Source organism: Mangifera indica, unplaced genomic scaffold (genome assembly GCF_011075055.1).
Source record: "Mangifera indica cultivar Alphonso unplaced genomic scaffold, CATAS_Mindica_2.1 Un_0007, whole genome shotgun sequence".
NCBI classification, from domain to species: domain Eukaryota; kingdom Viridiplantae; phylum Streptophyta; class Magnoliopsida; order Sapindales; family Anacardiaceae; genus Mangifera; species Mangifera indica.
In genome coordinates, this window is record NW_025401099.1 from 545,433 (window position 1) to 606,380 (window position 60,948).

General features: G+C 31.9%; 3 protein-coding genes and 1 pseudogene across 3 annotated transcripts; 2 read left to right on the forward strand and 2 right to left on the reverse strand.

Moving 5' to 3' along the window:
- The first annotated feature begins 699 nt into the window (after nucleotides 1-699).
- Nucleotides 700-6,385, forward strand: LOC123205467 (glycosyltransferase-like At2g41451). Its single transcript, XM_044622414.1, has 11 exons — nucleotides 700-1,225; nucleotides 1,995-2,144; nucleotides 2,279-2,331; nucleotides 2,907-3,015; nucleotides 3,116-3,250; nucleotides 3,371-3,415; nucleotides 3,739-3,926; nucleotides 4,566-4,707; nucleotides 5,208-5,254; nucleotides 5,466-5,553; nucleotides 5,698-6,385. The coding sequence occupies exons 1-11, from the start codon at nucleotides 890-892 to the stop codon at nucleotides 5,995-5,997; spliced, it is 1,593 nt and encodes a 530-aa protein (XP_044478349.1). The 5' UTR covers nucleotides 700-889; the 3' UTR covers nucleotides 5,998-6,385.
- Nucleotides 6,386-32,778: 26,393 nt separating this feature from the next.
- Nucleotides 32,779-41,937, forward strand: LOC123205476 (mitochondrial fission 1 protein A-like). The gene is made up of 5 exons (XM_044622426.1): nucleotides 32,779-32,977; nucleotides 36,813-36,951; nucleotides 41,237-41,358; nucleotides 41,446-41,509; nucleotides 41,603-41,937. The coding sequence occupies exons 1-5, from the start codon at nucleotides 32,885-32,887 to the stop codon at nucleotides 41,686-41,688; spliced, it is 504 nt and encodes a 167-aa protein (XP_044478361.1). The 5' UTR covers nucleotides 32,779-32,884; the 3' UTR covers nucleotides 41,689-41,937.
- Nucleotides 41,938-42,168: 231 nt separating this feature from the next.
- Nucleotides 42,169-49,786, reverse strand: LOC123205475 (condensin complex subunit 1-like). The gene is made up of 17 exons (XM_044622425.1): nucleotides 49,522-49,786; nucleotides 49,096-49,418; nucleotides 48,811-48,971; nucleotides 47,533-48,712; nucleotides 47,183-47,374; nucleotides 45,868-46,530; nucleotides 45,587-45,763; nucleotides 44,820-44,887; nucleotides 44,499-44,721; nucleotides 44,315-44,414; nucleotides 44,098-44,213; nucleotides 43,969-44,026; nucleotides 43,563-43,714; nucleotides 43,279-43,480; nucleotides 42,837-43,001; nucleotides 42,674-42,764; nucleotides 42,169-42,296 (listed from the first exon to the last, which is right to left on the reverse strand). Exons 1-16 carry the CDS (start codon nucleotides 49,664-49,666, stop codon nucleotides 42,676-42,678), a joined length of 4,014 nt encoding a protein of 1,337 aa, XP_044478360.1. The 5' UTR covers nucleotides 49,667-49,786; the 3' UTR covers nucleotides 42,169-42,296; nucleotides 42,674-42,675.
- A 5,784-nt stretch (nucleotides 49,787-55,570) lies between these two features.
- Nucleotides 55,571-56,349, reverse strand: LOC123205462 (annotated as a pseudogene).
- Between the last annotated feature and the right edge of the window lie 4,599 nt (nucleotides 56,350-60,948).

Below are 60,948 nucleotides of genomic sequence, written 5' to 3' on the forward strand. Positions count from 1 at the left end.
AATGCACAAGCGTACCTATGGTTTTCTGGCAAAAACCATGATTCGAAATCAACGAAAACTGCTATTATCCAATTTTGAAATCAACGTACGATCGTACTTCAACAAATGTTTGAGTGTACATCTTTCTTTGCAAATGTACGGGCATGCCTTACATGTTTACAAGCCTATACCATACTTGCGCCAAACAAGACAAATACCAAACTGCTCCTTATACATGTATGTATGGGTGTACACCTCTAAAGTGTATGACCATACATACTCCAAAAAACACAAATAAATTCAAACTGAACATGTGAAAAAGATATAATTACTTTTGAGTATATCTCTGGGTGTTACAATTTTAAATTATTACACATATGTCTTGATGTTTAATAAATCTTTCATTATTTTTTTGTGAGGTTGAGAAGGGAGAGATTTTTCCTTGTGATTATAGGAGGGAGAAAGGGAAGAGAATTTTTTAAGTGGGATTGAGACTGGAAAAAATAGAGAAATTTCCCCATGAATAAGGGATGAAAATTTCTTGTCATCTTTATATTAGAGATGAGGCAGGGAGAGGGACAGAGAAAGGGTCTCTAGTGATTCGAATTTAAGCATTTAAAGTGGCGTTAATTGTAATATGGAAAAACCTTGGGTGGGAAATTTGTTTGAAAAAATAAATAAAAAATATGAAGACGGCAAACAGTTGAATCCAGAGGCACAACAAAAAACAAAACGGTTTCTTTGTATCATTCTCCGCTCTTCTTGTTCATTCCCATTTTCGAACTCGAATTTTATCTTAACATTTTTTATTCAAATACATTTTCATAACACGCATTCCATTTTTTTCCCTTCATTCATTTATGCATTTCTTCCTCTGCAGCCTCTCATCACCATCATCATCATCATCATCATGGCGGGTCTATACTCTTCTTCAAGACCCATTGCCTCTTCTTCATCTTCATCTCAAGCCCCTATTAATTCTCGTCTTCTCTTGCTCTTGACTCTCCTTCCTCTCACCCTCGCTTCCTTCGCTTTCGTTCTTCAATGGCGGGGCGAATTGACCGACCCGGTTGCCCGATGGTTCCCCGATCACCATGAATTCCCCGGCATGGTCAACACTTTCACTGACCTTACCATCCGGAATTCAAGGTCGGGCTGTTTTGATCCTCTGGGTCGCAGCAACTCTCCTTCGTTCCCTTATTTTAGGGACTGGAAGTTTGATTTCGGGTCGGATCTGAAGCCTAAGGTGGCTATTTTTTGTTTAAAAAAAATTGGGTTCTTGATGTTTGTGGGATTATTATAATGGCTATGTTTTAATTTTTGATCCGTTTATTAATTATTTTTGGTTTTTTGAATTATATTATTGCCTTTATGGATTCCCTGATATGATTTAATGAGACTTAGACACTGAATATTCTATTTATTCTTATTTTACGAGATTGGTGTGAGTGAGCATTGAGGTTGATGCATATTTTCTTGCATTTGAATGAATAGTGCTTTTGCTGAGGAGTGATTATTACTATTATTATTTATAATAATCATTATTTGATTTAGTTTTTGGAATTTGGAATTTGGCTTTGGCAAGAATCTAAAGCATTAATTACAAGTGATGTGTTCGGTACTTTAACAAAATTAAAAAAAAAAAAATGAAAGAAAGCATTACAAACCCAGTTACGGAAGCGTACTAATGTTGACCTGTCATTTCATTCTATTTATTTTTTAAATTGGTATATATTAAACAAACTTAGTCCAATAAATCCTGAAACTTGCAAAAGCCGGACATAGACTTCGATTTGAAGTGAACTTCCATTGATGATTCATATATTTAATTTGTTTTTTCTTTTTTTTCTTTTTTTGAATTCTAATGTGGGTTGGGAAGTTTCTATTGTTTAGCACACTTGCAGAGAAAAACATGATACAGTTTAAATTAGGCTTTGATTTAATGGTTTGTTTTTGTTTTTTTTACTGAGATAATCTTGATTTGATAAACATTCTATCTTCTCTCTGCACGCCAGATATGTATTACATCAAGTACTTCTGCAGGGCTAGAACAGACTTTACCATGGATCTTTTATCACAAGGCTATTGGTGTTTCAAATTTTTTTCTTTTTGTGGAGGGGATGGCTGCCTCTGCTAATGTATCAAAAGTCTTGGAATCGATTCCAGTGAGTTCAGATTTTATTCTTCTTCTCACACGAAATATTTAAGACCTTTCTGGCACTTTACTGTCAACTGGTTTCACTTTTCTTGCATATATCCTGAAATTTCTGTTGCATGGGCAATAACATGTATATCTCAGGGGGTGAAAGTCATATTCAGAACAAAAGAATTAGAGGAACAACAGGCTAAAAGGTCAGTTTATGATAATTGTTTTTTTTTTTTTTCCTGTTTCTTATCTTTTATCCAGTATTTAATTTGAATTAAGCAAAATTACTTTATTCAAGTTTCTTCTGTTCAATTATAAACTTTTTGAAAGATGGATATGTAAAAATGCTACTGTGATGGAGGGTAGTTAATTAGGTTGTACAGCTGAAAATATCAATCTCTTCTGATGTTTAAGCTGCTATTATCCTTAGTATTGTTCTTTATATATCATTTTGACAAATCCATAGTAGAAGGTTCTAGCAGATGAATTATCAGTCTTTAGGGGCTTATAAAAAAAACCTATGACATACTGTAGAGAGATCTTGAGCGTGAGAATAGAAAGTTTGGTTTTTCAAAGTTGAGGTTAATCGAATGTAGAACCTCTGCTTGCTATATTTGTCGATATCACTGTTTATGATTCTTTCTGTTTTGAATTGTTCTAGTTTTGTTCCCATTTCATTCTTATGAGATTGGGAACCTTTTTTGGTGTTGTGTATGAATCTAATGGAACAATTATGATGATTTATTCTTCCATTTGTTTTTTAATGTATTTTTGGCTCTAGCCGCATCTGGAATGAGAGTTGGCTGGCAAGCTTCTTCTACAAACCATGTAATTATGAATTATTTGTGAAGCAATCCCTGAATATGGAGATGGCTATTGTCATGGCAAGGGTAGGTGTTTTACATTTTCATCTATGGACAATTTAGAATCAGTAGATAATATATATGGAATTGTGACAATGACAGTTCTTTTTTTGATATTGATCTTTAGGAAACAGGCATGGATTGGATTTTTCATCTAGACACCGATGAGCTAATACACCCAGCAGGAGCTCGAGAATACTCTTTGAGACAGTTGCTGTTAGATATACCTGAACATATTGATATGGTTGTATTCCCGAATTATGTGAGTCGATCGGCAATTATTACATAGATCCAGTTCATATTTTATTGTTGATATTCTTGACATCTCTTTTCACTGTCCTTTTTAGAGTCAGAGTTGATCATAAAATATAATTTCTTTCAGGAGAGTAGTGTTGAGCGAGATGATATCAAGGAACCTTTCAGTGAGGTAGAATCTCTTTCTTTGTGGTTTTCTATATGTTGACCTGGGTTCAATGGAGATGGATAAAATAATATAATATACTCTGGAAATTGTTGACATTGGCTGCTTTCTTTGAGATTTCATATGTGTTTTCTTCATATGGCTATCGCCCTGGCAATTTGAAATTGCAGGCTATCTTACTTGTTTTGTTATCTGGGTGTGGAATTGTAAGACTGGTATTCAACTGTCTGTAGAAATGCAGTCTTGAAAAGCGATATAAATTATATTGTCCAATTGATAGTGACTCATCCCCACATTTTTACTTATCGTGTTTTATAATGTTGCCATAGGTATCTATGTTCAAGAAGAACTATGACCATCTTCCCAAAGACGTATATTTTGGCAATTATAAAGATGCAACACGTGGAAATCCAAACTACTTCCTAACATATGGAAATGGGAAATCAGGTGCTCGTATTCAAGATCATCTTCGTCCTAATGGTGCTCACAGATGGCACAACTACATGAAGAACCCAAGGTATGGTGATTTTGTCTCATGTTGAAACCGTTTGCGTATGTATTTTTGTGTGTGTGTGTGTGTATTGATATATGTTTGTCTTCTATTTCCATTGTTGGTGATATTTACAGTCTTTTGTTTTGTCATACGATTATCGTGTATGTCTGTTCATGTACTTGCTACCTTTACTATTTACCAATAAGTTCTTGAGTCTTATCAAAAAGCAAACTATAATGGTAAGAGTTAAGTGTTAATATTGGACCTTTAGGCAATAATTTTAATTTTTATTCAAGTGGTTACTTAACATGGTATTAGCACTAATGGTGTCAAGTATGAATTCCTAATTTCTCAATTTACTTGATCAAATTTCTCAGATCAGCAGTGATTAGCATCCATTATAAGTAAAATCATCTATGTTTCACATGGGGCCTATTAGACTTGAGTTTATATATGGCCTTTACTATATTAAGTATATGGTTAATAAAAAAAAATTAAAGATATCAGGTGAACTGTTTTTAGACGGGTCATTATTGGAATGTATGTATCATATTACTTCTCCTTATTTTGTTGTAGTGTCGGTATTATGAAATTTAGTGTTAAAGAACAGAATTTATTTTTCTCTCATCTGTGGACTTTGTATGACTATGTTATATTTGACAGTGAGATCAAATTGGATGAGGCTGCTGTCCTGCATTATACATATACCAAATATTCTGATTTGACTTCAAGACGTGACCGGTGTGGCTGCAAGCCTACGAAGGAGGATGTTAAAAGATGCTTCATGCTGGAATTTGACAGAGCTGTGAGTTGTTGTCTATTTGCCTTCTATGTGTATTTATCCTTTTTCTTCTTGTGCAAAATTTGTGTTTTGCCTGATTAATTTTCTGCCACTGTGATTCCTTTTCCACCCTTTTTTATAGCACTATTATATAATGATTTTTTCACCCTATAAATCAATATCAAAGCTGTGGTGTTGACCATATGTCCAAGATAAATGTGTAAGAACTGTATCTAACTCATGCTAAGGACAAGCCTGTATCAACAAAATTTGGAAATATAGATGAAATGCATTCTCTGGCTAAAGCATGAGCTCTAGAATTTTCAAGGCTAGCTGGTTGGAATTTTTCTATACAAACTAATAGGTATATCCTTTATTTATGGATGGTTATTTTGTGACAAGAAAGTTTCTGTTATCAATATTTGGGCAGTCTTATTTTCCTGTCTCTTTCCTTTTATTTATAAGTGCACGTGTTATTCAGACTTATTGATAATATTGTCACTTTCTTGTTATGTTCTGTGCAGGCATTTATAATTGCCTCAACTGCAACAGAGGAGGAGATGTTGCACTGGTAAAATTGTATTAAAAAGCTATATTGAAGAACCAATTTTAAGGGTTTTAATGTGTTACAAGAGAACCTATAGGTGCTTTTGGGTGTCTTATAGATTAATAAGCTGCTTTTTTGTGTATATAGAATTTACTGTAGGATTTCTTATTCTAATATTTACTTAAGATAATAACAAATGATTGGTCCCTCTAATGCCTGTCATCTGTTTATATAGGTATCGCGAGCACATTGTTTGGACTGATAAAATCCTGAATGGGAAACTTCTGAAGAAGGGTATTTTGACTCGCATTTATGCTCCAATGGTAAGTTCAAATGCCCTTTTATTTTTCTTTTTTTGTATTCTTGAAGGCTGCATTGTTATGGTTCTTAGATCTGCAGAACAAAAAATGTGTACGCTTATGTGCTTGTGTCAGTTTCCTGACCTTATGGTGATGCTCTGTTCACAGGCCATTATTCAAGCAATGAGGGAATCTGGGGTCTTCAGTTCAGTAATTGCACTGGCAGAGGTGGGCCTCTCAAAGGACAAATTTTTATCATCCATTGAAAGTAGTAACACTACTAGAGGAGTTAAAAGCGGAATAGTGTCATCAAGAAAGATGGGTGATAACAGTGAATCTGAGGCAACTGCAAGAAGGGTCTTGGAGTGTTCTAATGATGCAATTTATGCTTCAGCAATTCCACCACAATCTCCTCCTGGCCTGGATGACGTTGAGTTTGATACAACATTACAGACTACAATCATGTGATGCCAAAATCTTTCCCGGCTTCAGTGTAAGTTTGAAATGTTGGGAAAGGAGAGAAGTCATGGGAGTAATTTGATGTGGCATTGCATTTTTAAGTTTCTTGGAGCTCTTCCCGATCATTACCCAAGCGTTGGTGTACATTTCAGCTGTAGATTATAGGTTTTATAGAGCTAGAGATGTAAAGCGGGGTTTGATTCGATTACTGATGCTAATTTTTTTTTTTTTTGGTTTCTTATTGAGTAATGGTAATATTTGTAAGAGTGCTTTGGGTTACAACCTTCATTTGTAATCTGAAGTTATATTCTGTGAGTCAGATTAGTTTAACCACACTGGAATGGTAATATTACATTGTTGAGGCCATATTCTTCATATGTAAGTTGTCTTACTGTGAGCAGGTGGTGCATCAATGTGCAATAACTATAAGGAGAAGGCTATTTTTCAACTTTTTTTTCTTTTTGGCCATCCAATGAAACCATATTTTATGGAGCCATATTATGTATCTTCTATTAAGTATTGATGGTAGAGAAATTGGTAAATTTCTCGGTTAGATATATTAAAAAGGCAAATTTCTATTTTTTTAATTTTTAATGTCTAATGAAGGTAAACAACATTTCACCAATTTTATTTAAAAAATTTCACTCTTAATTTATATTAATTTGAGGATTAATAATTATAAAAAAAATCAAATTTAAAAAGTTAAAAAAGTTATTGGTGATGAATGTAGCAAACAACAATTAGAATTGCATTGAAATGATGATGTAAATTTTGTCAAAATTACATTGAAATAGTGTGATCTCAATCTTAATTTTAATTGTAATTAATGTGATTATGAGTTTGACATTGGTCAAAGTTAGAGTTGGGCTAAACCTACCTACGAGGCTGGGAGGGCCATACCATGCCTAATTTTGTGTGGTATGTCTTGCCACATTTCGATTTCTGCCAACCAAAAGGCGAGCCCATTGCAAAACCAAGACCTAGGGCATGACCCATAACCCTTGGTTCATGCCTCGATCGACAAGACCTTACTAGGTCTAGTTGGGGTTTTGGGGCAAAAAATAAGTGGGAAATAATCATTTTCTATATTACAAAACTAAAAAATTCGTGATAAATTTGTTTACTATCAATATGATAAAGAGTCTATGGATTATACACAACAGTGTAAATCACAAAATCTAGAGGCCTTAGACTATACGGAATGAATTCTACTTGAAATCTAGGATGACAACTTCAAGCTCCTTAGGATAGTTGGACTTCAATGACTTTCTTTACTTAAGGGAGCACACTTAAATAGCCTAGAAATGGATGGGATGGAATTGAATATTGAAAGAGTTAAATTTATCCATTTTGGATAAAAAAGGTTTAAATATTGAATAAGTGGTTAGGTCACAGGAACGATTTGAATGAACAAGCATATGTTATCCCGTGTTGATCTTAACCAATGATTTTATTACATATCCCTAAGATCAAAATGCATATGTGATGCAAATTGGTGTGATTCGTATGAACGGTCGTATGTCACTAATAAACTACCGTTTATGAGTTTATACAAAAAAAAAATCATGTTGCAACTTATTTTACTTTTGTCAAGTTATACAAACACTTTCTATATATCTTGTTACCAAATGGTTCTAGCAGACCCTTAAAGCCTTTCCTTGCCTCTTTCTTGTTTGAGTGCCTTATTTGGATACCTTAGTGCCAACCTAGGTTATTATGTTGACTAAAGATGAAAGAGCCTCTAACAAGGTATCTATAACAATCTATGAATGTTATGTTTTATAAAATGTTTTTTTTTTTTGGTTACTTTCATTGTCCTTCTGTGTATTTTAACATTAAAAAACCCCAAATAGCTAATAATCTTAGAAGGGGTTAACAGGATTATTTAAAAAACTTTAACCAAATCAAGACTTTTGAACAAATTTATAAACAAGCTTAACCAAACATATAAATGTAAAATCTTTCAAACAAATATTTAATCAAAATCAATCACTTAAGCAATGTTAACAAGGACAATCAAACAAAATCAATATTCAATGAATTATTACAACACACATATATAGAACTTAGGATAAAGAGAAGAGATAGAAATGTTCAATAGTTTATAGTGGGTCAGAGCTTTCTCTTTCAAGTCTCCTACAACCACTTCTTCAAGCAACTTGTTTGAAGTTTCACTTGTAAAAATATTGTCTCTTTACAATAGTCTTCGAGATTTCACCCACGTATACTAGTTCTCTGGGATTGCGTCTACCATAATAGTTTATTTGAGATTTTGCCTAAGTGTTTGAACATAGAAAATAATATTAGTGAATGCCTCTACAAGGCTAATACAAGAAAATGAGCACAAATGTGTTTCTCAAAAATTTTGAGTTATAAGCTTATGTGAGAAATTAGAGAAGAAATGAGTTTAAGCTTTTTACATTATATTCTCTAACCTATTTCCCATCAAAGATTCTTCAATTTATAGTCTTGGATGGTTAGAATAAATCAAATGACTATTGATTGGGATAATGCATCCGTTGAGCTTTGATAATGATGTTTTGGCCTTGAAAACACGATGGGATAGGTGTCCTATTTTGAAAGATAGGCATTCTCTTACACATTTTGACTTTGGTGGCTTCAAAATTGTTGTCCAACAATCGAATTCTTGAAATCTGCCACTGTAATATCTTCAGATACGTTCTAGAGGCATTTATATCTTTTACTTTTACTTTGAGATATTTCTAGTTTTAAATATATATGTTCAAATGTATATGTGTTTATATTTATCTATATACATATACAAAGCAATTACAAAAAAAAAAACCAAATATATATATATATATATATAAAGAGAGAAAAGTCAAAAAAAATTAAACTTATACCTTTTCCCATCATCCTCTCCATCTTTTCTAGAAAAAGCATCCTTCTTCATGCTTTTTCTTTGTTTTTAGAAGGAAAGTGGATGATTTGAAGGGTTTTGAAAGAAAAGTAAGGAAAGAAAAGAAGAGGAAACACTTTTGAAGCCTTGGTAACCAAAAGATCTCTTTATTTTCCCCTTTTCCTATGTTTATATATATTAGATGCATGTTATATGAATATGTTAGTTGTTTTGGTGTTGATTTAAGGTGGTTTTGGTGATCAAAGAAGGAAAACAAAATGGAGAGAGCCAATTTAGTAAAGATTAGTTTGAAATAAGGTAAGAGATATTATTCTTGATATGTTTCATGTTTTATGTTTTTGGCTATTTAGCTCTATATTATAAATGATGATTTTGAAGTTGAGAAATTTTGTTTTTCCATTTGGGGTATCTATGTGTGTTAGTTTGTTCATGACAGAGAGTTGAATAATATTTACCATTTTGTCACTAAATTTGCCCCACGTTTTGACTGTCTTATCTGATGAATCATAAGTGTTATTTTAGCTTGTTGGAAAGATCTTTAAATCCTCTTTTCAATGATATATAGTTTATATGAATTAGAGACCATTTGGACTGTTAAATTGTCTGAACAAAAAGATTGTCTTACCAAATAAACAGTGAATATAGCTTTTTGCCACTGATTTCATCCCACGTTTTGACTGTCTTATCTGATGAATCATGAGTGCTATTATAACTTGTTGGAAAGATCTTTGAATCATCTTTTCAATGATATATAACTTGTATGAATTAGAGACAACAAAAAGACTATCTTACCAAATAAATAGTAAATACAGTTTTTTGTCACTGATTTCATCCTACATTTTGACTGTCTTATTTGATAAATCATGAGTGTTGTTATAGCTTGTTGAAAAGCTCTTTGAATCCTCTTTTCAATGATATATAATTTATATGAATTAGAGACCATTTTAACTATTAGATTGCATGAAGAAAATTACTACTCTACCAAGTGAACAGTCTCGTGAACAGTGATTTACAGTTTTGGAAAGACAGAAAAGGAGGAGAAAAAGAGAAGGGAGAAGAGAAAGAAATGAAAGGAAAGAAAGGAGAGAAAAAGAAAAGAAGAAGAAAAGAAAGAAAAACAAGAAAAGGAATTTGGGGCTTAAGATTCAGGGGTCGTCATAAGAGTATGGTCTGGTGGGTTATGGATAGTTTTAGATGGAAGCAAGATTAGTAAAATATAACACATGCATACATGCTATGAACTATGAGGGGGCAGCCACTCCGGATATTAATTCATAACATTTCTCCTTCGGAGGATAGTAATTCTGGGGAAGGATGTTACAGCCACTCTAGGGACTGGTATCCTTTTTTGCACCTTCAAATAAAAAGGGACTAATAGGGGACTACTAGAGGAATTGACATCCTAGGCATGGGAATAAGCATCCCTATCATAGGAATGGGCGTGTCTAATCTAGGAATGGGTATTCCTATTTTAGGGACAGGCATCCTTGTTCATTTGGCAAAAAATTTCGAGAGCTCCAAACTTGCAAAGATGGGTATGGCACTAGCAAAGGAATGGGCATCCCACATTTGGGGATGGGAGTCCCATGTCTGAAAAGTTGAAAACATAAATTTATTCTATCTTTCGGTTATAAGAATTTTATGCTATGGACTTAATTAGCTCAATAAATATAAATTAATAACTTTAAACTTAGTTTTGATATAATCAAAACATCTAAGGGTCTAACAATCTCGCCCTTTTTGATTGATGACAAAACTTAAGTTTAAGTATTGAAAAAGCCATTTAAAGAGTTTGAAAGAGTTTAGAACTCCCCCTCACTTGAAAGACTTTCCATTACTTAAATAATACATTTCAATTTGGCATCTCCTTTTTTTTCATTTTCATTTTATAAACCCAATTAAACTTAAAGCAATATCTTCCCATTTTTATCATAAATAAAAAACAATAATAAAGGAAAGATAAATTAAAGCACAATACTAATTTGGAAACTTCTCACCCTTAGTCAATGTCTATATGCTCCCCCTTACTTTAACAACAAATATTTACCAAGCTTTAGTGTTAAAGCAAGTTCATATGATAAGGTTTTTGTAAAAATTTGGTATGATGTCCTCTATATTTTTTCTAAATCCCTTTTTCAATCAACAACAAATATAAAAGAATACATTCCAATAAAATCCATTCAATCCATCCAAATTTTTTCTAAACACCATCAATTAATCTCAAGAATTCACCTCAATTTCAATCCACAAATATCACATCAAGTTCCTCAATTCAATTTCAAGATAATCAACATGAACAAAAGACACTAAAATCAATTGATCAAGAGGGAATCAATAAGAGATATTATTCATTTACCTTTATATCTATCCATCAAACATGCAATATTCAAATAACACATATCCAAAAATTTATCAATAGTCAATTCCATCACAACTCAATGTTTAAAATTATGATTCCAAAAGCTATTTAATCAGTCATCATCAATAAATATAAATATGATACTTAACTAAACATGATAACTAACATGAGAATAAGTTTGAGTACTATAAAAAAAACATGTTCCTCAAAGAGTCATGATATGCAAAAACTTAAATTTGAAAAACCATTAACATTTTGCATAAAATGATTGTCCAAAAAAAATAATAATAAATAGACATTTATATAAAGAGACACATGATTTTTCAAGAATTTTAAGTTGAAAAGCAATGTAATGAAACACATGAATTATGCATTAAATCAAAATACCACAAAATACAAATTTTAGATATCTTAATCTACTTTGAGGAGAATTTAGATAAATCAAGTCATAATCAATTTTGAACACAAGTTCGCATTGATTCGACTTGATTTTGTAATAAACATTAAACACATTTAGATGCTCAAGCTTCTATCAAATGTTACATAGATACCAACTAAAAATTATATCTATATCATCACATATTTACCAAGATACAAATGAAATCATTCAATAAATTCAAATATATTATTCAAACATTATCATCATCACATTAATAAGGATTCAACCAAAAATATATCAAGGAATATATATTCAAACAACCAACCAATACTCAAATTCAAATAATATGTTTATTGAATTTAAAGGAGAGTTTAAGTACTTACTTGATGTCCCAAGCTTTTAAATTGAAAAAATTTAAACTTTCCAAGTACCTTGGTGTTCCCATCTCCATTACTCGGATATGTGCCTTGCATAGCCATTCATTTTGCACCATTTGATTCTAATGCTACAAGGTACACCTACAAAGGAATTCAAGACATCTTTGGTAACCAAATTGTTTTAGGTCCATCAAGGTTAGTCTTTAATGTCCTTTTAGGAATCCAAACTTTTTTTACTTTAAATAAGTTGTCATTCCTAATTGGACATTTTCCAACATCATAACCAATAAAAGCATAAATTTTGTATTTTAAATACAATGAATGATCATTCTTTAATGACTTATATGATTTAACAAAATGATTATTTCCATTATACCCTAGGCTTTCTTTGTTTAATGCACATATTTAAGATGCAAGCATCTCATTTATTCTTTTTGTGCCTATTTTGAATTTTTCTAAAATCTTATTTGAGTTAGTCACCTTTTTAAGCAATGCATCATTTTCACTTTTAAGCTTTTCTAACTCATTTGATGCTAAAATCTTTTTATTTTTAACTTATTCAAGTTCTTCCTTGGTTTTAGTATGCTCACTAATGAGATTTTCATGAACATTCTTAATACATATCAATTGTTTTTTCAAAGATTATTTTAAGCACATATGCATTTATATTCATCCATTAAACAATCAAATGCTTCTTGCAATTCATTAAAAGAGTAAGAGTTAGAGTGATTACCCTCTTCCTCTAATTCACTCATTGCCATAAAGCATAGATTGGCTTTTTCATGCTCCAACTCACTTTCATCACTTGAATTGTCATTCCCACTCCAAGTGGCTACAAACACTTTCTTTTTGAGTTTCTTCTCCTTTCTTCTCTTTATAAGTTCAGGACATTCTTATTAGATGTGACTGCGCTTCTTGCATTTATAGTATATCACTTTATCGTCACTATCTTCCTTGTATTTTGATTTGGAGAATTTCTTGCATTTACCTCTTGACAGAAATTTGTTGAATTTCCTAATGTGCACACCTTCCTCATTTGTTGATGAATCATTACCATCATTTTCTACCTTCAAGGCAATATTCTTCTTTGGTTTGGTCTCTTCCTCCTTGGGCTTTCTTTTCATCTCAAATGTTAACAGACTTTCAATAAGTTCATCCATGCCTATTTTGCTTAGATCTTTTCATTCTTCAATGATGATCACCTTTATGCTCCATGATTCTAGCAATGATCGAAACATCTTCTTCACAAACTCAATGGTCTCAAACTTCTTTCCAAATCCTCTAAGATTATTTACCAAGTTTGAGAACCTCTTATACGTATCGGTTTCATTCTCTTCTAACTTCATTTTGAACCATGCATACTCCCTGGAAGAGAAGTTCGATTTTAGACTCTTTCACTTGATTTGTACCTTTATGAATGGTTTGAAGGATAGTCCATACCTCTTACGTTGAATCACATAAGGAAACACAATTAAATTTGGTTGAGTCTAATGCACAAAATAACATATTCAAAGCTCTTGCATTTAAACTTGTCAAATTTTCATCTTCCTCATTGAAATCTTCTTCATTCTTAGGCAAATTTGTTTTAGGATCTCTAGGCATAAAATCAGCATTTTCAATGATTTTCTATAACTTATAATCTATGGATTGAATGTGAAGTTTCATCCTAATTTTCCATTGAGTGTAGTTTGACCCACAAAACAATGGTGGTCTTGAAATCTACGTCCTCCACCAAAAATAGGGGTTGATATACTAACCATTCTAAATTCGATCTTAAACTCTTAAATTCATTGGAATTTATAAACTTAGAGTTCAAGCTCTGATACCAATTGAAAAACCTCAAATGGCTAATAATCCTAAAGAGGGGTGAATAGGATTATTTAAAAAACTTTGACCAAATCAAGACTTTTGAACAAATTTATAAACAAGCTCAACCAAATATATAAATGTAAAATCTTTCAAACAAATGTTTAATCAAAATTAATCATTTAAGCATTCTTAGAAAAAAATCAATATTCAACAAATTATCAATAGTTTATCCGAGATTTCGCTCAAGTGTTCAAATATAGAAAATAATATTTGTAAATGTCTCTGCAAGGTTGATACAAAAAAATAAGCACAAATGCATCTCTCAAGAATTTTGTGTTTCGAGATTATGTGAGAAATTAAAGAAAAAATGAGTTTTAGCTTTTTACATTATATTCTCTAACCTATTCCCAATTAAAAAGTCTTCAATTTATAGTCTTGGATAGTTAGAATGACTCAAATGACTATAGGTTTGGATAATGTATTCGTTGAGTTTTGATAATGATGTTTTGGCCTTGAAAATACGATGGGACAGGTTGACTCTTACACATTCTGCCTTTGATGGCTTCAAAATTGTCATCTAATAATCAAATTTTTGAAATGCACCAGTCTAGAGATGGGCATCTTTTTTTACGCATTCAGAATTCAATTCATTTAGGAAAAAACCAAAGGAATGGGTGTCCCCTTCATGGGAATAGACATCTTTGATCTTGGAATGGGTGTCCCTATTAATTTGGAAAAAAATTTTGAAAGCTCCAAACTTGTAAGGATGAGCATGAGACTAGCAAAAGAATGGGTGTCCTATATAGGACAGACATCCCACATTTGGGGACAAGAGGCCCATGTCTGAAAATTTGAAAACATAAATTTTGCACATCTTTCGGTCATAAGAATTTTATGTCATGGACTTAATTAGCTCAACAAATATAAATCAACAACTTTAAACTTAGTTTTGATATAATCAAAACACTTAGAGGTCCAATAGACAATGTGTAAGGTCTCAAAATGCTAGATCCACTTGTATACACCCTAAGGGACTTAAAAAACATGTAAAACATTTAATTGGTCTTATGCATAAAACCTATGATATGTTTGCATGAAAACTATGAACTCGAACTCAAACTTAAACCCCTTATAAACTTTTCTTAGGCTTTCTTTTACTTTCACCACTTACAAACATAATTATGACTTAGGCCTTATTTTATAAAGGCCAAAAGACTTATTCCCACCCAAGGTTTAGTCCATTGTTAAACTCTCATATATTAAGTTTCAAAAATCTAAGTACTCATCTATCAATTATTAAAATTAACAAAATCTAGTGAATCTAATGGTAAAAATGTCATTTAACTAGTAACACTTAAAAAAATAAAATTTTATCTAATTTTCTGCCCTTAGCTTAAAAAACTAACAATTTCCTTTAACTCAAAGTTTGAAAAGTTAACTTTTTCCCTTGGAGTTTTTTTTTTTTTTTCCTTCTCCAATGACCAAAATTTGTCTAGTTGACTTCATCTTCCCACCAATGCGTTCATTGGCTCTCTCTCTCTTCGTCTTTAATTTCATTGAATCAAAATTGGTCAAAATCGAATAACATTCTTTCTTCAAACAAAGATAAAGATGAAGTCGATGCTCTTCATCAGTCAACACTCTTCCCCCAAACATTTGCTCTTTGTTTGAATCAGGAGTGAAGCATTTGTCTACTCTTCTGTCAGTAAAACTAGAGCGTCGATTGTTATTGGTTTATTCTTGATTTGAGTGAAACCAAAGTAGACAAACCTTGTTTAGTTTCAATCAATTTTGATAGAATGAAACTAGAAAAATGAGAGAGAGAGAAAGAGAGTTGATGAATGCATATGTGGGAAGACGAAGTCGACTGACATAATTTTGGTCATTAAAGAAGGAAGAAGAAACCTTAAGCAAAAAAATTAACTTTTCAAACTTTTGAGTGAAAGAAATTGTTCGTTTTAAACTAAATAGAGAAATGAGATCAAATTTTATTTTTTAAAATATTATTGGTTAAGTGACATCTTTGCCCTTAGATTTAATGGATTTTATTAACTTTAATGGCTAATAGATAGGTATTTAGGTTTTTAAAACTTAATAGGTGGACGTTTAGGAATGGACTAAACCTTAGGTGAGAATAAGTCTTTTGGCCTTTTATAAACTATCGTAGGCATGTATTGGCACTATTAAGTACCTTTAATGTCTCTTAAAAAAAAAAACTTATAGGACAACTACTAGAATGGGTGTTTACTTATGGAAAATGAGTTTTCATACTTATGTCTTGAAGAAGGATTGTTCACTGCTTTAGGTGGGTATTCATTATTTTTACCTTGAATGTTCATTATTATTTCCTTCATTATTGTTTATCTGTCTTGGACTATTTTATTCTTTTTCTATATGAATAGTCATAATATACTTTAATATGGGTTTTCATCACAACATATTTGACAAAGTAGAAATGAACGTATATGTCCTTAGGATGAATGTTCCATCATGATAGTTGTAACCATAATTTTACTAAGGAATGACCATATATGTCTTTGAACTAAGAGCACGATTGGCACACGCTAGTATGTATTGATCAAACCCTTTATGGTTGTTTGTCATGTTTGTAACACAATGGCTATAAGTAAATCCTAGTTGGGATTATGGCACTTTGAGACTCGTATGAAATTTTAAATGGTTATTCCATTATTGTTGCCTTTGTTTTCATGCTATAACACCTTACACGCACTACCTAACCTAAACCCTTTGTTTTGGCATTGCCTACAAAATTACGAATTGTGTTAGGTTTATGGGTTATGAAAATCATGTTTGGAATGACCTGTCACTGTCCATCAATTAAAAACATTGATTTTTTCCATAGTTTTTTTTCTTCCTTTTTTAAAATTTCTTGCAGATACCCCTTCCTCAACATATCTATATCAATTCTCAAGTGTTATACTTTGTTAACCAATTTTTAATTCTATCAAATTAATTCGTTTCCATTTCCTTTTAGAAAATTTTCATTTATTATTTTTATTTCATTCATATCAATTCAATCGTTTTGATTACTTTGATGAAGAAGAAAATCAATATGTTAATGAAAAACCTCAATCACAAGAGCTAGCAACTTCAACACCCTTGGCCAAAAAAAAAGTAATAATTAAAGATGTGGGAGCACTTTGATGAAATTAAAGAAGCTATAAATGGAAAATTAGTTCACCAAACATTGTGGTTCTTATTTAACATATGTTAGTTTGAGGGGCACAAGACATCTTCATCCCTATATAGATGAATATTATAAAAACAAAAATACTCTAACATTAGTGGGCAACAACATATTGTCTTCACAAGATCAAAATTAGTGCACAAATCTTTTTCAAGTCATCTAGTCAATTCTGTCATTGGAGAATTGTCGAACTTCAAGTTCAATCAACAAGTTATGATAGACCAAATGACCAAATATGTTGTTCCATTTTATCAACATTTGTCTTACATTGAGAATACAATCTTAGAATAGATTATGTAAAACAGTGTTCAGCCTGTTTTCAAAAGAATTTCTAGGTCAACATTAAGATCTAACATAGTTAGAAATTATGAATTAATAGTATTTAAAATTATGAAAAAACTAATTAATTTTTATGATGTTATCTCTATGACTTCTAATTTATGAACAACTAGTAACTAAAATTATGATATATTTAAGCAACTACTCATTATATTAATTCTTATTGACATTTATGTAAAAAAGTTATTGTATTTAGAATGTTAGAATATCCTTATTCTCTACTGTTTCTAAAACATTCGCTAATATATTTAATGAATATAAAATTAATTAATTAATATTATTTATTATATTTAATAATGCCAAATTTAATGACAAAGTTGTTGTGTTGGAATAATATAGGCATACATTGATTAAATATTTTTATTATTTAATAAAACTAAGTGAATGTGTAGTCTAAAAAGATTTCATTTTATGGGTCCAATGTGATTATCCAGAAATGGGCTGATACACTTCATGTTGTAATTATTAATTTTGAGATGTAAGTGTGGGTTGATATAAGGTTATTAGGCTTTTTTTGGGAGAGCCCAATTGACCCTTTTACCCTTTTAGTAATAAAAAGGAACAGACAAGGTCCCTTCCCCATAGAATATTAACTTGTAACTTTAATTAGCATCTCATGCATTCACTACAAACGCATACTGGAAACTTGGGAAGGAAGACACTATTTTGAGATTGAAAATCAATCTTCTTTGCATCACCAGTATGACTTAAACAAGTTCTTCTAATCTCTTAAATGTATTAATTACAGTGTTTTATACCCTAGTGCGAAAATTTTGTGAAATTTGGCAGAATTACAATAAACTGTAATGTTGATATTTATGTTATATTTTTTGTTCTATGCTTACATTTGGTATAAAAGTGACACATTTAGGTTATTAAACCTATTAATTTTGTTAAAATTGGATAACTTTGGCTTGATTCCCGAATTGGGGTTGATTGATTTTTTGTCAAATTGGTTGAAATTGGCATGATGTTGATATGTTTATGTTTGTTGATGATTACACATGCCCTTATACATGTTTACAAAACAAAAATTTGATCGAAAATAGATCAAAATTAGTCTAGAATAGGTTAGGTAACCATCTCAATAAAGTACCTATTCTGACTGATATGCTCGCCATCACCCATTGAAAATACTACCATTGTAGTTGTTGACTTCTAGTGATCATTTACCCTATGATTGTTGGGCCGATCATCAACCAGAGCAGGTGAATTGGACAACGATAGCAAAGAAGAGTGGTTAGGGTTTTTCATGACCCGTCGATTGTAATCAAGTTGGGAAAACCCAATTACTCAGGTCAATGAGTCACCCGAACCCATGTTTAATAGTCAGTACATTGACCAGTCAACGGGTCAACCTGAGTCAGTCAACAAGTCTATTGACTCAAAAACTAGGTTAACTTGATCCAACCATGGGTCCACGAGTGTGGGTGTATAAGATTTCCTCTTGGTGTATATAGGCACATGGCGACACATGCAAGTTTTTTTAGTGCGTGTGGATACATGTTGCCATTTTCGAGAGTGTAAGCATTGTTTTTTGATGCCTCACATCATTTTAAAGCGTGTGAATGTAGTTTTTCTACTTAGTTTGATATGTTCCAATATTTATTTACTTATTGAAAGTTCATATGCTTGTTTTATTGTATTTAGTTGTTTTGTTCACTGTGCTTAATGCAACTTTGTTTTAAAAGATTGTCATAGATAATAATGGTCAATATCTTATGAAATCATTGATGGGACAATTTTGTTTAGTATCATAGGAATAAATTAATGACTTGTCACAATGTTTAACCACTACAGCGGTACATTCATTAAGAGTCATAAAATATTTCATATGGTAATGATATATTTTTTAGTGTTAATGCATATGATTTCCTAACTAAAGGGGGGTGTTATTATATGTATTAAGATTAATGGTAGCATAAGGTCAATAATATGAAATATTGTGTTTGTGTTTATCAATAAATACAATACACCCCGAAGGTGGTTGTATATATTCAATCGCCATGTGTCTTTTTAAAAAAAAAGATGAATATCGGTCTTGAAAGTTTATCTTCACAAAAGAGATTTTTTTTCAAAAATCAGTTGTTCATAAGATCCTCATATGGTCTTATAACCTTATGCTTTAGGATTCTAATAACTGGTCATTTTCTTTACCTAAAAGAGAGTTTATGGTTATTAATAGTAATCCCAATTTAGAATACCTCACAAAGTTTTAGGGGTATTTTAATTAGTTAATTATCTATATTACCCATCAGTTGCATTGTTAAATTGTGAATTCAATTGTTATTACAGTGAGCAATAACAATGTTATTATTGAACTCTTGACTAGTGGTGATTTTAAGAGATAAAGGCCTGATATAGAATTTGCACTAGGTATTGTTGATATTTGTATAATCTTGTGAGTCGATGAACCTCTAAGACCCATTAATGAGAGTTCCACTACTGAAAAAGAGTTTCATGCTAAACGAGAAAGATCTTACAAACTCAATATTGTTGCTTTGAGAAGGACCATTCCTGAGTATCTTTTTAATAGTCTACTGGAATCCAGAAATGATAGAGAATAAATGGGTTAGACAGTTTATCTGAAGATTGTTGAAAAATTATAATATACCCCTTAATGACAATTATATTGTCTATAGAGTTCAGTTAGATTAAGATAGCTAATAATATCGTAATAGGTAGTATTGTTATATCTTAAATGCAAACACCACAGTTACTAACTCAAGATTGTAAGTAGGGTATCTAGTCTCATATTCCTTTAATTAAGGGGAAGCATAGTTTATCACCTTTCATTTCTACATTAGCACTGCTCCCAAACCTTAATGTGAGGCATCAATATATAAATCATAGTCCTCGCCCTCCACTAACAAGGCAAGGATAGGAGTTGAGGTCAATCATCTTTTCAATTCTTGGAAACTCTATTTGCAGGCCTCTAAACATCTAAAAAAAATTTCTCTATGAGGAGTTAGGCAAAGACAAAACATCTATCTTAGGTCTCTGTCACTCTAGCACTACCTCAATTTTGTTAGGGTCCATTGATATGTCATCTGTTGAAACCACATGACCCAAAAATGTCACTCTATTTAGCCAAAACTCACATTTAAAGAACTTTATGAACAATTGCCTCTCCCTCAACCTTTAGAGCACATATCTCAAGTATTGTTTATCTTTTCTTGAGTTTGGAGTAAACTAAGATGTTGTTAATGAATACCACCAAACTTTATCCAAACAATCCTAGACTATCCTATTCATAAAATCCATAAATACTGTTGAAGTATTGGTTAATCCGAAGAATATGACTATAAACTTATAGTGCCCATATCTAGTTTTAAAAGTGGTCTTGGGTATATCTTGCTCTACTACTTTGACTTTGTGATACCCTAACCTCAAAACTATCTTAGAGAACACTGAGGCACTCTTGAGCTGGTCAAATAAATCATCAATCCTTAGGAATAGATACTTATTCTTCATCGTCATTTTATTCAACTCTTGTAGTCAATGCACATCCTCATCGATCCATCTTTTTCTTTACAAAGAGGATTGTTGCACCCCATGATGAGTGGTTTGGTCTGATGAATCCACTATCCAATAGTTTCTGTGACTATTTCTTTAATTCATATAACTCAGTTAGAGCCATTTTATAAGGGGTTTTAGAAATAGGGGTTGTTCTCGAGGCAACTCAATTTTAAACTCTAACTCTCTCTCTAGTGTTAACCTTGGAAGGTTGTCAAGGAATATATCTAGAAATTCTTATACCACTGGAGTATCTTTTATGCCCGAAACTGTCTCTACTAATTTTTGAACTATATGAACCAAATATGTCATACACCTTATACTTAGCACCTTCTTAGCCTTGATACTGCTAACCGTCATGCTGAGGATTTAACCTTCCTTAAATATGAAATGTTTACCATCATCCATATTGAATCTAACTTTCTTCTTTCTATAGTCTATTTTGGCTCTATACTTACTTAAGAAGTTCATGCCTAGTATCACATTGAAGTCTGGCATGTCTATGATTATTAGATCTATAACCATTGCATGACCTCTCAGGAAAATTATCTCTCTTACCAATATTAAACTACAAAACAATAACTGGAGTATGAAACTATAATTGACCTATCACAATAGTAGGGCTAGCATTCATCTATGTTTAAGTAGCTATGAATACTCAGGCCTGTCATCCCCCAACTATCCACTCTATTAGGGTTGGCGTCATTACTGGGGTTGTACATTGCCTGTTAAAATATCTTTACTACTTACATCTGTAGCACAACCTCTCTTTGGCCAAACACTCGCTAGTGTACCTCTTGTCACATCAACAAAATATGAGAGAATCATTACGAATGGGTTGCTCCGCTTTTCTACTGTTTATTACCCCTCAGTTTTTATTCTTAAGCTAGAAAGGCCTCTTACCACTATTGTCTCTACCAGGACCATCTTTGTTACCTCTCTTTGGTTGCCACCAATAGTCGGTTGACTCTGCCTCTATACCAAGGTTAGTAGTATAAGCCCCTCTAACAACTCTCTATCCCTAGTCATGCACTGCCTCATAGTCTTAGATTTCAGTGTTCGATTGAAAGCCTTTGAAAAAGTCTTGGGAGGATTATCTCTCATTATCACATTATTGGCTATGTCTAGCCTCGGCCCTCCCATGGACATATCTGACTTGGCTCTCTCTAAATTAGCCATATTACAAGCATACTTGGCCAATGAGTACCATTTAGTCGAGAACTCCCTGATCAACATGTTCTTCTACCTTAAATAAAGGAACTTTTAGGCCCTCACATACTTAACATCAACTAAAACATACTCTAACTCAAAGGCTTGCCTGAAATCTACCTGTGAAATCTCTGATACTCAATGGGTCTTACACAATATCTATCCCCAAACCTTAGCACAATTTTTCAATAAAAGATTGGCATATTGTATCTTATTAATATTTATCATTGTATATCCTTATAACATCGTCTACTACCTCCAGCCACTCCTCAGTTGGTAATCCTCTTAACACTACATTACCTCTAAAATCTAAACGTCAATGATGACTAGATAGGTTGTAAATAAGATGCACATGTCTTCTACTTCTACCTTCAATCTCTACTCAAGGTACTTCTATACTTCTTATACTTTGTTGAGAGGGTGTTTTCGTATTTGAATATTGCTCTAACATTAGTAAGGCCAATGTTAAATGTCTTATACTAGCCGACACCTCTTTGTTTTGTCTTAAAACCTCTTCCACAATCTAGCGGATGACAACACTATTAATAGAGGGCGTAACTGGTATGCCAGATGCTTGTCCTCGAGCCTTTGTTTGGCTCATCTATTGAATAAGGACCTCTAGGGCATCTCTGATTAACCTTTTGGATCTTCTCATCCTGAAATCATAACAACCTTTAGGCATATATTACTTTTATTTTGAAAGCAAGTATATTATACTTATAACAATAAGTAAGCGAGGGTGGTCGACATTGCACAAGAGGCTACTTTCTTATATAACTCTATATGCATTTTTCAAACACATAAACTTTTCATCTTTTTTAGTACCAAGATCATGCTCTGATACCACAAATGTAACACTCTTCTCTAGATATATACCCTTGATGGAAATATATCAAAAAAGATATGCATAACTAGATTATTTGAAAATTTTAATGCATGATCATCATTACAAAACATGCAAAAATGTGATGTAATAAAAACAGTTATTAATCAATACTCATAGGGTACTATGTGTCTGAAAATACTAGTAACAATGATGATAACAAAAACAATAATAATAATAATAATAAAGATTATATGTCTAATAAAAACTAAATAACAAAAGACCCTTCTTCTCGTGCAACTACTAGCTGGAATGTTAAATCGCTTATCTACCCTGCTACTTACCTCTATCTGCAAACATACAAAAGGAAACACGTGAGTAAAACTCAGTAAGAGGTGACCTTTTGACACCAAAACTATTATAAAAAACTGATGATAAAACTTGTATTCCATTTGTAAGTCAAACATGGTCACATTATGCCACCTTAGTACCCTAACATGGGATGTCCACGAAATTTATGAAATCCCAAACTAAAATTAGCATATTTGATGTCCTGGTGAAAGCTACTATTGTGTCTTGCACATATGCCAAATAACCAATTAGGTTATCTAATTGGGATAATTTGATCATACGAAAAATCTTTGATAACAACTTTTTCCCTTACCATATAAGTTAATTGGAATTGTTGATTGACCATATGGATATGAAGCCTACCTTAAGTACATATGTGGTGCATCCCGCTGATTACATAAGGAATATTTAAAAGTAACATCCTTACCATATACACTTGAACTTGAACTAGGTAGTTATACGTCTTAGCGTCGAGTGCATGATACATCTCATAACTATCCAGCCTTATTGCTTCCACAATTTTTATCACTTATGCACATAGCTAGTGATTATCTAGTTGTGTGACACTAGCCTTAAGGTTGTTGACTTTCAACTTGAATTCGACTTAATCTAATTTTATGTCATTATTCTACACAGTTAAGTACCTCACCTATGTCTTTCTTGAATTCCTTGTCTTCTAATAACTTATTATTCTTTTTACTTAACTATCCTTTTCTATACACATAGCCTAGGGATATAATCATCTTTTATCTTTATCTAAAGGTACACAAATGTGTGATTCTTCATGCACACTTATATGCCTTCAAACCCATATACACCGGCATGTGTCACTAAACACATAGTTGTGCATAAAGCAGATGCACACGGGGAGTTGACTTGGACACACTCCCATGAATGATGATTCACATGTGTAAGTCACATGCCTTTTGATGCACGTCATCCGCTTTTGGAAAGTTATACACAAGCATTATCTTACACCATATAGTTATGCATATCTTCCCTCAGAATGAGTATGAGATCTTTAGACTTTCAAAATTTTTGGAATGAAATCCAAGTGTGTATAGGACCGTACATGGTCGTGTGTCACCATTTAGAAATTACGTCCTAAGGTTTCTACACTTCTCTAATTTCGATTTTGGCAATACTCACACAACCAATGCACAAACAACCATCTCTAAGCATCCTAAACATATTGTTTCCACCATTCTTTTAATCATAATGCATATATACATAATTTGATGGCATTAAATCTAAGAATATTAAACATTCAAGCATGCTTTCATCCAATTAGAACATCAATCGTGTCATACATCACTACAAACATTCACATGCATATTCGTAGTGTTTTTTAGCTAATAATCATCCTAAAGAATCATATAAATATTCAGAATATAATCAAATGCAAGGGTAGTGGTCATTCAACTCAAAAAATCCCTAGATAAGATTCTATAATGAAAGGATTCCATGATCTCATCCAAACATCAAATGTTCTGGCCACACAAATCATAAAACAACATTTTTAGGTCATGAATCATACAAGAAATTCTTCTAAACATTCCTACAACAATGAATTAGGCTTAATAAACTAAAGTCAAGTCTGAAGCACCATTTACTTGTCTTTTTATGCTTGACAATGCACTTTCCTTGAAACTAGTAACTTTCAGTGGTCAACAACGACTCATCAAGCGACCATAGACTTCTTTCTCACTCTTTTTTTCTCACTTTTGAGCTGTTGAAAAACAAAAGAATGTAAAAGAATTAGGGTTGATAGCATTTTTATTTTATCTCCAAGATGCAATACACAGACATGTATAAACCATACACGATCGTGTATTTAATTGCATAACTAAGGAAACTTCTTATTTTGTCGCGATCATAATCTGATCTACTAATTTACTTTTGTTGACCGTACATGACCATGTATACCTCTATACACAAGCATGTATCTTTGAAAGTCATTAATCGTAGAATTTAAAACTAGGAAAAAGGACTAAAATGCCTTTAGGCTTACCATTGGGTGCTACAAGCTACTTTGTGTTGGAAAATAAGGCTGAAATGCAGTGTTGTTTGGAAAGAAATGGAATGAGAGGCTCTACTATTAGAGAGGAGAAGTGTGCACTGTGTTTGGAGAAGAGTTAGCGGCTGGAGGAAAAAATTGAAGGGCTAGGGTTTACAAAAATATATATATATATATATATATATATATATAAATAATTAAAAAAAAAAAGAGTAAGAATAAAACACCCCAACTTATTTCATTCCAAAGCTAGAATATAGACATTCTTATGGTCATATTTTGCACCCATAATTGCTGGTCCACAAATTCAAAATTCAAGCTTAGTATAAATTCAAATTTCACACTCTCAACTAACCAATTCAACACCACAAATAAATCAATCAATCTAATTAATGCAATCAATAGTGAAAACACAATAATTCACATAAATCATAACCAGTGAAAGCATTAATTTTAGTATGATTTAAATGTACCCACTTGTAGCTTGAAAATACTCCTCATGCCCAAGCTTATCCTTCAATCGCTTCGCATCCTAAAACTAACTTGATATAAATAAAAAAACAAGTTTAGCTAAATGTGGGAAGAATTATTCATCAATAAACTAAAATAAAATAGTGTAAAGAAAGAAAAATTTGGGTTGCCTCCCAAAAATGCTAATTTATGGTCCTTAGCTTGACCCTCATTTATAAAAATCAAGGTGGATGATCATATAGTGGATGAAAGACACCAATGTCAATAAGTTCACCATTAAGATAGGGTTTTAATCTTCGTGCATTTACTTTAAATGTTTTAGAATTTTGATTCCACACCTCGATAGCTTCATAGGAAACACTTTTAAAACCTTGAAAAGGCCCAACCATTTAGACCTCAACTTGCTTGGAAAAAGTTTCAATCTTGAGTTAAACACTAACACTTGGTCCCCTTCCTTAAATTCCCTCTTCAAAATATACTTATCATGTTATCTTTTAGTTCCTTCATTGTAGACTTTAGCATTTTCTTAGGCATTTAGTTTAAATTCATCTAGTTCATCCAATTAAAGAAGACATTTATCATCCTTTATTGTAGCATCATGTACAATCCATACTTCTAGTATGTCTTTTGGATATTTCTTGTTAGATACCTTCTTCACACACTTATCTATAATATCGACCTTGTAACATGAACTCACAACATTAGGTTGCTTTGACATTTGGAAAACGGCCAAAGGACTATTTCCCACCCAAGGTATGCTGCACTCTTAAGTTTCCACCCTTTATCTTTGAAAATACCAAATACCTACCCATGAGCAGTTAAAATTAACGGAACCCTAACCCTTTGATATTTTATCTCTTTTTGCCCCCCTAAACTTTAAAAACTAAAAGTTTCCCCCAGCCTAAGTTTTAAAAAATAGCAGTTTCACCCTAGGGTTTCGTTTTAAAATCTCTGGCGACATCTCCAGCTCCATTGCCGACGGCCTCTCCCTCCCGAAGCATCATCTCTTTCTAGTGATCTCTTTCCTCTCATTTGGACACCTGATCGACGTCGGAGAAGCCTTGGAAGACGAAGAACTTTGTGACTTCTGTTAGAATTTTCCACCCAAATTTTAGTCGAAATTCAAAAACACACCCACAATAGATGAAAAATCCGAATACCCACCTATAAACTAACTTATGTTAGAATTTTCTATTAAAGAAAAGGGTAAAACCGTTATTTTAACAATAATATTAAAAAATATATTATTTTATTTCATCCCCCCCCAAAGTTTTGAAAATTGACTTTCACCCTATACATCAACTTTGAAAAGTCACCATTTGCCCCATAAGGTTTAAATTTTTAAGGTTTTTTCTCTAACGATCAAAATCGGCTTATCCTAGCCTTCTTTCGTCAACGACAGAAGAAGAAAGAAGGGCAACCACCCATTTTTCTTTCAACACTTGGATGGCCACACATTTATCACATTCGAATGACGCTAGAGCGATATTGCATGATTCATCAATCTCAGCCACAGTGCTCAATTCAGTAATGACGATGACGGGATGATGTCAGACAATGTCAGGGAGACAAATTGAGTGAAAGAAAGGGACACGACATTGCATAATTCATCGATTCATCTCTTCGTCGTACCACCAACCGTCAGCTCAAGAGAAGGAAGAGGTCGGAGAGGATGTTAGAAGGGATGTCAGAAGTTGAAATTAAAGAGTATAGGTAAAACTACTATTTTTGAAAGTTTTGGAGGGTGACTGTAGTTTGAAAAATATGAAAACCCAAGGTTTGAGGGTGAAAAGTTGGTTTTAAAAGTTTGAAAACTTTAGGCAACAGTGAAAGTGTTAGTTTCTAAAACCTGGAAGGAAAAAGAACAAGTTTTATACCTTTTTAATATAAATAGTAAAACGAACATTTTACTCTTAATTCTAATAGGAAAAGTTAATAGAAGTTGAGTTATAGGTGAAAATTTAGGTTTTTTAACTTTCGTTGATGTGTTTTTAAATTTCAGCTAAAAATTTGGGTGGGAAATAGTCCTTTTCCCAAAAAATTATAATCTTCCCTAATTTTTTAAATCAATATGAGATAAAAAATAAAATTTTAATTTATTAAATTATTTTAAAAAATGATAGACTTTACTTCTAGGGAAATTATATTAAATACCCTTTTTACCCCTCCATTAAGCAAAAATGCCCAATTTCCCTATTCCTAAGCAAAATTGCCCTAAACTTTTTTTAAAATACTAAAATTACCCTTCACCACATCTATATAAACCCTCTCACTCACTCTTATTACACACACTTCTCATATCACCCAAACACTCACTTTCACTCTCATTTTTACTCAATATCAATTAGTACGGGTTCATTCGAATAGAAAAAGTTTGTATTTCTAAATTCGAATCGAAAAAAGTCAGTTTATGAAAAAAAGATATTTATACGAATCTTAACCTAAAAACTTAATTTTATTTGTTAAATATAGTTTATATGTCATGTAAAGGGGGTACTTGAATATTAGATAATAATATAGGGGTTAAATGTAATGTTAGAGAAATATGGGGGGTATTTGATAGTATACAATATATAAATGATTTAAATAACATGTTAAGAATAGATAGGTATATCTTGATACAAGACAACATACAAGGGTGTTAAATGAAGTGTTAGATAATTAGGGGGGTCAAAAAAATGTTATAAAAATATGAGGCGCATTTTGATATTAAACATTGTAAGAGCATTATAAATGAAATTTTAAGAATAGATAGATGTATTTTGATAAAAGACAACATACAAGGGTGTTAAATGCAATGTTAGATAATTATAAGTGTAAATTAAATATTAAAAAAATATATGGGGTATTTTGATATTACATAATACATGAAGGATTTAAATAATATGTTAAAAATAGATAAATGTATTTTAATATAAGACAACATAAAATAGTGTTAAATGAAATGTTAGATAATTATAGGGGGTTAAATGAAATGTTAAGAAAAATATGAAGATATTTTAATATTACATAATATATAAAAGATTTAAATAACATGTTAAGAATGAATAGATGTATTTTGATAATAGGAAACATACGAGAGTATTAAATGAAATATTAAATAAGTATGGGAGGCTAAATGAAATGTTAAAAAAATATAAGGATATTTTGATATTAAACATTGTAAGAACGTTTTAAATAAAATGTTAAGAATAAATGATACATTTTGATATAAGGTAACATACAAGGTTGTTAAATAAATTGTTAGATAATTATATGGAGTTAAATAAAATATTAGGAAAATATAAGGGTAATTTGATATTAAACATTGTAAAAACGTTTTTAATGAAATATTAAGAACATATAGATACATTTTGATACAAAATATTATACAAAGGTATTAAATAAAATATTAAATAATTATAAAGGGTTAAATGAAATATTAAAAAAATATATGGGGTATTTTGATATTAAACATTGTAAAAACGTTTTAAATGGAATATTAAGAATAGATAAATATATTTTGATACAAGATAACATACAAGGGTGTTATATAAATTGTTAAATAATTATAGAGGGTTAAATGAAATATTAGAAAAATATGAGGGGTTTTTTTATATTAATAATTGTAAAACTGTTTTAAATAGTTGTTATAGATTTTTTGTTACAAATGAATAATTTTTTTCAAAAACTTGTTATTACAGGATTGATAATTAAAATGGATGGTTATGTATCAGTTCGTTACCAAAGAGAATGGATTCAAGGTGACGACAACACAATGAAATATGTTAGAGGTTCCAAATAATTAATTAAAATTCCTTATAGAACAATATTTAAGATATTTATTCAGCTTTCGAAGGATTCTTATGGTATTGATCTAATGAAAAACTACTTTCAACTATCAATGAAGCCAAGAAAAATTGAGTTCAACTACCCCGTACAGATCCAAAATGATGAAAATGTCCAGAGTCTTATTGATATGTCTCAGTACTTACAAGAATGTATTCCTGTTTTTGTTACATGTACCCCAATTGAAGGATATGAGGAATAAGATAAAGATGAAGATGAAGAAGAAATTAGTGGGATGAAAAAAGAATATGATTTGAAAAACTTGATTGATTTCAATAATAACCCATTGTACATTGCAAACTCATGGGATCATAGAGAGAAAGATAGGATTCCTTATTGGTGTGACTTTGATAAAAATGATATGCCCGATATTCCTTCTAAAGAGGTAAAGTCGGAGTATATGCCACCTATTATCAACGGTATGGATAATTTACAGCTTGAAAATCCTATTTTAGGTGATGAAAATTATTCTGGGTCATTTTTTGACAAGGTCCTCACTGATCTATTTAGATGGCTTCCTGATTTTCCTCTACAACCATCAACATCATCAGGTGGTACAAGATTGATTCAAGAGAAGAATGGTGTAAAACTTGATGATATTTTCCATAATAAAGTACAATTGAAAGATGTTGTGAAACAATTTGCCTTACTGAAAGGATTTTAATTCATGGTCAAGAAGTCTGACAGAGCACGATGGGATATTAAATGCAAGGCTAAAAATTGTGAGTGGTATATACATGCAAGCAAGTCCAAAGTCGGTGAAGTGTTTTAAATCAACCAAATGAATTTAACCCATACATGTTCAGTTGATCATGAATTGAAATCTTTTAAGTAAAGTAAATTGTTTCACAACATCTTTCAATTGTACTTTATTATAAAAAATATCATCAACCTTTACACTATTCTCCTCTCAGATCGATCTGGTACCACCAAATAATGTTGATGGTTGTGGAGGAAAATCAAGAAACCACCTAAACGGATCAATGGGGACATTGTCAAAAAAATGGCTTAGAATAATTTTCACCATCTAAAATAGGATCTTCAAGCTGCAAACTATCTATACCCTTGGTAACTAGTGGGATATACTCGGGCTCTACCTCTTCAAAAGGAATATCGGACATATCATTTCCATCAAAGTCACCCCAATCAGGAACCCTATCTTTTTCTCCATGAACCCATGAGTTTACAATGTACAATGGGTCATTACTGAAATCAATCAAGTTTTTTAAATCATATTCTTTTTTCACCCCACTAATTTTTTCTTCATCTTCTTCCTCCTGTCCTTCAATTAGGGTACATGTAACAAAAACAGGAATACAATCCTGTAAGTATTGAGACATATCAATAAGACCCTGTACATCTTCATCATTTTGGATCTGTATGGGGCAGTTGAACTCAATTTTTCTTGACTTTATTGATAGTTAAAGGTAGTTTTTCATTGGATCAATACTGCAAGACTCCTTCAAAAACTCAATAAATCCCTCAAATATTATTACATAAGGAATTTTAATCAATTGTTTAGATCCTCCAACATATTTCATTGTGTTATCGCCACTTTGAATCTATTCTCCTTGATAACGAACCGATGCATAACCATCCATTTTAATTATCAATCTTGCAATGACAAGTTTTTGAAAATAATTATTCATTTATAACAAAAAATCTGTAATAACTATGTAAAACAGTCTTATAATTATTAATATAAAAAACCTCTCATATTTTTCTAATATTTCATTTACCCCGTATAATTATTTAATAATTTATGTAACACCCTCGTATATTATCTTGTATCAAGATGCATCTATTTGTTCTTAACATTCCATTTAAAATGTTTTTACAATGTTTACTATCAAAATACCCCCTATATTTTTTAATATTTTATTTAACCCTCTATAATTATCTAATATTTTATTTAACACTCTTGTATAATATCTTGTATTAAAATGTATCTATCTATTCTTAATATTTCATTAAAAACATTTTTACAATGTTTAATATTAAAATACCCCTTATGTTTTCCTAATATTTCATTTAACCTCCTATAATTATCTAACAATTTGTTTAACAACCTTTTCTGTTACCTTGTATCAAAATGTATCTATTTATTCTTAACATTTCATTTAAAACGTTCTTACAATGTTTAATATCAAAATACCCCCTATATTTTTTAATATTTCATTTAACCCCCCATACTTATCTAATATTTTTTAACCCCTCATACTTATCTAATATTTTATTTAATACCCTCGTATATTTTCTATTATCAAAATACATCTATTCATTCTTAACATATTTTTAAATCCTTCATATATTATGAAATATCAAAATACCCCCATGTTTTTCTTACCATATAACCCCTTATAATTATCTAACATTTTATTTAACACCATTTTATGTTCTCTTGTATCAAAAAACATCTATCTATTTTTAACATATTATTTAAATCCTTCATGTATTATGTAATTTCAAAATACCTCCTATATTTTTTTAATATTTATTTTACCCCTATAATTACCTAACATTGCATTTACCACCTTTATATGTTGTCTCATATCAAAATACATCTATCTATTCCTAAAATTTTATTTATAATGCTCTTACAATGTTTAATATCAAAATGCCCTCCATATTTTTATAACATTTCATTTAATCCCCCATAATTATCTAACACTTTATTTAACACTTTTATATATTGTTTTGTATCAAAATATACCTATCTATTCTTAACATGTTATTTAAATCATTTATATATTATATAATATCAAAATACCCCCCATATTTCTCTAATATTTTTTAATCCCTATATTATTATCTAATATTTAAGTACCTCCTCTACATGACATATAAACTAGATTTAATAAATAAAATTAAGTTTTTAGGTTAAGATTCGTATAAATATCTTTTTTTCATGAATAGTCTTTTTTATTCGAATTTAAAAATATGAACTCCTTCCATCTGAACGAATCTGTATTAATTGATATTGAGTAAAAATGAGAGTGAGAGTGAGTGTTTGAGTGAGATGATAAGTGTGTGTAATAAAAGTGAGAAATAGGATTTATATAGATGTGGTGAAGCGTAATTTTAGTATTTTAAAAAAGTTTAAGGTATTTTTGCTTTAAAATAGAAAAATTAGATATTTTTGTTTAAGAATTGGAAAATTAGGCATTTTTGTTTTATGGATGGATAATTTGGCCATTTAATATACTTTCCCTAATTTTTAAGCGAATTCGCTGCCCACTGTTTATCTCGCCCTTTCCAATCGGCAAAATCTGAAAGCTTATAGAAAGCAGAAGCTTCTTGAAATTAAATTCAATAAACATCAAATTTGAATGGAAGGAAAGATCAGTAAGTTCTTCGATTCCATCGGCTCCTTCTTCGGAGGAGGAGATCAAATCCCGTGGTGCGATCGTGACATCATCGTCGTATGTACATGTTTTTTCTCTAAATAACATTCATTTTTAACATATTTGAATGATTAATAGAGGCCGATTGTTGATGTTGCATGTCGTTAAATTAATAAGGATTACATCTAAAATTGTATTTTGTTCTTATGATTTTCTGTTCAAGCATCCTATTCCTGGTTCTGCTGTTTCTGTTTGGTAAACTTATTATCATAAAAAAGAGAAGGAGCTCGGGCTGAAGTTGGTATTTGGCATTTTGTAGGAGGGATAGAAGGGTTTTTTTTTTTTTTTTGTGGAGATACAGTTCTTTCTCTCATTTTCTTTAACCCTTTTTATACATGCTAAATTGAAACTTGAGGCTTCATGCCGAGGATTTGAGGTCCCATACTTGAGTCTGTCTAAATTCATTGTCTTGGAATCAAGAACGTTTATTGATCTGAGGCTCGTCTTAGGTCCACAACACAACTTCTGTTTTTTGTTTCTTTTTTCAGTCCTAGGTTTCCCTGTTTTTAACTAAATACTATAGCTGAAGTTTTTTATGGCATTTATTTGCAATGGAATTTTGCTGAATAATGGCTATAAAGTTTTATTTTTTATTTGTTTATTTTAATTAGATTTAGGATATTGGATTGATTTTAATCTGGGCGCTTTACTATACTGACCATCTAGGATTCAGTGGTTGGAATTTCTTATTTGTACTGTTTCATGGTCTCTGAGACCCGGTCAAAAATTGATTTAGTTACCTTGACTAGTATGAGGAGACATGAAATCTAATGTTGTGGTAACAATAGTATGTTGAGTTTGGAATTTACCTTTCCTTGAAAAATCTACTAGTTCTTGAGCTTGTATTCATAAAAGAAAAAAGGTGCAGCAGTTAGATGGAAAATATTTTCTTTTCAATTAGTAAAGTTTTGCCAAAAAATCAACATTATATAGACCATAATTGAGAATCACCTTGAAGATCCTTTAGAAGTGAGGAACCTTTATATGATTAGGTTATATAAAATCACTCACTTCACAATCCTGGGAATCTCATAGAAAGCTGCAAAGTGTTCTAAAGCAGAGGAAGGTATCATCTTTAGAGTTATCACTGAGTGATTAACTTTGCTGAACTTCTCAAAGGAGTTTTGGCCCTCTTTAAGACTTTTTTCATTGAATAAATCCCAAGGAAAAACTAATCTTTAAACTATTTGTGAAATAATCAGCATATCAATCAATTTGAATTGAATAATCAATTCTGTACTAGCTTATGATTTTTGTTTGAAAGAACATTCTCAAAAGGTTATACCTAATCATAAAAATTATGTCTTAGGGAAAACAGCTTTGTTCATTCAGGCTTTGGTATTTAGAAGATTAGTACCCTATTTAGAGCTAGTTACAATTCTTTGAATTTGGGGATTTAAAAGAGGTCAATATTCTGCCTTTTGAAATTAAGAATAGCATGATGGAATTTGTTTATGTTAGAATCTTGTAACAGAAAAGTGTTTTTTTTTTGGAAGTATTTATGCTAATTAGAAAACACTTTTATATGGGTGGTTATAGTAAATAATTATCTCTATCTTTATGACAATTTTTCATAAGGAGACTCTTCTAGATATGGGTTATTAGATTGTGAAGAGGAGCATTGTCCTTCAACATAATGAGGCTTAGAAAATTAGGCAAAGAATTATTTTTACTTTGATCCAGTTAATTTCAAAGAAGCACATGTTGATTAGCTTTCGTGATCAATTTCAATGAATGAAAGCATCTCCTTTCTAAGATCAGCAATTGGGAGCATATTTCATCTGATTTCAAAGTTTAGACCCAAGAAAAGGGTAAAGGTTTATCAAAAGAGAGTATAAAAGAGATAACCTTGTCAATATTCTAAGCAAGTCTTATTTCAAAGCTATTATCTAATTATGACTTGTATGTTTGAGATTTTTTCACAAAATCATATTGACTTGTATTGTTGAGATTTTTTCTCAAAATTATAATAAGTGAGAAGGTAATATTTTGACACGTTGCACACATTTTGAGAAGAAATTTTTTAAGTTCAAAAGCTAATAGACTTTTTAGGATAAGGAAGACACTCTCAGGATATGGCTTTTGCTAGGATCTTCTAATAAGGGTTCAACCATGTTGTTATTTTAACTTTCCAACTATATTGAATTAGTAAAGTAGTTTTGAGTCCATATATGCCTCTAATAATTTGTTGGTCCTTTTTTTATCTGGTTTTTCTCTTAAGAGAGAGTTCCTTGTCTTTTATGGCATGACACAAATTTTGCTAATTCTTCATCTGTAATTCAAAGCAGTTTCCTTATTTTTGTTAAATCAGGTTTGATGCTTTTATGTAAGAATTCTGTTGAGGACTTATCTGCTAGCTCTCGTCCATAATTACCCTTTAGTGGAGATTCACCATCAAAAGACCAACCACAACAGCCCAAATCCACCACTCAATGCAATCAAGAGAGAAACAGAGTGAAAAGGATAAACTGAATTGTTTATTCAATTACGCAAAATAGAGCAAACATTGGTTGCTCACACCAGACTCCTGAATTTCCCAACAACAAATATCACAAATCCTGTTATTTCAGTCATCATAAATCATGCTCACCCTATCTTTACTCAAAATATATTCTTTTTCTCCCTATAACAAAAATATCTGGCTGTTTTTATATCGAAGATACCCAGCACTTTTGCTCATTGCCTATTAGCTGAATCTTCTAGTGAATCTTCTTTGCCCATATTTTGTTGCATTGAATCTTTCCCATCATTTTTTGCTACTTGCTGATGTGTTCTTTTCATTTTCCTTCTATAATAAACGTCGAGGGGTCTATCAATACTCCACCCAATAGTTTCACCTTGTCCTCTAGGTGAAAATCCGAGAATCGTTCATGAAAAAGTGCAAAATCTTTCCAAAAGTTTTTGAAGTGAGGGAGCCTTTGCAATTGTATAAGAACCTGTGGTGAAGCATTTGCCATCTTCCTAACATCTTTTACATGAGCTGATTAGAGCTACAATTCCGTATCGGTGGAAAGACAAGGAGGCAAGGGTTGGCTTTTGCATTGCTTTCCATTCACCTTTTTAAGTTGAGATACATGGAATACTGGGTGGATTTTCGCATATGCTAGAAGGGTTGGTTGATAGGCAACATTTCCCACATGCTCAATCACCTCATAAGGGCCATAGAACCTAGGGCTGAGTTTATCACTAAGACAACTTGCCAATGAACGCAAGCAATAAGGTTGGAGCTGAAGGAACACTCAATTGCCAACTTGGAATTGCACTTCCCTCCTATTAGTGTCAATTTATATCTTCATTCTATTTTGGGCTCTTAGAAAGTTTTCTTTCAATTCATTTAATATAAGGTTGTGTTCTCAAATTTGAATGTTCACATCTTCATTCAAGTTAAGTTCATCAGCCAAGCATAAAAGTGTGACCATATAATGCTTTAGATGGGAGTAATAGCTGTGGAGCCCTGCTAAGTGGTATTAAACCAGAATTCAGCCCATGAAAACCATTTACTCCACTGACAAGGGAAGTGTGGAAGAGCCAGTGTCTGTTGTAGATTGTGGAAATAAAGCATAGATCAGCTACTTGCATATATTGTGTTAGGTATGAATAGTGTCCAACCTGAATAATGTCAGGTGTGAACATTGTCAGGTCACTTATTTGGCTGCCGGTTCATTATGGGGGGTGTTTTCTATATATTATTTAGATTGTGACTATTGATGGATGGCAATGAAAAATAGTGGAAACAAATCATTAATTTCTCACATAACTATATTGATTTTTGTACTTTGACATATGTATTTTAGATTTGCTTTTATTCTTACATCTGTTAGTCTTCGGTTTAAGCTCTGATATTCGCTGACAGGGCTGTGAGAGAGAGGTCGCAGAAGCTGCTAAAGGTGACTCAGATAAATTGAAAAGTGAAAGCATTATGCGGCTGTCATGGGCTCTTGTTCATTCTAGACAAGCAGAAGATGTGCAGCGTGGGATAGCTATGTTAGAAGGTAAACCACATAAAATCAAGTGCTTAAAAACCCTTTTCTCTTTTTGATTCTTTTTTATGTTTTTAAACGTGTATAGGAATTTTATCATTACAAAGATAAAGATATTAAAGAAGACAAATATCCATTATTGCCAGATCACCCCTTGGAGGAGGAAGGCAATTTTACTAAAATAAAAAGAACCCAAAAACTCTGTATAGGTTGTGTTAAAAGACAGATTAGTCATAAGGTTTATATGGAAAGAAACCCCTAAAAACAGAATTTGCCAGAACCCTATAAAAGGAAGGTGTCTTAAACTTCTTGACACTGAAGTCTGTAGTCATGCTCCACCATCTTTACTTTTTAACGTCAAGAATCCTGCTATTCTTTCACACCAAATTGCTAAAAGCATTAGTATCAAAGACGTCCATCACGTCCTAGTTTTTTTTCTTTTCTTTTACCAAAATTACAATGACTTTCTGCTAAGAGGAAGACAATGATCTTGGTTTAGCCCGCTGGAAGTTAGCTTCCTTACAAGCTTTAGTGCAAAAAGTGAAGCCACTGGAAAATATAGAGATGGTCTCTTGTCTGAAGATTTTATTTGCACAAAAGCACTCTAAGAAGAGAATAAGTTCATAATTAGTTGCTCTTTGTGCATAGCTTCTGTTGTACTGGTTCTTCCTAGAACTAAAGCACAGTAAAAATAACTTTATTTTAAGGGAAAGACGAGCTTACCAATCCATGTGTAGACATTTGAAGTCAACATTGAATTTTATTTTATTTTTTGAAGATATCTACATGATGTATATAGGAGTAGCATCATGAAGAATTGTGCTTCTGATACAGACCTGGTTTCTTCCTCCACAACAGCAGCAGTTTCTTTCTTCTTCTCTGTCCAGAAAACCCACCTTGCAGTATCCTTTTCTCAACCACAACCAGATACACAAATGATAGTATGATAATAATTAGTTTCCACAACACAAATACACAGATTAATAAGTGAACTCAACAACCTTCATTAATCAAATTCGAACTATATCCAGATCAGTTTTCCATTACAATGGAACAGAAAAAATAAACAAAAAGTATGGTTGTTCAAGAGGTTGAACCTCTACTTGAAATTCCTAGCTTTAGAGAGGCTAGTTGCTCTCCCTAACTCAGTCGGAGCTGTCCAGAATTTTCTAGAAAATATCCTCTCCTCTTCTCTAGGCTCCTTTTTGTACTACTACATGGTCCCCATTCTACCCCTTTTCCTCACCTTCCCATGTTGCCTCTGATTGTGCTTCAATAACAACTTTTCCACTTCACCACATAGCCTTGATTCTCTGGTTTGAGCCTCATATTTATTCTTGTGCACCTATGATCCTATCAGCTTCCAAGTTTTCTTATAATAAAATAAAAATTTTAGTCTTCAGAGTTTAGAATTTCAAAATCTGCCCTTCTTTCTAATTCCTTTGCAATCAATATTCCAACTCTAATATTTCATTGAGAAGAGCATCAAAGACTTGTAGATGGTCACAAATTTAGGATTAGTTTGGGATTGTTGTAAATTTAATTTTAATAAACTTCTGCATAACTTTGAAATTTGATGCTTTGGAAATAATTTTCAAAGTGTTTAGTACTGGAAATTCTTAAAATTGTCTTAATTTTTTCAATCTATAATGTTATGTTTGCTAAAGTAGATTTTTCAAATTGTGATGATATGTATTAAGACAAAACAAGAATTTCCAAAGCTTCTTAAAATAAATATTAAGAACAAATAACTTTTTGTAAAAAATAAAAAAGTGGACTGTTGGAACAGTGTCAACATGTCATTGGGCCACCATTGAAGGTGTTGCCTACAGCCACGCTGAGGTGGCATGTTAGGTCACACAGCTAGCATCTAAATTATTACCACATGCCAATCTGTCATATGTCAATTACATTGCAAACTTGCTCGACATTTAGTCATTGGAGGGCAAAAACATCTAGCATTCTTCTATGGCTTTATGCTACTGAGATTTCCGTAGAATGATGCCAAAGCTGATCCCATCGGCGTGGTTAGACGCTTTACAGAACAAATGTGCCCATGCTTTTGATGGTTGTTCTGGCAATGCAATCCAGCAACTGACTCAGTGGCTACAATGTGCCCAGTGTTTTTTCATTTTAAAAATAGTTATTCAAATTAATTTATTTAATTAGCTAAAATTTAATATAGTTATAATGTTTTACTCTAATTTATTACATACGGATATATCTATCATTTACGCATACAAAATCAATTTTTAAATAATTTGATTTGTAAAGCTATCCTAGGTATCCTTTATAATCCTGTTATAAATCCTATTATTTTATGAGTAATTAGGGTTGGATACAAGCCGAACCGAGCCCGAACAAGGCCTGACTCATTTTCGACTTGTTTTCGATGAGCCCAAGCTTCGGCTCGGGTTCAGGCTCTAGCTCAGGCTCGCCAAGCTCGTTAAACATATGTTCGTATTTGGCTCATTTCATAATTTTAGTGTTTAGGCTCGTGTGTTATGGCTCGGGCTCGCATTTCAATCTCAAAAGCTTGGCTTCAAGCTCGTATTTTAAGGAATAAACAGTGTAGTTTATTCCAAGTTAAAATATTTTTTCATTTAAGTGAGTGGCTCGCTAGCCAAGCTCGACTTGCTCAACCATGTTCGGGTTTATGTTCGTTTTTCGCTTAAAATCTAGGCTAGCGTTTGTATTCGGGTTCATTTAAGGGAAGCTCGGTTCGGCCTCATTCAAGCAAAACTCGTTTTGAACCCGAATAAGCTCACTTGGAATCCAGCCCTATGAGTAATGCTATACGTACAAAAAATGTGCACAATTTTGTGCACAAATAATGATATGTCACCATTTGATTGAGTAATTTGAAATTAGAAATAACTAATCACATGGTGACATATCATTATTTGTACACATTGTTTTATTGTTATTTTATAATCAGCTCAAAACTAATCTGTTTTAAAAAATGTTTACTAAACACTTTTATTCCTGTAACTTGAAACTTTTAACACACTTTGGTGTAGATAAGTTGATTTCCCTAGCATTCCTCTGCCAACTATTTCTGCTCGCAAAAATGAATTCCTGCTTTCCTTCAGATGCTTTTGTCAATACTGTGGAGAATAAATGCTTTACCTAACTGGATGAGTTAATTCTACTTTTCCATCAAAAAAGTTAATCAGTCATAATCTAGGGTATGATGATTTTATTCTAGTCCATTTATGGTTCTTATTCCTTCTAGTCTTTATATCATTTGCTTATAAAAGTATGGTGTATTGGTTACATAAAGTCAAGTGCACTCTCCTGCTTAAGTACTTTTCATTGCTTACTACTTTCTGTGGGTTGATCTGACTGGCAGTTTGGCTTCTTATTAATGTTTGGTTTCTTGGTCACGTAAAGTTGAGTTGCCCATTCTAAGGTGCTCTTATGTCATCGATCTTCTTTATCATCCTCACTCCTCCCTTTTCTGTTTATCTCATTCTTTTTGTCTTTATTGATTTTCCTTTGATATTTTTGTTATAGGTATCTTTATCTATTCCCTTGATCTTATGGATTTTTTATTTGGTTTCCATACCTCTTGGGCAACCCTATAGATCTATCTAGAATTTTCAACATGATTTAATTTACGATTCTGTTATCATTTTTTTAAGCATTCATCGTAACTTTCTGTCCTAATTTATCTTGAGTTTTGTTTACACAACCTACTCTCAGTTGGAGGCATCCTCACTGTTAGCAAAATGTTTTATAGCTTGCTGGGAATGTGTGGCCTATACAATGAAGTTAATTTATTGGCAAGTTTTTTACATCATTTTCCCTCTTGAGCAATCATTGCACAAAATTTACCAAGAAGTGTGTGTAGTGTCTCAGTATGACCAATCTTTTCTCTCTCCGTGTGGCTTTCTATGAAATGTTAATTTAACAATTGTTAGTCTTTCCAAAGCTGCATTCTTCTTGAAAGTTATTATGTTGTGAGATGATTTCTTTATCTCTTGTATCTTTGAAGCACAACATTGCAATATTGTTAAGGCTTACGTCTTAAATTATTTTTTCTCTCATACTTCCTCTGACATGAAGCAATTCAATTTCTTGCTTCTATGCACACAAACGCAAACGAGAAATATTGAGGATAAAGGAAAGTTGGACATGAAGTTGAGTAGTATTGTGGATAATTTTGTAAATGAAATCTCTTATATGTTGGATAATGAGGATGTAATTCTTTTATTTAATTGAATAAATAAGTCTTTGCTTTGACTCCATAAACTCAAGTAGTCATTGTGTAAACTTGAAAAATATTGACTTGCAGCATCACTAGCCAATAGTAGCGCTCCTTTGCAGCAGAGAGAGAAATTTTATCTTCTGGCTGTTGGATACTATAGAAGTGGTGATTATTCAAGGAGTCGGCAGCTTGTGGAGCAATGTTTGGAGGTCAGTCTTTTTTTTTTTTGTTTTTTTTTTTCTGTTATCAGAAAGGAAAGCTGTATACTATTAAATTGATTATATTAAAATCTCTAGATTGCACCTGATTGGAGGCAAGCTCTGGCCCTTAAGAAGACCATTGAAGATCGAATTGCGAAAGGTGAATAAGTGTTGAAGTTTATTGAGCACCTTTGTATTTTGTAATGTTCATAGTGATGGAGTTGTAAACGATGATGATGCATTTGAATTGCAGATGGTGTTATTGGAATTGGTATTACTGCAACTGCTGTTGGACTTATAGCTGGAGGAATTGCTGCAGCATTGGCTCGCAGGAACTGATAAACCTCAGTTGCCTCTATATATATATATATATATATCTATATATATATATATAAAACTTGGATTAATATTTAAAGTAATTCTGTCTTCGTTGGGATATTCATATAAATCGGAGTGACTAGTTTTGGCTTGCTGGCTTTAGCAGGAGTTTTGGTTCATTCTAATTGACTTATTTCTCCCTGTTGAAGTCTTGAAAACGTGAAATATTTGTTCACTTATTATGAAAAAAATTAGTTGTTGTAAAATGAATAATATTGTTCGTCCAATTTCAATATAATATTAAAATATAAAATATTATATGATGTTATATATATAATTAAATATTTTTAATTTTTAATTTAAAATTATTTAATTATATGAATGGAATAAAATTCAAACTTATCTCAATCCCTGAAAAGCCTAACTATGACATCAACATGTCGGTTGGGTACTAAATTTAATTAGAGTTATTTCTTGATGTACAGACAAACCATAGAGAGCTTGAATGGGAAGATATATTTATAAATAAATAAATAAATCATGTATTGCGTTTGACAATAAAATGACAAACCACAGCACGAAAGCCTTGAGAGCCAATACCAACAAAACTCAACTCCAATTTGTTCTACCTGCACAATATCATATAAATACATTTTCCCAAATTAGGATTACATTTCATAAGAGTCAAGCTCTTGAAGATTACAATCTAATGATAATAATAGAAAAAGGGAAAGAAAGAAAAATATGGTCTTGGTTCAACCAAAAAAAAATCAAAATGATTGAGAAAAATCTAAGGTCTATCAAGTGAAAAACATTATTCTAAACATGATTGAAAAATCCTCCACCAGGAGCTTTCAAGGGAATAAGAGTGAGACTTCAGTGTAGTCAATCAACAATTCACCAAACACAAAACATTCACCTCTTTTCTATGCAATGTTCTAATAGTGTAAATTTTATTCTTGCATGACTATATAAAGATAGTCAAAAAAAAATGAGAAAGTCATACCTTCATTTCGACCTGCTATTTCTATTTGATGCAGAAATGTTGCTGTTTACATCCTTGATGTTGCTTTTCTTAACTCTTGATTTGGATGCCCCTATAAATGATTGCACACTATACTAATATCATAAATATCTAAATAAATAAATAAAAATTCAAGTTCAATTACCTTTCATGTCAATTTTTGAGGATTGAACTTCAACATCATCTGTTTCAGACTCTACCACCTCACTAGACATACCAGAATGTTCTTTTGAGTTGCCAGATTCTAAACTTGATACATCATCCAAACATTGGGTCACCCCTTCCATACATGGATCAACAACTTCACCATCTGAATAAATCACAAGATATAAAATGCTGTCAATTTCCACAACATACAACCTTATCTATGTTACTCAGGTACTGTTCTCATGATTTTATAGTTACTCCCTTGAGTAATTTCTGATCAAGTAAACCACTGTCTAGCTATTCCAATAAGTTCTCAAACTATAAGAAAAATTTTGCCTTGCTTACTTCAAATCTTCTAAAGGAGACCTAAAACTATCAATGATGGAGTGGGAAGTAGTAGGAAATTAAGTAAAACAATAGCTTAAATTTAGTTCATCAACCTTCAGAAGTATCAGATTCTGCACTCTCTCCTCTAGAATTGCAGTCCTCCACAAACTTTTCCATCGTACCAACTTTTTGCCTATGAATTTGAGCATTTCTTGTTGCCAATTCTTGCTCCTTCTTTTCAATGTGGAATTTATTAAGCTTTTCCTCAAACTCCTCGATGCACACTTTGAGTTCTGGTTTTACAAATTTCTTACCCTGTTTGAAAAGAACATAAACGACATGCATATCTTTAAGTGGTGACGGAGCAGTTGTACAAGAACTAGAGAAAATGTGATACCTTGTTAATTATACTTCTAAAATGCTCCATGACAGAATCCTCTGACAGGGCATGCTCATAGATCTTGAATGCCTCCATGAGCTTTTTCATTCCCTTTTCAGTAAATGCAAGCTGAGAAAGACAATAGGAAATATATTCCCATTGTCTAATATCTGTAGCAAAGATGACTCTCAATAGCTTATAAGAACAGAATATACATTCCCCTTGCTTAATATCTAAATATTGCAATTAGTTTGGATCAAATTTTCCCCCAGAATAAGGGAAATATTGACACCACAAATAATTCATGCTTTTACGTCTTAATTTGTGTTACAGAGCCATAAGCTCCAAACTAGCATGATAAGAAGTATAGCTTAGCAAATGACCAATTAAAGAAAACATTTTAAAGGGAAATAAGAACCCACACCTGTCACCCCACTAAACCTATTGCAAAGTTTCTCAACAAGAGCTTCCATTTGTTTATCCTGGAAATGAATGCAAATGATGTCATTTTAAACAAATTAATGTCACTTTAACTAGGCTAAGCAATCTATACCTTCTTGATGGAACCAATCAAGAGTTGCATGATGTTGCAAAAAGATTCCCACCTCAAGTTCTGGTTAGATAATTTGCCGAGTATATCAGGAAGTAAATTATATATAGGATTGCTTCCTGCAGCATTATTGAAAAAGGAATTGTTCATTTATTTTGAGAAAAGGAAGAATTAAGTCTGTCTTAATAGTATCACTACCAGTCAGTTATCACATATTAACCTTTCTTAGACAGCTCATGGAAAAATAGTTTAGCCAGGTTTGAAATCCTCTCATTATCATCTTCTACTCGTATAGCCATCTCATTTATGTACCCTTTCACCTGGTCAAGCCAATAACCAACATAAGACCAAACATATTATAAACTAAGAAAGGGAACATGCAACAGACAGCCAATCCTCAAGACCTTCATCATGTCATTTAATATGAGATGCGAAAGCACCAGAACAGCATTTTTCCGGACAGAAACAGATGGGTCTTGTAGGCGGGAATACATTTTCTCAGTCCAAGGTTCTAACAGATTAGGAAAGCGGACAGCCAAATCTCCAAGAGCGATGGTGCAATTGGAACGAACAATTTCTGAGGGTGCACTCTCCACAACCGTGAACAGAAGTTGAAGATTTGCTTCACTGGTGATTTTCAATGAAGTTTAAACAATAAGTTTGTCTTATCTATGATGAAGAGATACTGAGTGACAATAGAGAGAGATAGGATGAGAGTATCTCACCAATAGTTTGCATCAATAATCATAAATCGACACAGAGCAAGGACCGCAGATGCCTGTAAATCAGGATACTGAAAAAATACAGAATCCATAAGCAAACTATCTAAGGTTTGAACGATAATCAGAAAAATACAGAAAGTTCTGCATCTTATTGTATTAAATCAACTGTACAACTCTATAATTCACAATTAGATCAATACTCCAATTAGCTTTGGCAAACTGTAACATAGATAACCAAGAAACATTTCAAAACAATTGTTAAAAAAATCATGCCTTTTACAACTAAATTATAAGAAATTCATTGAACACCAAATTATTAAGCATAATCTATAACTTATCATTTTTCCCTTTTTATTTTACATAGAATTTCAATTTTAAATTAGTGTCCATCTGTACCAATGACAGCTGAAACCTTGTTTTCTGAGCAGTTAGAATTTTAATCAAGGACTGAAAATTCTTCCCCATGTCAATCCTAAGATATATGCAATCATTTTTAGCATTGTTTAAGTTTTCTCTCTCTCTTACTTTAAGATTTATGGAAGTGTCCCTAGATATTTTTATAACTAACGGGGGTATGATTAATTATAAAAGTGCCTGTAAAGTTTGTTTGGGAGCTTCACACCACTGAATTCAAATGTTGTAATGTCAGAAAAACAAAATAGACAACTCCAATACTATCTGGCGTACCAGATACTTGGTATTTGACAAAAATTTCTACTCTAATCCTTATGCATCAGAGAAAAAACAAATATATGAAATCAGGCACCAACCTTTTGCATCAGAGAAAAATTTCTACAAAGCCTTGATAGGAACTGTCCACATTGTCCAATCAAATTCTTATCATTGGAAGCACCAGAAACAATTTCTTTTTCTGCCCTTTCAGTTAGTGTATCAAGTATTGCCTCTTCAGAGGCAGCAAGACCTAATTCAGCATTGATACTACTGTCCTGCTTGGCCAGAAGAAAACATTTTGAAATAAAAACAAAAATCCCGTAAAATGAAAATAACAATGCCTGGTTCTTCTAATGATAAAATATTCATAAGATCTTACCATTGGCACATTAGTGTTCATGGAGCCATTATCATGCACATTTTGATGATCATCAAACATTTTATCCTTTCTGATTTTCTGTTTCTGGATTTTCCGAGCGCAAGACTCGATATATACCAGTTGGTTCATGGCCACATGACTTACAACAAATAAACACCTACCAAGTTTTCCAACTTGAACTGTGGTTAGCATGCTATCGTTACCATTGTCTATGTCCTTCTGCAGCTTATCTCCCCCATTAGAATGAAAGACAGAGTTAATAGACTTCTTAACAAGATCAGCAGCTTTGGCTTCCGGAGCTGGATGAGTACTATAAATGGCACTTATTGCTTTATCAGCAGCAGCAAACCATATATTATCTGGAAGCCAAAAGCCAGTAATTAAGCTTTCTAGAATACCAAACACCCGGCTGCCATTACTAAGCAAAAGTTTCTTCTTATCTTCTTCACACAATCTCTGAAAAGCAATACATGCTGTCCTAGCAAGCAGAGGTTCTACTTTAGCCCAACGACCAAATCCAATATCAATAATATCTTGTAAGTGAGATCCAAGAATCATATTGGATGATTTTGCAGCCATGCAAAGGACAGACAGAGCACCACGACTTTTCTCTGCTGTGGTTCCACTAACATTAAAGCAAAAAAAATCCCATAATGCTGATATCTGTGAATGAAAATGCTATATAAGAATTTTACTGTTTATATCAAGCCGAAAGTATAAAAGAATTTCATAATTGTTGGCTTTACCTGACGATTTCAAACTGTAGTAATAAAAGGCAAAATCAAACAATAGATGACATATTCCATGGTCCACAGTCAACTAAATAACACTCGCATTGTCTGCCAATTGTTTTGTACGGTTCCTTCATTGTCTTTTACTGAATTCAATTATAAGCGAAATTTAAATACCTCTCTTCATAATATTCGAGCATGTCTATTCAGTTTAAAACAGCCAATTTTCTATTATAACTTGAGAAAAAACATATAGCTCAACCTCTCAAGAATAATGGATTAACTATTAAATTTTGCACCCAAACATCAAGTGATCAACAGATTCACCACCATTAACAAAATGGGATCAGAGATATCAAATATATATATAAAATCTAATTCCACATCCTGATATATCTATGAACAATATGTAAATTTCAATGGCTGTCACATTTACCACTGCAATATATAAATATCTATTTCATCTACTAACAGAATATATAGGTATATAAGTTTTAGTCAGCATCCTGAGTTTTCACATCAAATAAATAATAATATCAATCAAAACTCACCAAGGTAATCTAGAAAAAATAAAGAGAACATACCATACTCGTAGATATATCTCCTTTGGACACCAAGGCAGATATAATAAATTCCATGGCTGCTTGATCTCCTATATTTGAATCTATCGCGAGATTCAAAAGATTTTTAGCAGTTTCCACTGGGTTTTTCTTTATATAAATTGTAATGAAAGCATTCTCCACAGCTTCATAGATAGATTTATCTTGAGAAAATACCTAAAAAAGGCCAGTTCATACTATTAATGTCAGCTTTATTTTAAAACTAAATCCAATTTCATGATAACCTCAACCAAAGAAAGCATCAACTTGTCTCGAGAGTAAAATAAAAATTTATACTTCACAATGTTTATGGCATTCTAGAAGAAATGGCTTACTAGTGGCAACATCTTATGGAGGCAAGCTTCAGCACCATCAATTTGGAACTGTTTGCACCTCATCAACAAAAGAATCGTGTTCTCAACATCACTTGAAGAAGATGAAGCCATCAATTGAACAAGAGTTGGCATTGTGGCAGATACACACTTGGAAAATCTCAAGCCAGCCTCAAGTGAAGCAACCAATGCCCTGGTCTGCTCCAAGTTCCCAACATCTGGCAAAGAAGTATCCTTCTCAGCAATCCCTTCTTCGCTATGAGGCAAATAACTATCAGCCAAACTCTCTTGCTGCTCCTTGACCACCTCCTCAGCATTTACATCATCAATTCCGTAGTAAGTATCATTTTCAGATGGCAAAATATGTTCAACACTTTCTGAAGGAATATTGGACTCAAACTCGCTTAGCTTCCTCTTGTACTGCTCTAATGTTGCATCAAATGAAACTATTCGAAGTTGTGGACCAAAAGGATTATGTTGCAACATCATGATGAGCAAATTTAATGCAGATTTTCTAACAATAGCACTCCTATCCTCCAACCTCCCAGCAGCAACTTCGGCAACCTCATTCCACAATCCAATTGAAACAGAATGCTCTTCACATAATTCAGCCCAAACCTGTAGAACCCGACTCCTAGTGTAAGCTGAAACATCTCGACACCGTTCAAGCAAAATCTCCATCATGGCTTGCTTGGTTCTAAGACGGACAGATTTAGAACTCACTTCTCCGTCAACGTCCTTAAATGCCTTTGCAACCAACCTTCCCAAAACCCCAACAAGAGCATTCCTTATCTTATAAGACTCCCCACCAAAGTGTGGCACTAGAAGTCCAATGTTGGTTGAAACCAACTTTGGCAGCCGATCAGCAAGCTCCACCAGAAAACGTCCAATATTTTCTGCCCCCATGGTATCCTTAACATAGGCTTTAGGATTAGTTCTCCCAATCTCTCTGATGAGATAACTTGCCAAAGTTCCATCAGCATACTTCTTTTCAGCCCCAGCAACAGCATCTGCCATGTGGATGACAACAAAATCATATTTGTGAATCAGGTGCAAGATTGAAGCACAAGACTGAGCAGTGTAGTGGTATTTTGTAGCACAAGCCCCAATTATACGACACAAAGCATCTTTTGTGTCTGTATCTCTCAAAAGCACTGCATTCTCAAACAGAGAAAATGCATTTCTACAAAAACCCAAATAATAAAGTTATGAGTTTGAATAAATCCAAAGAAATAAATATAAAAATAAGCCTAAATATATCACACCAATTATCTGACATACTTTACAACAAAAGATAAATAGTTTTCATCTGGGTCTGATGAACCAAAAAGCAAGGAAAGGTTGATGTCGAGCGAATTGGCAATTAAATTAAGCATTCTACCCCTTTGTAACTCCCAATTCCATGAGTTTGCCATTTGTTTCTTCCTTGCAGTTGTTGTAACCTAAACCAATAACCCAAAAGCTTCAAGAATACAGCAACATCAATCCAAAAACAACATAAACACATCTACCGAAAAAGAAACAACATGTACACATTCAGTAAAGAAAATTAGCTATAATAAGTACCTTTGCATTGTTGTTGGGGGATATATTCGAATCTTCGGCAAAAATGATACTAAAGAGGAAGAAAGTGTATATTTTAAAAGCATTACGATGTGAAGTAAGGCGTTCTATTACTGGTGATTCATCATCCTCACCCTCAGAGACACGAGATAGGGAATCTATATTTGGGAGGAGGACACTGAAATTGGACCGAAGACTCTCTACAAGATTGATTTTACAAGACGGGCTGAGACTAGAAAAGCCCCCAACCAATGAATAAACACGATCAAACACATTTGGCTCCTCAATACAGAAGAGCTCTTTGTCGGATAGGTCAAAAGATACACCTGCTAAGCAATTTAAATAGTGAGATTTTGAATGCTAAGTAGATTAAAAAGTAATTCAACAATTTCTTTCTAGGGTTTCGAAAGTGAGAGGGCGAGAAGTGACCTTTGACGAATTCTTCAAGCTGAGAAGGGCGCATCGAGGAGATGTTGAAAGGGTTCTGGACGGAAAGAAGATTGTCATCTTGTTCTTCTACGGCTTCCAGGGCTCGGAAGTTATGCGGAAAAACGAAGTGCCGAGACAGAGTCATTTTGTCTGTGAGAAAAACAGACTTTGAAACTTTTGTTTTAAGTCTTCTGGCAAATTCAAATTTTCAATCTTTTCAGAAGAAGCGGGATAATTATCGGACTATTGCATCCGGGCTGAGCTCATCTGGGTTGATCCTAATTCTCTATGGGTGGTATATGATAGGGCCATTTAGTTTGAAGTAATCTTTGAGACCAAAATACTCTTTCCCACCCAAGGTTTGCTAAAGTAGTAATTTTCACCTGTTAAGTTTGAAAATCCAAATACCTACCCATCATCCATTTTTATTAGTATCTTATGTTAGTTTTCAAGATAAATTACTAATTTACCCTTGACAAGAGCTTCCATCATCCATGAAGATAAACAACTTGAGACAAAATATCTCCATCACTGAGTGTTAATCCAATGGCAAAGTATGTTCCTAAAAATAATTATCAACGTTTTATATGCATAACATGAAATCATCATCGAAACTTACTGAGATATCATCTAAATTTTCTGTTAAAATTAGTATATTCATCTCTTTGAAAAATATCGAAGGAGGTTTTTCAGAATCTAGTAATCCCTTGTCTAAGAAAAAATAGTCTTAAACTTGTATCCATTCACTATCAATCTCAGGCTTAATTTGACATTTTGTTCTTTGTTTAGCTTCTTCATTTTCATTTGGCTATAATCTCAAAACAAACGTTAGAGAATATATTGTCAAAGATTCTTAACCTGAATCATACCTATAATATGTAACAACATCAATTTTTTACCATTCCTCTTTGGAGGTTTTATGAAATTTGTTTGAGCATTAGGGGTTAGGGTGGATGTTCTAGAGTTAATCGTATTTAACATTTATAATTGCGATTTTATATTAATTCTTAATAAAATGATTATTATTATTCAATTTATATGTCTATTAATTATATGATTGCACAAATAATATGTGTTTAAAATAGTATAACTATAATGAGGAGATTAGATAATTGACATGAGAACCTTATGCACACATTTAGTGGTCATTCTAAAAAGTCCATAATCCTGACATTATAATGAACAAGGGCACGTATGATAATGATGAGATTATTATAGTGTTGATCGACTCCATTGAAAGATAGTGCAATTCTCTTGTGTTAAAACTGTTTATAGATAATTTAGTGTAACACATGGGTGCACATTATAGATATGTTTCTCGGACCAATTATACCAGGGAATATCCATATGAATAATTATTCTAGTGTCTATAAAATATATCCTTTGAATACCACAGGTGCATGTAATATTTTAACTTAAAATCACTAGACTGTCTTGTGTAAGGATTGGTATTGTTTGATACTATCCAACATATCGTTGTAACTAGTGTTTCCATAAATTTAGTGATTAGTCATATCGTAAGACATATAAAAACTATAGTTGATCAATAAAAGATTCGTCACTCCCAAACACAAAAAAATATTGAATTTGTGGCCATAATAAAATATTCATTACTCTCAAACACAAAAAAAGATTCGTCACTTCCAAACACAAAAAATAAAAAGAATATTGAACGACATTCATGACTGTTTGAATTTATGGCCACAATGAGATTAGGTCGTAGCTTGATCCGTATTGGTTATTGATGTGTATCAGTTCATATTGATAAGCCAATGAAATAGATACATTTTTATATCTCTGCCTCATGAGATATTAGTTTAAGAAATAATTGAATTACACGTAACTATGATGTTATAATGGCTTATGAGATATCTTTTGACATTATATCATCTAGGTAATCACGATGTCTTACTAGAGGTCAATCTTGGTTTGTGTGTAGATTCACTTTGAATCTAAACACTGTTAGCTCAATGAAGAGTTATTAGGTCATATGCATAAAAGAGTTAATTCGAACTTAGAGGCAAGGGTAATTTACTAATAATCCTGGTGTTTATGAACAAGGGAAAGACCATAAATGTATTAGACTTATTCTATTGGATAGAAAACCTAGTTGAGCTCTTATTGACCAAGTGCACAACTATACACTATGTCAAAAGAGGTGCCACTTGTTCCATTTGCATAGAGTCAGTCGTGCACCTTGGAAAAGAGAGAGTCAACCATGTCTTATGATTAAGCCAATCATGATGTGTATTTTAAACAACATATAAAGGTGTGCTTCATGAAAAGTTTAGACATAGTTTTATTTCATAAAACCCTAACTCTAAATTTTCTATCCAAAATTCAGACTAAATCCAACTCAAACAATCCCCACACCTCTAGAGTTTATTAACTCCTTTTACGTGTAACTCATAAACTCTCCACTAAGTTTATGGCGACTGGATTCATGTTAAACTCTTGACCCAATATCTATTCAAACATAGACTAAGATTATCATCTAGCAAGACATCATGCCCACTCAATTAGTAGAGGTCAACATGTAACTTCTTTTAACCTATTAATGATCTGGTCACTCATATAATTCGATTTTTTCATCATATGATAACTCTTAAAGGCTAAGGTACAGATTAAGCGTCTCTTTCAAGTTTGCTCGAATTACATAAATTGACTTATGTCAATAATCAAATAATATTGAATCGAGTATTAGTTCAATTTCATTATAGCCACAAATTTAATTGATCATTAACAACCATTAGTCGACCTTAACTGAGATATCATCTCCCATGTTGAAAGTGATAAATCATTTATTGATCCAACATAGTCTTCATGCAAATGTCGATATGGTCAATTGTCATCTTTTTGACAATCCTCTTATCGGACTACATTAAGTTAGTGCCAAATCATAGCGATCCTTGTAAAAGACGGTTATATGACCTCAAGTCTAAAGATCACATGTGCCTTCATTCACTAAAAGGATATTTTTTTCATAAACATTAGAGCAATCATTCATATGGAATCTTCTTGGTGGTTAGTCTAAAGGACATGTCTACAACGTACACCCATGTGTAGGTGTTGTACCAAGTTGTCAACAAACACCTTTGACACATGAGAACTATCATTATCTTACAATGAGGTCATTCAACACTATGATAACTTGATCATTATTACTTGTGCTTTTTATCATGGTGATATCAGAGTTATGAACATTTTAAGAATAACCATTTAATGTGCATATAAAGTTCTTACCATTAGGTGTTGAGTATTAATACATTCATCATGATTCAACTATTCTCAAGGAAATTATCTATTTTAAACTAAATACAAATAATATAAATGTCATTTTATTATTTAAATATCAAAGATTATATCAAACATTAATAGTGACAATTGACTAAGGCACTATCTTAACATTTAATACTATGATAACTCTCTCACTATTACTCATATCTTTGGTTATGGTAATATCAAAGTTATAAACATTTTAAGAACAATCACCTAACGTGCAAATAAGGTTCTCACGATCAAGTACCAATCACTGATCACCTTATTATTGTTCAACTAGTCTTAGGACATTTGTCTTAGAATATATTAATATGTTTTATGGACAAAGAATGTCATATGAAATGTCAATTATGACCTTTATCAATGAATTTGTATACTCATAGGGATTAACTTTAAAGCACTGACCCCAACAACCTCCCACTTGTATTGTAGCCAATCATCCATGTAAACAACATCAGACGATCGTATGCGCCCATCATTACTTCTGTTGCAACAAAGTATTCATTGATACAATTTATTCATTGAGTTCTTCCGAAGGTTAACTAACCTTTTTCTTGTTAATCATTATTTATAAGGTGAAATTGTTAGAATATGCAATTAGACTATTTGATGAGACCATGAATCAATGAAACATTTGTTTGGTACTAATAGTACCAAATCAATGATGCTAGAAGTCAATTTTACAATTTAATATGTCTTTTAAGACCTTGCATTTTGAATGCCTCATAATTGACTTTCCAAGTAGAATTGATTCAACATACACACTAGCATGAATTCAAAATAAGTAGTTAATTTCATAAATAAAATAATTAAATAAACCATTTCCATATTAGCTTGAAAAATTAAATTTACTCCCAACTTACCTAAAAAATTTGCATTTACCTCTATAGTCACTTTACCCCCATTCAGGTAAGAAAATTACAATTACACTTAGTTGTGTAAAAGTTACACATATCCCCCAAAGGAAGAAATAAACGACTTGGAATATATATTTTTTAGGATGTTTGAATTTGATTTTATACATCCCTAAATCTTGTAAATCGTATACGATTTTCATATAACACATATTACACCTTATAACAATCCATAAACCTCTAAAATTTCATACATTAATAGTATAAAAACATACATGTAGCAAATCTTAACAATAACAATCCATGAACATCCAATAATGTGTGTACTCCTTGGGTCTAACACAATCTGAAGTTAAGATTGATCTTCATACTTGAAAGTAAAAATGTTTTCTACTTGATTTTGGGTTTGAAGTATGAGAAAATGTTGCAAATGAGTTTCAACTTGAATTGTTTTAGGTTCAAAGTAATTTTGATAGAAAGTTAGGGATGAAAGCCATATTTTTTAATCAAGTTGGTTACATTGGCATATGATTGAAATGTTGCTTATATTCACATAAATGTTGGGGTCACAAATGCTAAATCTAATTATACAAATAAATTAAGTCATTCAATCATAGAAAAAATCAATCACATGTAGGAAACGAAGCAAATCAACCATAATCAATAATACATGATTTATGTGAAAAATTCTACTATAAAATTCTAAATTAAATATATTATCAAGAAAAATTAGTCATAATCACTTTTAAGTTAATTATGAAATTGAGATAATAGTTAAGAAATACCCAAATTATTTCCCTAACTAAAACCTAATAATACTTTGCGATTATAAATTAATATAAGAGGAATAGCCCTTCAAATAATTTTTAAAATAAATCTTTGATAATCTTGATAATATCTAGAGATAAGTCAAAGACCAAAGAAAATATGATATTTTTTCTTTGATTTACATAAGCAAGAAATATAAAATTCTTTTAATGTGCAATTTGTACTTCCTTTATGTGTCACACCTAAAAGTCCAAAAGAGAGATAAAAGGGTGCAAATTTAAAATTGCATTTTATGAGTAATTATTAAATTTTATCATAAATTAATTAAATAAGTTATGACTCTTCAAATTCTACATAACCTACACACACTTTATTATTTATTATTATTATTATGTAATGTAAGTTGACCTTCAAAACCATTAGACCAATTACAGAAACCTCTAAAAATGGTTATTTTAATTAATAATCTATTAAAAATCCTTAATAGAGTAAATTTAGATATGATGACAAGTAAGATAAAAATGTTAGTTCCAATAACACAACTAAAAAAAATAGGTGGATTATCACTCTCAAAGTCCTATAGATGAAATTACTTCAATCTCCAAGCATAAAACCTTTTATGGTTCAAAAGCCTAAATACAAAATTGTGCTCATTGTTTATTTCATAATTGATATGGTAGGTGATTTCTTCCTACTAAAGATTTGTTTGTTTGTTTGGGACAAATGCTTATCTAACTAATAAGATCTTTTATAAAAAATAGACAATGCAACCAAATAACCTATAACATTGTAAAAATATTTATAACTTTAGACAGTAACAAAACTAGGAAAATTACATATTGGAGTGGTGACACATTTCCATTAACAACTTATTCAACTTCCAACTCATTTATGCTAATCTTATCTAAACAACAATCACAATCATGAAACCAACTCACTCCCTTGTTAGGATTTTGGGTTGTTTCAATTACAATTTGTCTTCAATTTTAAATTGACTAACTTTATACATTAAACAACTCTAATTTCTATGTATTACTATTACCATTAGCCACCACTACAATCTATAAAAGAAAATTGATAATTAGGATCATACTATTTGGATTTTTCATTTTCACAAAAAGAAACAAAAAGATTTGTAGAAAATGTTGTTAGACTAGAATGTTGATGTCATTATATATAGGTCTAATTGCTCTGTCGGGTGATAGCCTTTCTTTGATGCCTTGGTTTCTCTTATTGTTGTTAGGTTGTTGTGTTGTTGATTTTTCTTCTCCTTGTTGTTTAATCTTAGTTTTCAATATATAAGGTTTAAACTTATTCAAATGTGATAGTTGGAGTGGCTTAAAAAAGAATTCTTCTACTCCATCTTTTGGGCTAATTCTTGAAAGAACATTCTCAGAGGACATGATGAATGTTGGAATATTTCTTAACAATAAGGATTCCTACAATTCATCACAAAATAAACCACTCAATTCTAACCAAACCAATGTAGATTTTCAACCTAATCATCATAAATTAACCATGCATACCTTCATTTTCTTGAGCAAATAATAATTTATCACGTCAAGCATACGATAGTCTGTAATAATAAGATTTACCTCCATTTCCTATTGTAAGATTTTAAGGCAAATTTTAGATGGAATTTTTAAAATTGATAAAAGAAAACACATGGAAACATATTAGGCAAACCTAATGATTGTTTAGGTTAGTTGTTAGAAATTCAAGAGCCTTACTCCCAAAATCAACAATAATAATTGCAATCAAATGGAAGAGTGAGAAGTGAGTAAAACTAGAAAGAATAGAAAAATATATCATCTCCACCTTGATATGAAGAGGTCTTGAGTAGCCTTTCAATAAGTTTCCCATCTATGATACTATTATCAACTGTTAAAACATGAAAGTTAAGGTTAGCTACTGTTGTAACTCCCATTGGACCAAATTCCAAAACCAAAGGAATGCAAAAAAAAATTTTCTAATAGAAGTTTCAAGATAAAGATGGGAAATTAATTTGTCAAAGGTGATTGAGATTGAATTAGAAGGGAACCAATGGAGAAATTAAACAAAAGAAAGAAAGAAATGTAAATGGGGATTTTAAAAAAGAAAGGGGCAACTAAGCACATAAAATCCTCACAAGAGATACAAGTGATGTAAGCAAAGTTGGCTTTTCTTTTCTTAACATTAAATCATGTGGGAGCTTCCCATATCTTGGGTAAGTGGAAAGTCATGACACTCACTCACCAATTTTCATTGATTGATTCCCTTTAACATTTGCCTCCCATGCCTATCCATTCATCCGCCAACTAATTCTAGTTTGAGATGTTACTTGCACATGTTATGCCATGTTAGGTTAGTTTTTTGCTTCATATATAACCAATATATGCTTATTCTTTCACCCAATTAAAATGTGATTAAAAGATGAAAGAATGTGTGTGTATTGACATTCATGTCGTGATCAGATATTCTTATTTATTATACTTTAAATTAAAATGTTGTAATATTAAAACAAAATTGAAAGAGAATAAAAGTGGGCCAACCCACCTTAAATCTTCTAAATTTTTTAGCATTAATTAGCGTAACCTGTAAAGGTTGTCATTGTTTTCAAACTCTTCCTTCATTCATGACTTTTTCTCTTGCTTTCTTGAGAACAAATGTGAGGAATATAATGGCCTAGTAAGCTTTGTGTCCTAATTCAACTAGTAAGGGATAGGATTTCCCATATATGAGCCGATAAAGAGAAGTACCAAAAGAGATCGTATATGCAGTCTGATATGCCTATAAAACGTCATCTAGCTGAATAATCCAGTCTTTTCTTGATGAATTTATTGTCTTCTTTATGATGCTTTATATTTCTAGATTCAATATCTAAACCTGTTTACTTGTTTGTGGATGGTATGATGTTGTAACTTTATGCATGACTTTATATTTCTTCAAAACTTTCTAAAAAAGATGGTTGTAGAAATATAACCCGTCATCGTTTATTATTGCCCTTAAGGTTTCAAACCTTCCAAAGATAAACCTCTTCAAAAATTTCACAAGCACTCGAGCATTATTGGTAGGGCTTGCAAGTGCTTCAACACATTTGGATACATAATCAACTACAATTAGTACGTAATGATTCTCGTAGGAGGCTAGAAATGGTCCTATAAAATCTATCCCCTATATATCAAATAACTTAACATCTAGTATTGTACTTAGGGGCATCTCATTTCTCCTAATTATAGTTCCAAATCTTTGGCGTTGATCACATTTACTCATAAACCTCTAAGTGTCTTGGAATATAATAGGCCAGTAAAAATCCACATGCCCGTCCCTTATGGGACATTGGTTCTTTTGCTAGTCTCTATGTCCCATGTCCGTCCTTGCAAGTTTAGAGCTCTTGAAAATTTTTGCCAAATGAATAAACACGTCTATCCCTATGACTGGAATGCCCATCCCCTTTCATGGGATACTTATCCCTTCACATTTGAAGTATTCTGAAATTTTGAAGATGTAAGACAGGATACCCATCTCTTGAGTGGTCCATTTCAAAAATTTGACCATTGGATATCTAATTCAAAGCCACTAAAATCAAAATATGTAAGAGGACACTTGTCCCTCAAAATAGGACACCCGTCCCATCATGTTTTCAAGGCCAAAACATCATTATCAAAGCTCAATAGATATATTATCTCAATCAAAGGTCATTTAAGCTATTCCAGCCATCAAAGACTATAAATTGAAGACTCTTTGATAAGGAATAGGTTAGAGATCATATATATAAAATCTTATACTCATTTTCTTTTTTAATTTCTCTCACGAGCTTATAACTCAAATTCTTAAGAGACACATTTGTGCTCATTTTCGTGTATCAGCCTTGTAGAGACATTGACAAACATTATTTCTTGTATTCAAACTCTTTTGAACAAAATCTCAAATAATCTATTATGGTGGTCATAATCTCAAATCAACTAGTGTACTAGGTAAAATTCCAGAAAACTATTATAAAGAAAGATCTTTTACTAGTGGAACTTCAAGTGGTTTAGTTAAAGAAGTGGACATAACAAGCTTAGAAGAGAAAACTCGGAACTACTATAAATCTTAAACATTTTATTTCCCTACTTTCTTTACGTTATGCTTACATATATATTGTATGCTTGATAAGTTTTTTAATATAGCTTTTGCTTAATTGTTTGATCATATCATTGAATTTACTTATTTGGTTGTGATTTTTTATAAATTTGTTTAATAGAATTTTTTTGGGTTAAAAAGTTTTAAATAATCCTATTCACTCTCTCTAGGATTATTAACTGCTTGGTGTTTTTCAATTGGTATTAGAGCTTGAACTCTAAGTTACAAAATCTAACAATTTTTAGAGTTTAAGATTGGTTTTAAAATGGCTAGTGCATCTATCACCATGTTTGGCGAAGGACATAACATTACTAAACCACTATTGTTTTGTAGGTTAAATTACACTTAATAAAAAATTAGGATGAAACTTCACATTCCATCAATAGATTATAAGTAGTGAAAAATCATTAAATGGTGTCAAAATAAAAGAGTCCAAAATTTACCTAAGAATGAAAAAGATTTTAATGAGAGATGAAAAATTGATGAGTTTAAATACAAGGGCTATGAGTATGTTGTTTTGTGCATTAGACTCAGTCAAATTTAATCGTGTTTCCTCATGTGAAGGTACAAGTCAAATAAAGGAGTCCAAAATTGAGCTTCTCTTATGGGAATATGAGTTGCTCGAAATGAATTTGGGAGAAAATATAACTGACATGTATAAGTGGTTCTCAAACTTGGTAAATGATCTTAGAGAACTTAGAAAAAAGTTTGAGACTATTAAGCTAGTGAAGAAGATTCTTCAATCATTGCTAGAATCATGGAGCATAAAAGTGACTATTATTGAAGGATCAAAAAACTTGAGCAGATAGGCATGGATAAGCTTATTGGAAGCCTACTGACATTTGAGATGAAGAAAAAGTCTAAAGAAGAGGAAACCAAACCAAAGAAGAATACTACCTTGAAGATAAAAAATGACAATGATGATTCTTCAACGAATGAAGAAGATGTGAATCTTTTTGCAAGGGAATTGAAAAAATTCCTTTCAGGAAACAAAGACAAAAACTTCTCCAAAAAAAAAAATAGGAGGATAGTGATGATGAAGTTATATGCTACAAATGCAAGAGGCCCAGTCACATTTGATAAGAATGTCCTAAATCATGAAAAGGAGGAAGAAGAAGAAGCTTAAAAAGATTGTGCTTACAACCACTTGGAGTAGAAGCAACAATTTAAGTGATGAAAGCGAGTTAGAGCACAAAAGAGTCAATCAATGCTTCATAGCCATGAGTGAATCAAAGGAAAAGGATAACAACACTAACTCTTACTCTTTTAATGAATTATAAGAAATATTTGATTCTCTCATGGATGAATACAAATGCATGTGTGCTAAAAATAAATCCTTGAAAAAACAATTGACATGCATTAAAATTATTATGAAAATCTTATGAATGAGCATGCTAAGATGAAGAAAGAACTTGAATTAGCTAAAAATGAAAAGATTTTAGCATCAAATGAGTTAGAAAAGCTCAAAAGTGAAAATTGCATTACATGTGGAAATATCTAACTCAAATGAGATTTTGGATAAATTCAAAATAGACACAAAAAGATTAGATGAGATGCTTGAATCTCAAAGATGTACATTAAATAAAGAAGGTCTATGGTATAATAGAAATAATCTTTTTATAAAATGATCATTTATTGCATTTAAAATACAAATTTTGTATTTTTATTGATCATAATATTAGAAAGTGTTCAATTTGGATTGACAAAGTATTTAAAATAAAGAAGTTTTAGGTTTCTAAAGGGACATTGAAGACTAATTTTAATGGACCCAAAACCAGTTAGGTATCAAAGAAAGTTTGAATTTCTTTGTAGGTATACCTTGTAGCATTGGAATCAAATGATGCAAAATAAATGGTTATGCAAGGCCAATATTTGGGTAATGGAGATGGGAGCACCAAGGTACTTTGAAAGTTTAAATTTCTTCAAGTTAAAAGCTTGGGACATCAAGTAAATACTTAAACTTTCCTTTAAATTCAATACCAATATGATTTGAATTTGACTATTGGTTGGCTAGTTGAATATGTGTATTTAAGCTTGGTTGATTTATTGAAATTAAAAGTTAAATCAAATTTTGCTCTTAAGGTTTGATCTTTGATACATTCTTTCGATATTTGATCAATATGTTTTATGGAATGTTTTAAATTTTGTATATGTTATAGGTAAATTGACATGTTCACATGACTATATATTTTTTGATATACTTTTGGTTGAATGCTCATTAACATGATGTTGATAATATTTGAATGATGCATTTAAATTGATTGAAGGTTTTCATGTGCATTTTGATTAATATGTGATGCTTCGGATATATTTTACATATTTGCATATTACTTGATTAACATGGTTCAAAGGAATATATATACATAATATGTGATATAAGTATGAGTATCTAAATGTGTTTAATGTTTATTACAAAATCAAG

Coding starts and splice junctions, on each gene's coding strand:
- LOC123205475 (XM_044622425.1), bottom strand. CDS start 49,666: ATGACTCTGTCTCGGCACTTCGTTTTTCCGCATAACTTCCGAGCCCTG. Junction 48,972..49,095: donor CCCCCAACAACAATGCAAAG/GTACTTATTATA, acceptor TTATTGGTTTAG/GTTACAACAACTGCAAGGAA. Junction 44,722..44,819: donor ATTATTGATGCAAACTATTG/GTGAGATACTCT, acceptor GAAAATCACCAG/TGAAGCAAATCTTCAACTTC.
- LOC123205467 (XM_044622414.1), top strand. CDS start 890: ATGGCGGGTCTATACTCTTCTTCAAGACCCATTGCCTCTTCTTCATCT. Junction 3,251..3,370: donor TGGTTGTATTCCCGAATTAT/GTGAGTCGATCG, acceptor AATTTCTTTCAG/GAGAGTAGTGTTGAGCGAGA. Junction 5,255..5,465: donor GAGGAGGAGATGTTGCACTG/GTAAAATTGTAT, acceptor CTGTTTATATAG/GTATCGCGAGCACATTGTTT.
- LOC123205476 (XM_044622426.1), top strand. CDS start 32,885: ATGGAAGGAAAGATCAGTAAGTTCTTCGATTCCATCGGCTCCTTCTTC. Junction 32,978..36,812: donor GCGATCGTGACATCATCGTC/GTATGTACATGT, acceptor ATTCGCTGACAG/GGCTGTGAGAGAGAGGTCGC. Junction 41,510..41,602: donor TGAAGATCGAATTGCGAAAG/GTGAATAAGTGT, acceptor TTTGAATTGCAG/ATGGTGTTATTGGAATTGGT.